Source organism: Cnephaeus nilssonii (genome assembly GCF_951640355.1).
Source record: "Cnephaeus nilssonii genome assembly, chromosome: 13".
Classification (NCBI taxonomy): domain Eukaryota; kingdom Metazoa; phylum Chordata; class Mammalia; order Chiroptera; family Vespertilionidae; genus Cnephaeus; species Cnephaeus nilssonii.
The window spans coordinates 20,563,050-20,635,138 of record NC_137084.1 but is presented as its reverse complement, the minus strand read 5'-3'; the positions used below and the strand labels follow the sequence as shown (position 1 = coordinate 20,635,138).

The 72,089-nt window shown below is 39.2% G+C and overlaps 3 protein-coding genes and 1 pseudogene across 5 annotated transcripts in view; 1 reads left to right on the top strand and 3 right to left on the bottom strand.

Moving 5' to 3' along the window:
• LOC307108713 (membrane-spanning 4-domains subfamily A member 7-like) overlaps positions 1-17,172 on the bottom strand; it is an 18,499-nt gene extending 1,327 nt beyond the window's left edge. The window contains exons 1-7 of one of the 2 annotated variants that reach the window (XM_079786860.1): positions 16,941-17,172; positions 14,562-14,718; positions 10,857-10,991; positions 8,862-8,918; positions 6,734-6,940; positions 837-938; positions 1-97 (exon numbers count right to left, since the gene is read on the bottom strand). The exon at positions 1-97 is cut by the window's left edge and continues 1,327 nt beyond it. In XM_079786860.1, the coding sequence (XP_079642986.1) occupies positions 8-97; positions 837-938; positions 6,734-6,940; positions 8,862-8,918; positions 10,857-10,991; positions 14,562-14,718; positions 16,941-16,948 (756 nt within the window). In that variant the 5' untranslated portion in view covers positions 16,949-17,172 and the 3' untranslated portion in view covers positions 1-7. The remainder of the gene's footprint in view (positions 98-836; positions 939-6,733; positions 6,941-8,861; positions 8,919-10,856; positions 10,992-14,561; positions 14,719-16,940) is intronic. The other variant, XM_079786861.1, reaches the window with a different exon arrangement.
• A 14,062-nt stretch (positions 17,173-31,234) lies between these two features.
• Positions 31,235-33,876, top strand: LOC307109376 (AP-2 complex subunit beta-like; annotated as a pseudogene). Its single transcript has 3 exons — positions 31,235-32,026; positions 32,244-32,563; positions 33,191-33,876. The product of its transcript is annotated as an AP-2 complex subunit beta-like (transcript).
• Positions 33,877-37,642: 3,766 nt separating this feature from the next.
• On the bottom strand, positions 37,643-43,910 carry MS4A2 (membrane spanning 4-domains A2; the record flags this gene model as incomplete). Its single annotated transcript, XM_079789501.1, has 7 exons — positions 37,643-37,738; positions 38,849-38,947; positions 39,323-39,478; positions 39,988-40,044; positions 41,789-41,923; positions 42,455-42,575; positions 43,849-43,910. 7 exons carry the CDS (start codon positions 43,908-43,910, stop codon positions 37,643-37,645), a joined length of 726 nt encoding a protein of 241 aa, XP_079645627.1.
• A 5,224-nt stretch (positions 43,911-49,134) lies between these two features.
• MS4A3 (membrane spanning 4-domains A3) lies at positions 49,135-59,965 on the bottom strand (the record flags this gene model as incomplete). The annotated part of the gene is made up of 7 exons (XM_079788054.1): positions 49,135-49,263; positions 49,775-49,876; positions 51,355-51,513; positions 55,043-55,099; positions 57,880-58,017; positions 58,655-58,812; positions 59,929-59,965. The coding sequence occupies 7 exons, from the start codon at positions 59,963-59,965 to the stop codon at positions 49,228-49,230; spliced, it is 687 nt and encodes a 228-aa protein (XP_079644180.1). The 3' UTR covers positions 49,135-49,227.
• Between the last annotated feature and the right edge of the window lie 12,124 nt (positions 59,966-72,089).

Below are 72,089 nucleotides of genomic sequence, written 5' to 3'. Positions count from 1 at the left end.
TTTTCCTCTACAGCCAACAGTTACTCATTGCCATACCCTTGAAGAAGTCTTTGACATGTTTGATACGATCTTGTGACTGAGGCAAGGAAAATGAACTCTAGGAAAGATCAAAATTGTTAATAGTTTTAAAACTCTGATTTTGGAGACCTTTCAAATACATATTTATAATGCATTCCCCCCAAATGTTGCAGAGTACTAGCTCTCCCAACTTTCCTATAATATATAATTGCATCAATATTAGTTCAAACAAATGCCATTCTTCAATCTGCTAATTATGTTGTCATTTTCTGATAAGATCATAATTGAATCATAATTTGTTCAATCCTCTTAAATATTTCTCTCTTGTTTACAGCTCTCAAAGATTTGGGCCCCATTTAAATTTAAAATTATAATGTCAAGACCTAAAAAGAAGTAAGGAAGAACACAGGAAAGCATGAGTGGAACAGAGATGTCCTAGTAAATCTCATCATATTCACAAGGGAACTGGGCTAGAGAGGCAGGTGGCTGTCTGTGACAAGAGTGAGGAGATGCAAGTTCTCAGTCTCAGCTCATTAGTCCATATCATTCATTCTCCATGTGACTTATCCAAGCCTTGGTTCTTTAATAAGGAACTGGGTCAGGTGATTCTAGCTTCATCATAAGTAATTCTCTAACTGGTTTGCTACACAATAGGCACCAGCTGATCTTTGATGACCAGCGTGTCATCATGAAGGAGCCCTTTAATTGAACTCTTTTCTCACTATAAAAGTTACCTTCCACCTATACCCAGTGACCTGATCATCATAACTCAAAGCTTGGGACCCAGCAGGCATCATGTGACATGTCAGAGTACTCACCCCAGGGTTGCTGGAGTAGACCTGTTTCCACCAAAAGACAGAAGCATATGCAGCTAGTAAGAGCTCCAGCACAGAAAAGATGAGCATCACCACCAGCACACCCTGCAAATCAGAACAGGGATGGTTGGTGCCATAAGCCAGCCTTTGTGCCTGACTGAGAGGAAACTGGGGGATGAAGGCTCTAGTAGTGGAGAGAACAAGAGACAGAGAAAATTGTTTAATTCTCTCTTCTGCTTTCTCTTTTGGATCTCTTAACAGAAAAAGGGAAATAAGCAGCAACAGTTTCATTTCACAGAATATTATGCCAAATGAAATAAGCCAGTCAGAGAAAGACAAATACCATGTGATCTCACTTATATGTGGAATCTAATAGATTAAAAAAACTGACAAACAAAATAGAGATTGACAGCTGTCAGTGGGGAGAGGAGTTGGGAGACTGGATGAAAGAAGGTGAAGGGGTTAATCAAAGAACAAATATGCATAACCCATAGACACAGACAACAGTGTGGTGATGGCCAGAAGAAAATGAGGTGGGGGCTGGATGGAGGTGGGCAAAGGCGGAGAAAATGGGGACATCTGTAATACTGTCAACAATAAAGAAAATAAATTACAATAAAATAAGAACTTTCATCTCAGAACCTTGGTGTCCCACATTCTGAAATAAGAGTAATCCTTCATTTATCCATGGTGGCCTTTATTACTTCCTTTGCTGAGTTTTATTATCATGGTGTTTTCAGGAGTAGATCTGTTTTCATTTATGCATCATCAGTCTCAGTGCATTCCTTCAGCCTGACAAATTTTCAGTGATATCTCTTTTAAATTCTGACAAATTTTCAGTGATGTCTCTTGGCATATTTTTCTCTCCCATGCTGTCCTACTGGAGTTCAGATTAGATGTGTGTTGAACCTTTTCAATTCACTGTATCCTCCGTGTCTTTTTTTTTTAAATAAATCTTTATTGTTCAGATTATTACAATTGTTTCTCCTTTGTTCCCCCCATAGCTCCCTTCCACCCGGTTCCCACCCCACCCTCTGACCTTAACTCCCCCCCATTTTCCTCATCCATAGGTGTATGATTTTTGTCCAGTCTCTTCCTGCACCCCCCATACTCCTTTCCCCTTGAGAATTATCAGTCCACTCCCTTTCTATGCCCCTGATTCTATTATATTCACCAGTTTATTCTGTTCCTCAGATTTTTAATTCACTTGATTTTTAGATTCACTTGTTGATAGCTATGTATTTGTTGTTCATAGTTTTTATCTTTACTTTTTCTTCTTCTTCCTTTTCTTAAAGAATACCTTTCAGCATTTCATATAATACTGGTTTGGTGGTGATGAACTCCTTTAGCTTTATCTTATCTGTGAAGCTCTTTATCTGACCTTCAATTCTGAATGATAGCTTTGCTGGGTAGAGTAATCTTGGTTGTAGGTTCTTGCTATTCATCACTTTGAATATTTCTTGCCACTCCCGTCTGGCCTGCATAGTTTCTGTTGAGAAATCAGCTGACAATCGTATGGGTGCTCTCTTGCTGCTTTTAATATTCTCTCTTTGTCTTTTGCTCTTGGCATTTTAATTATGATGTGTCTTGGTGTGGTCCTCTTTGGATTCCTTTTGTTTGGGGTTCTGTGCGCTTCCTGGACTTGTAAGTCTATTTCTTTCACCAGGTGGGGGAAGTTTTCAGTCATTATTTATTCAAATAGGTTTTGAGTATCTTGTTCTCTCTCTTCTTCTGGCACCCCCATAATTCTGATGTTGGTACACTTGAAGTTGTCCCATAGGTTCCTTACACTATCTTCAAATTTTTGGATTCTTTTTTCTTTTTGCTTTTCCGGTTGGGTGTTTTTTGCTTCTTTGTATTTCAAATCTTTGACTTGATTCTTGTGTCCCTCTAGTCTGCTGTTGGGTCTCTGTATAATATTTTTTATTTCAGTCAGTGTATGTTTAATTTCTAGTTGGTCCTTTTTCATATCCTCAAGGGTCTCGCTAAATTTATCAGCCTTTTCTAGGAAATTCTTGAAAAACCTTATAACCGTGGTTTTGAATTCTATATCCATTTGTTTGTTTTCCTCCATTTCTTTCGTTTGTGATCTGTTTCTTTGTCTCCGCATTTTCGCTGCTTCCCTGAGTTGGTAGGGTAGCTTTGTGTGCTAGGTTTCCTATATGGCCCAGTGGCTCAGCCTCCCAGTTACCTGAGGTGGACACTCTTGGTGCACCCCTTTGTGGACTGTGAGTACAGCCTTGTTGTAGTTAAGTCTTGATTGTTGTTGGTATCACTGGGAGGAATTGACCTCAGGGCAATTGGTTGTGTGTATCAGCTGTGTCTACCCCAGGTGACCTGTGCTAGAGACAGCCTTATAGGACCAGACTTGCAAAATTGCAAAAGCCTCTTTGCTCAGCTTGGATGGGGCGGAGTCTCATGGCTGAGCAGACAGTCTTGGCTTCCCATCAGCCCTGCCCTTGCGCGCGCGCCTCCAGACCTCTGCCTTCCACGGCTCCCCTGAGTTTCCGCCTGACAGTCCAGGTTCCCCCTGTAAGAGCATGTGTCCCAGGGGTTCGCCCAGAACTGGGGTTCAGTGCAGTCAAGAGCTTCCGACTCCCTTCTGCTAGGGAGAGCTAGTGGAAACCTCCACAGTCAGTCTTCTCTGCGAGCACTCGCACGCGTGTACCTCCAGACCCCTGCCCACCGCGGCTTCCCTAGTCTCTGAGTCTCCCTGTGCCTTTCTCTCTACCTGACAGTCCAGACTCCCCCCGTATGAACCTGGGTCCATGGGGTTCCACCAGGAACTGGGGTTCAGTGTAGTCGGAACTGGGATTCAGTGCAGTCGGGGGCTTCCATCCCCCTCCTGCCAGAGAAAACCAGCCAGGCACTCAGCTGCCCATCCTCTCTGCATGCATGTCTCCGTACTTCAGCCCTTTGCAGCTCCTCTGATTTTCCGTGAGCTTTTCTCTTTCCTTCTAGTTGTAGAATTTCCACTCAGCCAGCTTTCCTGTGGTTCTGAATGATGTCTGTTCTGTCTTTTAGTTGTAGTTTTGAAATTGTTGTGCGAGGCAGCAGTTTAGGTGCTTACCTATGCCACCATCTTGGTTTCTCTCCTCCATGTCTTTTAATTTCTCATTCATATTTTCCAAATTTTTATCTTTATCTTACTGTATTGTGTTTCATGTGACGTAATCAGACCTGCATTTCATTTAGCTGTTTATTCTTTGGACAGGTTGACGCCACTATTTAACTGATATGCTAAGCTTTTAACACCAAATATTATAATTTTCATTTCTAATCTATTATCATATAATTTCTTATTCTTGGGCAACTATATAATTTCAGTGTGTGAGTGTTATTGGGGGGTGGGGATTCTTTGATATGTAGAAAACTCATAAGCTGGGTTTGTGGACATCTCCTTAGGTCAAGCATGTCAAACTCAAAGGCTAACATGGGCCAAATAAACGAAGCATGAAGTTTGACATGCTTGCCCTAGATAGTAATTTTAGGTTGTTGTTTGGTTTTGTTTTTTTAAATATATTTTATTGATTTTTTACAGAGAGGAAGGGAGAGGGATAGAGAGTTAGAAACATCAACAAGAGGGAAACATCGATCAGCTGCCTCTTGCACACCTCCTACTGGGGATGTGCCCACAACGAAGGTATATGCCCTTGACCAGAATCGAACCTGCAGGCCAATGCTCTATCCACTGAGCCAAACTGGTTAGGACTAATTTTAGGTTTGATTCTGATAGAATCTTAGGAGTTTTACAGATCCAGGAAGTTTTTAAGTTAATTCTTTTATCTGAGGCTCTTCTCTTTTATATATATACTAGGGGCCTGGTGCATGAAATTCATGCACTGGGGTGGGGTGGGGGGGAGTCCCTCAGCCCAGCCTGCACCCTCTCCAATCTGGGACCCCTCGGGGGATGTCTGACTGGCCCTGTGGGATCGGGCCTAAACCGGCAGTCGGACATCCCTCTCACAATCCAGGACTGCTGACTCCCAACTGCTCGCCTGCCTGCCAGCCTGATCATCCCCTATCCACTCCCCTGCCAGCCTGATCAATGCCTAACTGCTCCCCTACCAGCCCAATTTCCCCCAACTGCCCTCCCCTGCTGGCCTGATCGCCCCCAACTGCCCTCCCCTGCCAGCCTGGTCACCCCTAAATGCCCTCTTCTGCAGGCCTGGTCCCCCCCGCAACTGCCCTCCCCTGCTGGCCTGGTCACCCACAACTATCCTCCCCTGCTGGCCATCTTTGACCACATGGGGGTGGCCATCTTATGTGAGGGCATGAGGGTCAATTTGCATATTACCTCTATATTATATAGGATTTTTTCTTTGGATGCCATATGTGCAAAAGACTTGGTAAGATGATTTCATCCCAGAAACCCTTATGGCAGATTTTCTTGAAGCTACTTGGTATGTTGGGCAGAGTTTCCCTTGTCTTATTTTCATAAATATTCCATCTCAGCATCTAACATTCTTGCAGGGCCCTCTATGTGCATTCCCTGCTTTCTGTGGAGCCTCAAATCCTGTCTTGGGCATTAAAACTCCACGATCCCAGCCTCCAACACCTGTGTTCCTATCCAGACCTCCATGGTTTTCTGGTCTCAGCTCTTGTTCGGTGACCTGGCTTTAGGATTTTTCTTAGCTTCTGGGACCTACGATATTTTTCTTCCTTGATTTCTTTCTTCCTTTCATCCTCCCTTCCTTCCTTCTTCCAACCAGGGGTATGTATCACTAATATTTTTTAATTTGTTGCTCTTCTCCAGGTTACCTTTGTGTTAATAAAGAAAGAACTTTTAAATCCGTTTAGTCAGCCAAGGTGCAACTCCTCTGATATTGCACATAGTTCTCTTTGACTCCTGTTATGTGAGAATGGGAGGCAGTTTTATGTATTGAGATTAGTTTTCATTAAACTCAGCCCCCACTATCCCAGGGTGGAGGATGAATCTCATACCCCCATTGTTTTGCCTAACGTCTGCCCTGCACCACAGTTATAATATCTCCTGGGCTCTTCATGCTGGTTTCTAACCAGATGGGTTTCTGTGCTCTTCTGCTTCCTCAAGCTCCTGGATCAAGGGGAGTTTGGACAGCCTCTGGATCACATGGATAGCTGCACATAAGGGTGTGAGTCCAGAAAGTTGGCGCGCATTCTCCGTGATTCATGAGACAGGTAGATCCCAGATAATGAGAGACAGTGTCTTTGTCTCTACAGCTCCTTTAGAGAGCAATCACAAAGGAAGAAATCTTTCTCCATAAAGGGCCAGAGTTGATGGTTTTAACCTCTGATCCAGTATATAGAGGATTGACTAATCCAGGATTGTCACCATCAACAGGTGGTGACTGTCAAGTTTGGGGGAAAGGAGGTAAGAAAATGCTGCCCAGAGATGTTGGCATTTCTGCTAGAAGTCGAATCCACTGGTGAGCCATCTCCCATCCTCCTCTCACTCTCTGCCAGATCTATGAGGCCAAAGTATAATAATTATATGTTTGGGCTTCAGGTTCAAAATCCATATCTAACTTAATATAGGATACCTGTATCTCAAATCAAATGAAATTCAAATAAAGAGTGGTGTTTCTGGGATATTCACTGAGGGGGGGGGGGAAATGCCTGTTCAAAAAAGGGAACACTTTGAGAGTTAAACCTACTGAGAATGGGATTTTCTTTTTTAATTTAAGAAAGACTACTGTAGGAATGGACTACCCACATCCCTTCTTGATTTCCTTTTTCGACTTTGCACAATGTATCCCCCATGTTATGCAGTCTGCTGACAGGCCTCTTTCAACCGTATTTTCTTCTGTCTGTCTTCAGACAGTCAGACAAACAGGGCTAGGGATTGCTGAAAAAGCAAGATTATGCAAAAGGGAGACAGAGATTTCACATGACAGGAGACTCAATCTGAAAGTACTTACTGTGAGACTGACACCATCCAGGACACAGTCCTTGACATCATATATTGGATTAGGGTACCTTGAATAAGGCAAGGAGGATAGATGCTCCTTTTCTGAGTCACACAGTTGAGAGGCAGTTCTCAGGGCTACCAGGCTGTAAATGAGGAGGAAGAGGCCTGCTCCAGCGACAACAGAACTCACTGCATTAGATGTCAGGCTGCCGATGGCCTGGAAGAGAAATTCTGCACTGGGACCTCATCACAGAAATGGCACATGACTCTGATTCCCTCCATCCACTGCACTGCAACCAAGCTTCCCTCTAATCTGCATAGTTCTAGTGGGCACATACTGTGTCTCATTCATCTCTGTGTATTCATCCTCATTATCTAGTCCATCACCTTATATAATTAGCAAATGTTTGTTGAATTAAAAAATCTATGGATTAATTCCTGCTTTGGGAGAAGGGTTCCTTGACTTTGCAGCACTGAAAACAGAAGTCGTATCGCAATATCTCCCTTTACTCCTCAACAGAATAATTTTAAAAGCTTCTAGAATATGGCCTTTGGTCCCTCCTGGGAAGACCAATCTATGGCTTGTTCTTTCATAAAGAAGCAGCTTCAGAGAAAAAGAAAGAAGCAAATTGGAGAAGTTGGAATATATTCTATAGGTGGATCAGGCCTATAAGATCCTCATCACCATACTCGCTCCATAGTCTACATTTTGGGGAAAGGGGTTCTCACAAGATGTGACTCCTCTGCAAAGACACTGATGTACCAGATTCCCAGCGCATGCTCTTTTCTGTTTAAGCATCACTGTAGGATACTGTGTGTTGGAGAGGATGGTTGCCCTATCCTCTTCTGCCTTGACCCAGTAGCTATATGGTTTTAAGTTTCTGAGTCCCTGAAGGAAGAATCAGGGTGAATGGGCAGCACCTTGCTCAGGAGCTGCCATGCAGGCAGCGAGCCCTCATATTATCCTGTGTCCCACATGTGGAGCCCATATTGTGTCAGGTCATCCCAAGCATAGTTTTTCCTTTCAGTGTATTCAGGGCACTTGGGAAGCCACCTCTGAGATCCACATGTTCATTTTTCACATTTCGTAAATAAGAAAACTGAAGTCCAGAGAAGGCGGGAACTTTTTCAAGCACATAGATGGATAGGGGGCTGAGCTGGGATGGGAGTAAAGGTTTCCTGATTCTAAGTCCAGAATTCTGACTCCATCCATGCTGTAAACTCTTCAATACCCTCTTCACTGATTCTGGGGGTGAGACTCTAGTTTCAAGCATCAGGAGCATATACCAGTATAGTACATCTTATGTTTTCTCATCCATAGCTAACCAGACCTTGGATCTACCTGAGTCAGGTTATGGCTTTTCTCAAGTCATCTTGTGGGCATATGTCAGGGGAAAGGGAAAGGTTGCTATGGAGAAGATCAAAGATCTCAGCTACTTCCACCCACTGCCTCCCAACTCCTGACCTTTGTCAGGAGAGTGACTACAGTCTGATAATTCCTTGTTCTTGAAGGAGTAAATGAGATAGCCAGAGAAGATCTAAGCCCACGCACCTCTGCCTCTGCCCATGCCATTTAGGGAAATTGACACATTATTGGATAGATTTTTTTTAGAAAAAACATTAGGATCTAGCTGGGATGGTCATCTACCATATCCAGGGCGGCCAAGGTAAGTTTTAAAGGATCCTTAGTATATGTAAAAATTTCCACTGTTTGGAGCTCCATTATGTAGGGGAAAGAATACTGGTATGAAGGCGAGGAATTTGGGCTTTACTCCTAGTTCAGCCAGTGGACCAGTGGGGAGAACTTGGGCTGAGCCTTGTTTCCTCACTTGCTTGGGCTGAGCCTTGTTTCCTCACTTGCTCTGAGCCTTGTTTCCCTAAATCAGGGGTCATCAAACTTTTTAAGCAGGGTGCCAGTTCACTGTCCCTCAGACCGTTGGAGGGCCGGACTACAGTTTAAAAGAAACTATGAACAAATTCCTATGCACACTGCACATATCTTATTTTGAAGTAAAAAAAAAAACGGCAAAAATACCCGCATGTGGCCAGCGAGCCGTAGCTTGAGGACGCCTGCCCTAAATAGGCAAATGGAAATTTTGAACTGGAAGAATTAACTCTGAAGTTCCTTTTATACTTACAAGGGGCTTAGTTGATTTTTTCCCAGAGATAATGGAAAGGATTCCAGTAATGGCAAACTGCTCAGAAAAGAGAGAAATAATCAGTTCAGTTGTTTTGTAGAAATGTATCAATCACTCAATCAATAAGTAATCTAAAACTTTCAGGGAGATGACACTGTATGAATGGTGTAGGTCCATATTGATAGAGAGGTCTGATTTCTGCCCTCGGGATGTTTACCATTGACTTTGAAGAATCGGCAGATGTGCAAGAACTGGAGTCATGTTAGTGAAAATCAATATGAGCTAAGGAAGCCTGGAGGTGTGCATGGAGGGAGGAGAGTAATAAATTACAAGGTTGGCTACTAACCCAGGCCTAGTGTCTGATCTAGAAATCTCCATACAGCAGAGGTCTAGGGATATCTAGTTGTTGCAACAGGCCAGACTCTTCTAGAAGCTGTATCTGCAAAGCACTTGATATGAGATGGAAGCATTAGGAAACTCCCCACTTAGTTTCAACTTTTTAATAGGTTGGGGGGTTCTTAATTATTTATATTTATTGTTAGAACCCCATTTTTTAATCACAGAATCTGATTGTAAATACAGTTTATGGGTATGGATTTTTTTCCTTGGATTTAATTGTAAATAGAGTTTTGTTTTATGTGGGAGTTTTTCTTCACTAACAATCATCTTGTTAGCCTTTTCTCACTAAATAGTTATTCCTTTAAAGCCTTATTTGTAGTGGCTGTAAGGTATTTAATCATATGGCTGATGTATAATTTATTTAGCGCATCTCTTGTTGGACATTTCATTGTTTGCAATGTTTCACTATCTAAAATAATTCCATAATAAATCTCATTGTACATTAAAAAATTTCATGGTTGAAAGAAAGGAGATTGAGAATGGCCAATAACTTGAAGGGAGAGAAAGATGGGAGCAGCCAACAGAAGCACTTGGTGGTTCAAGATGCAGAAGCAAATGGGCTTCAAGCCATTGGTGTAGGTGGCCTGAGTTAGACTGGGAGCCAAGGAAAATGGAAAGTACAGGGTCACATGTGAAGAGTCTTTCATCATGAAGCCCCAGAAGTCAATATTTGACTCCAGTGGTGTTAAGGATCCAATTGGTGGAAAAACGGTATTCCGAGAAGCTAAAATGTTGGTTAACCTGTGGCTTAGAGATTTGGTTGTCACAAAGAGGATCCAGAATGAATTAATTCTAATGTGAAAGACACAACTACTGGTTAAATAGGAAAGTCAAGGGCAAATTATGCTTTGGGGGCAGGAGCAGGGCCTTCTTACATCACTGCACGATTTGTGTCCACACAAGGGCTGTATCCATACAGGAGTGATGCCTTGATAAAATTCATTTGCCCAGAATGTGTACTTTTTTCCTCCTCTGTACAGGATACTACATAGAAAAGAAGCGTGTGTGGGAGGTATGACTAGTGTCTAAAAGAAGGTCCTTTCTTCATGAGTCATTAGATGCAAGGCAGCCACCAAGGTTTCCAAGTGTTCAGGATTGCCTTTGAACTTATAACAAGAGTACCCTGCCTTGCATGAATTTTACCATTGATGGTTTACTTCTCTGTAAACCTGTGGCATCTCCCAGTTGTGGTCATTTTATTATAAAAATGACCTTTTCACTCTATCTGACAGGTGGACTATTCTTAAACTGAAGGTAATCCAATGGCTTCATTGAAGGCCCAAAGAAGGATGCAAAAAATGTTCTACTTTTCCAGAGGCATACTGTAAAGCCAGGTTAGAAATGCTGGTATGTCCACTGCATTATCTTCTTGCCTTCTGTCTCATCCATTCACTCCCTGAGATTCTTACTGATTAAGCCTCTCTCTGCTCTTCCTGAATTGCAGAGACATGATGTGGGATGATAACAGAAGGAAATTTGGAGGTCTTAGCCTTTTTCTCCTCTCTCCCCACTTCTCAGAACTGAGTTACTCCATGACTTAGCATGCTGTTAGCATTTATAAAGCATATCTACCCTTGGATACCCCATTCTACTCACACACAAAGCTCCTACAAATGGGTACCCGGACATCAACATGACGGAAACTGCTGGCTTGAGGTGGGAAGAGTAGGGAGAAGAAACCAAAATAGCCCCGAAACTTGAAATCATCAAGCAACACAGGATATGGATACTCTATAATAGACAAGAGGAAAAATACTAGAGTACACTTTAAATAGATAAAAGTGGCATTTGAATGTACATTGTGAATTATAAAGAATATTAACATGTTACAATGTGTCATATTAAAAAGGAAAAATGTGCTAGAAGGAGCTAATAAGCATTCTCTAAGAGAAATTCATGTTACTAACATTTTTTGTTTTCTGATAGGATTATTAAACTAGTAAATCAGGGAATAATTATATGTATATTTTTAAACTTTATTTTGAAAATGTTGACAAATTTTTATGGTTCTAGGAAAAGTAGATGGAGAAAATTTTTTCTGGACAGCAGTCCAGTTACACGGATATAGAAAGCAAACTTACCAAGGGAGTGCTAATAAAGGGGTCAATTTCAATGGAAATAAAATAGAGCAGGAATTCTTTAGTGCTGTTATTCATCTTATCTTTTTCATCATTGGATTTTAATAATCATTGCTATTTTTATGAAACCCATGATGATAATAATGGGTTTGCTGAACACTCTCTACATTCTGGCTATTACAGATAAGAAAAAATGAGATACCAGAAGTTAAAATAGCTTGTACAAAACAACACAAATGGCCAAGACTCAGGGGTGAGGAATCATTTTTCTGCCAAGGACTATTTAGATATTTATAACATCATTCTAGGGTCATACAAAATTATCAACTTAAAAAATTAGCCTGCTATATTTGGCCAAACACCTAATTAAGTCACCCCTGATTCCTTGGCAGGGCCAGACCAAATGATTTCGAGATAGCAAGAAGTAGTTGTATTCTAGATGTACTATGAAGATTAAACCTGTAGGATTTGCTGAAAGTTTGAATGTGGATTATGAAAGAGAAGAATGAGCCCCGCTGGTATGGCTCAGTGGTTGAGCATTGACCTATGAACCAGGAGGCCATGGTTCAATTCCCTGTCATGCATGGGTTGCAGGCTTGATCCCCAGTAGGGGGCATGCAGGAGGCAGACAATTAATGATTCTCTCTTGTTATTGATGTTTCTATCTCTCCTTCTCCCTTCCTCTCTGAAATCAATTTTTTTTAAAATTTTAAGAAAGGAATAATAGTTGCCTCCAAGTGTTTTGGCTTGAGCGTCTGAAATGATGGTATCGATATTGATCTGAGATGGAAAATATTGTATGAGGTGTGGGTTTGGGAAGGAGTATCAGGATTTCAGTCTTATGCAGGATAAATGAGAGATGTTTAGTGTATATCCAAGTGGAGATGTACCGAAGCATTTGTATGTATGAGTCTTAAGTTTATAACAGAGATCCAGGCAAAGGATATTGTTTTATTTCCCCAAGTCATATTAGAGATAATATTTAAAGTCATATTACTGGATGTGGTTGCCATTGCAGCAGATACAGAAAATGAATAGAAGCAAGGACTGAGCTATAGAGCACTCCAAATTTAGGATCAGGGAAATTCATAAAAACTATAAAAGAGCATAAAGAGAACAGCCAAGGAGGAAAGAAAAGAAAACAGAAGAATGTGATGTCCAAGAAGTCAAGTGAATGAAATGTTTCAAGTAGAAGAGTGGTCAACTGCATCAAACACTTTCATTAACTCAATAAAGTTAACAACAGAGACTTGAAAATTGGATTAGTAATGTGGAGCAAAGGAGGCAAATACCATTGGATGTGATTCAAGAGTAATTGGAGAGCCCTAGCCGGTTTGGCTCAATGGATAGAGTGTTGGCCTGCGGACTGAAGGGTCCTGGGTTCAATTCTGGTCAAGGGCACATCGATTCCAGTCAAGGGCACATGCCCGGGTTGCGGACTCAATCTCCAGTTAGGGGCATGCAGGAGGCAGCTGATCAATGATTCTCTCTCATCATTGATGTTTCTATCTCTCTCTCTCCTCTCCCTTCCTCTCTGAAATCAATAAAAAAATTTTAAAAAGAGTAATTGGTGACATTGACTTCCTACCTTTTAGAGGACAGTTGCTGGGAAGGCAAGTAATGAATGGGGCATTAGCTGGAGAATATGAACTTAAAAGTATTTGATTTTGTTTTTTGTTTTCAAGACGGGAAAGATAGGAGTAAGATTCTGTGCTTATGAACTTGATTTAAAAATTTACAGGGAGGATTGTCATTAATTAGATAGACATTTTATTCTTTTTAAAAATATTTTTTTATTGATTTAAGAAAGTAAGGGAGAGGGAGAGAGAGATAGAAACATCAATAAAGAGAGAGAATCATTAATTGGCTGCCTCCTGCATGCCCCCTACTAGGGATCAAGCCCACAACCCGGCATATGCCCTGATAGGGAATTGAACCGTGTGTGACCTTCTGGTTCATAGGTCGATGTTCAACCACAGAGCCAAACTGGCTGGACAGATATTTTATTCTTAGTAGCTGGATTGAGGAGAAAGAATGTATGGACATAGACATGGGTAATTGTAGATGAATAGCAGCTTATGGACATTCTATCCAGATTGCCTCAATATTTTAGTATTACAGGAAACAAAGTAATAAATGAAGATGGAAGAAACTTATGAGATTTGAAGGAGGAAATGTATAAAATAGTTTTCTGGGATAATAAGAAAGTGAATGGATGAAAGAAATAGGTACTTTTAGGCAGATTTTTTAGTCCATTTGAGGTTATGGTCATAAACCAGAAAGTGTGTGTGTAACTAAGGTTAGTGAATTCAGTTATAGAGTAGAAAAATGGGCAGAGTTAGAAATAAACCAATGTCATCTCAGAGGAAAGGTGGGGGAGGGTGGGTGGGTGTGTGGGAAGTAATCAACCAAAGACCTTAAATGCATATATGCATAACCCATGGACACAGACAATAGGGTGCTAACATGAGATTCTAAAGTAGGAGTATAGATGAGAAGGAAAGATTGATCTGGAAGCATCCATGAGAAGCTAAGAAGACACTGAGTTCACTTCCATGCCTGGAAGTAAGGGTTGGAGTGAAAACCATTCCTTCGGGGCTAGATTTCTGTTTGCACATAGATGAAGAGGCCTTTGAGAGGGGAAAAAAGCACAACTGGGGGAATAAAGAGGACTATGCAATTAACTGACCCTGAATTCCAGAGGCCACAACTGGGCAGGGCTCCAAAGCTGGAATGAGTAGGAATTGGGTCTTAAAAGGGGTATTCAGAACCTTGTGGGAATAAAAGTCCTGAATGTGAAGGATGAGAATCTAGGACACTGGGGTGTCCTATAGTTACTCAGATAAACAGGGAGAAAATGTATGGTGAGATTAGTTCAGATCGTCTCACCTTAAAATGTGTAAGAAATGAGCTCAAATTAAGATGACCTAATCTAATCATATTGAGTAAAATATACAGTTAAATCAATATCTCCACTATATTAAGGCCAATTTATAAGATACTTCATTGTGTAGATTACAAGTAGAAAAGACCCAGTGTTTTTTGTTGATTTAAAGAGAAGTCTGGGGAGGACATAGTCTTCCCATAAAGTCCCATTTCATGGCCCAATTAGCCTGGAGTCACACAGAAAAATAAATGACTCTCCCAGATCCATTGTAGATCTGTAGTCGGGAAACATTCACAATATATCCCTAGAGTTCTCCTTATAATGAGGTGGACTTACTCCAACAACTGTGGTTTCTTTTTGAAGATCATTCTGCTGTGTATCTTCTTTTTGGTAAATGTGTCCAGGTTTCTCTCTTTGGGGGATAATTATGTCCTTCAGAGTGGAGTCAAAGGCTTCCTTGGTCTTGGACTGTGACAGCATGATGCTAAAGATGCTGGAAGAGGCAATGAGCTCAGTTAGGACCCAAGGTCTGACTTAATGATATGAAACTCCCACAGATCAGACTTTGTAGGAACTTAAAATTGATCTGTCCTTCAGGAGCATAACTGAATATGGGAAGCAAGGAAAGCATTGAAAAGTTAGCATGCTTGATACAGTCCATCCATTGAGGACTGAAAGAATGTCCCTGGTGAAAACTGTAAACATTTGTAGGTCTCCCCAACCGAGAGGCAGACAATTTATATACAACTTGTTTTGCAGCCTTGAGTGTATCCATTTCACTCTTTCTGACCTTAAGGGAATTTGAGTTGATGGTCTCTAGTTCCAGAATTGTTCCCATATTCTGGCAACTTGGCTTCTTCCTTGCTTTTGTGGTTTAATAGACCTAATATGCATGTAGTCCCCTTTTTCTAATCTTAATAACCAGTCTTTCAAGCTGCATCCATATTGTCATGTATTGCAAGATTTCCTTCTTATTTTAAAAGCTGACCTTGAGGACATTGTGCTAAGTAAAATAAACCAGTCACGGGAGGACATGATTTAACTTACATAAGGTATGGTAAATAGTCAAACTCATAGAAGCAAAGACTAGAATGGTGCTTGCCAGGATCTGGGGGAGGAGGAAATGGGGAGCTGTTGTACAATATGTATAAAGTTTCAAATGTGCAAGATCAATTCTAGAGGTCTGCTGTACAACACTGTGCTTATAGATAGCAATGCTACATGGTGCATTTAAAAAGCTGTCAAGAGAATAAATCTTAAGTATTTTACTGCAATAAAAAAAAGAGAAAATCATGAAAAAAGAAATCGAAGGTTTACCCCAACTTAAGGATTTTTTTAAGTCTCTATACTCCTGAATTCCTCTCTGCAGATTTCAGTTCTCATGCCCAAAGACTACAAATGTGCTAATTCTGAGACTGAAGCTAGAACCTGGGGCCTAGTTGGTAGCCTCTAGCTTACCGCACTCTCAGATAGCATGTAAATTCATTTTCTTTTATTATATTTTGTCTGTTTTGTTTTAAATAGAGTGTAACATAGCAAATGCAATCAAAAGAGGAATAAGGTTTGAAGAAGAAAAAAAATTTCCTTAAATCTTAATTATCACCTACTGACTACTATTTTATATATATCCTTTACATTTTCTTTTTCTCCTTTCTCATTTGCCTCCTCTTTCTTCATATATGTTTATACACATTCATAATTCTACATAAACAGAATCATTCTAACCATTACACTTAACATTATTGTTGACATCATTGACACTAATACATATAGATATTACCCATCCTAAATTTAAAAGCCAAGTGGCAAATTCTGACACATGCTACAACTTGAATGAACCTTGAATACAATATGCTTACTGAAATACTAGTAAGCCAGTAATAGAAGGACAAATATTGTATGACTATACTTCTGTGAGGCACCCAGAGTACTTAAATTCATAGAGACATATAAAACTGAAAGCAACAAATGAACAAACAAGAAAAAAAACCTCACAGACAACAGAATGGGGTGACCAGAGGGAAGGAGGGTCGAAGGGTAGTAAAGGGAAAGGGGTCAAATATATGGTGACAGAAGATTTGACTTTGTGTGGTGGGCACACAATGCAATATACAGACAATGTATCATAGAATTGTATACTTGAAACCTATAAAATTTTATTAATCAATGTCGCCCCAATAAATTTAATTTTTAAAAAACATAGAATGATGGTTACCAGGGACTGGGAAGAGAGAACAGCATGGTGTTACTATTTAATGGGCATGGAGTTTTGGTTTGGGAAGATGAAAAAATTGTGGAGTTCAGTCGTGGGGATGGTTTCACAAGGAATCTCTATATTGATGCCATCATCTCCAAACTCTACAGTCTGTGAAGGATCCTTTGTCCTCCCACATTCACCACATGGATACAAACTTGAGGTAGCCCCCAACTTTCCAAGACAGTTCTAAAAATCCCCACTTTGAAGGCAAATAAATCATAGCTTGGAGAACAACTTCTCTGCACACAGCAATTTTCTCTAATACAAAATTAAAATGGAACAATGGGATCCTAATGCAGGATTCAATCTAACTGCACAGTATTTGTTGAGAGTATAAAATGCAGAGAATTGTAGAAAATCACAACTTTAAAGCGTGAAGGAAGTTTAAGGATGGTTTCACCCAGTTCTCTTATTTGGAAAGAGAGTAAACTGAGGCCCAGAGAAGGAAATCAACTCACCAATTCATGCAGGTGGTCAGCAGCAGAGACAAGGTGAGAATCTTAATTCTTGGCTCTCTGTTAAAAAAAAAAAACACACACAATAATCACCCCCAAAATTTATGATCCAAACCAAGGTGCCTCCCTGTTCCTCCAGCCCAGCCCTGTGTGTTGTGGCTGGTGGGCCAGGTCACTTCTGGGGAGCTCTCAGCCAGAACTTCCTACTGGCTATTCCTGCCACAAAGATTTTGCTGCATTGCTCTCCAACCTCTGAGACTTCCTGTCCCTCATTCAGAGTAATGTTTATGATTACACAAGATATGAGTCTCGTTGTACTTATGCACAGTTTCTACATAAAAAAAAAAGTACATCAGTTTCCTCTTTCTAAATGTCAAGGTCTGGAAAACAACACAAATTAGAAGTAACACACAAGAAAGAGCTTGCGAGGGCGAGTGAGTTGCACGGCCCCATTTAGAATTTGTTTCCTGCAAGCCTATAGGTAATTCAACTAGTTCCTTTTGGCCTGAATTTTCTTACCTACTAGATGGGGATGGATAATAATAATGCCACTATATGGCTGTTGGAAAAAATAAAGAGAAAGGATGTTAAGAGCTTATGAAAAGTAGGCACTCAATAATTAGTGATAATGGTAATGTTAATTTGAATTTGGGAGAAATTATTTTCCCATTTCCCAGGTCTTGGCAAATTGAAAGCAACCCGTGGGGACTCATTTCCTAGTTGGTACTTCTTTTGGGTGTCTCTTCATTCTCAGCCTCCGGCTTCATATCTTTCTAACTTCATACTCAGCTAAGTCCAGGCACATCTTTGGAAAGATGTCAATGGATTGGAATCAGAGGCAGAGCCATCAGGGGTGCAAACAAGTTCATATTTCTGGGGAGTACAGATTTTTGTTGAGGGAACATTGTTTCTATTTTAACATTCTTTTTAAGGAGGCCGGGAGAACAGCCTTTGCTCAGAAGGAGGAACATGGCTAAGGTGGCAGTAGCAACAGCTAGCAGCATGTCATGCTCCATGCTTCTCAATTTCCTGTTGGCTGGAAAGACTGGTCCCAAGAGAGGAGAAAATCTAAGCTAGTGGGGTTTAAGAAACTTATAAAATGCTTGAAGAGAATTTTAATCCCATCTCTTTAGTCTCCAGACTAGATATTGCTGAACAAACCACAGATCCACAGGTCAAGTCAGGGGGAAAAGCAGGATAAGGATCCAAGTCTCTTGGTAGCTGAGCTCAGGCTTACACCTCAGCAACAGTCTATCATTTTGTCATCTCCATCCCCATGACAAACATCATCTTAATTTAAGAACACCAGGAGAAACCAAGATGGCGGCATAGGTAAATACCTGAAATTGCTGCCTCGCACAACAACTTCAAAACTACAACTAAAAGACAAAATGGACATCGTCCAGAACCACAGGAAGGCTGGCTAAGTGGAAATTCTACAACTAGAAGAGAAGAGAAAAGCACACTGAGACTTAGAGGAGCTGCAGAAGTAAAGGCAGAGGTACGGAGGCACGTGCATGTGGAGAGGACTGGTAACTGAGCACGTGGCTGTCTTTTTCAAGCGAGAGGCAGACAAAAGCTCCCAACTGCTCTGAACTCCAGTTCCAAGCGAGACTCTGGGGACCCAGACTCATACGGGCAGAAACTGGACTGTCTGGCAGCGGGCGGAACTCAAGGGCAGCTTTCTCTCAGAAGTGCTTGCAGTGATTACCAAGGGACACTGAGATCCGGGGGCCTCTTAGGCAGGGCTGACAGGAAGCCATTGCTGTTTGCTCCACCCTGAGACTCCACCCCATCCAAACGGTGTGCAGAGGCTTTTGCATATGAACGGCCAGGTCCTTTGAAATCTAAACTTACCTAACAAACTGCAGCTGAGTCAGTGAGACCCAGAACATCCAAAAGAAGGCCCAAGGCCCCACAGCAGCTTGCATTGCTTCACAGCTGGGCCTTATCTCGGCACCTCCAAAACCCAAACAAAGAAGAAGAATCTGCAGATCTCTCCATAGCTCCTGCCTGGTGGCCTCAGGCAGAGGCTAAATTAGCACCTCCTTGGAGATCCAAGAGCCAGTGTACCCAGGGGTCAGAGTAGGACCATCCAGATTACAACTCCTCAGATCCATAGGGACACACTCAGGGGGTAGACTCAGTGAGCACCAAAGCCCCACTGAAGCAAGTCTTGCCTCATAAGGGTGTCTCCAGCACAGAAGTTCTCCCATCATAGACATAGCTGATCCTCACAGCCAATTGGCCTGGAGGTCAATTCCTCCCAGTGATGCCAACAACAATCAAGGCTTAACTACAACAAGACTGTGCAAACAGCCCACAAAGGGGTGCACCAAGAGTGTCCAACTCAGGTAACTGGGAGACTGACCCATTAAACCATATAGGACACCTAGCACACAAAGCCACTCTATCAACTCAGGGAAGCAGCCAAAATGTGGAGACAAAGAAACAGGTCACAAATGAAAAAAATGGAGGAAAGCAAACTACTGGATGTAGAGCTCAAAATCATGGTTATAAGGTTTTTCAAGAGTTTTCTAGAAACTGCCAATAAATTTAGTGAGACCCTCGAGGATATGAAAAAGGACCAACTAGAAATTAAGCATACACTGACTGAAATAAAAAATGATACACAGAGATCCAACAGCAGACTAGAGGATTGCAAGAATCAAGTCAAAGATTTGAAATACGAAGAAGCAAAAAACATCCAACCAGAAAAGCAAAAAGAATCCAAAAATATGAAGATAGTGTAAGGAGCCTCTGGGACAACTTCAAGCATACAAACATCCAAATTATGGGGGTGCTAGAAGAAGAGAGAGAGCAAAATATTGAAATCCTATTTGAAGAAATAATGACAGAAAACTTTCCCCACCTGGTGAAAGAAATAAACTTATAAGTCCAGGAAGCACAGAGAACCCCAAACAAAAGGAATCCAAAGAGAACCACACCAAGACACATCATAATTAAAATGCCAAGAGCAAAAGACAAAGAGAGAATATTAAAAGCAGCAAGAAAAAAACAGTTAGTTACTACAAGGGAGCACCCATACAATTGTCAGCTGATTTCTCAACAGAAACTATGCAGGCCAGATGGGAGTTGCAAGAAATATTCAAAGTGATGAATAGCAAGAACCTACGACCAAGATTACTCTACCCAGCAAAGCTATCATTCAGAATTGAAGGTCAGATAAAGAGCTTCACAGATAAGAAAAAGCTAAAGGAGTTCATCACCACCAAACCAGTATTATATGAAATGCTGAAAGGTATTCTTTAAGAAGAGGAAGAAGAAGAAAAAGGTAAAGATAAAAATTATGAACACAAATACATATCTATCAACAAGTGAATCTAAAAATCAAGTGAATAAAAAATCTTATGAACAGAATAAACTGGTGAATATAATAGAATCAGGGGCATAGAAAGGGAGTGGACTGCAATTCTCGGGGGGGAAAGGGGTGTGGGGGTGCGGGGAGAGAATGGACAAAAATCGTATACCTATAGATTAGGACAACGGGGGGGTGGTTAAGGGCAGAGGGTGGGGTGAGAACCAGGTGGAGGGGAGCTATGGGGGGAAAAAAGAGGAACAATTGTAATAATCTGGACAATAAAGATTTTTTAAAAAAAATAACACCTTCATGGTCCAGAACTTCCTCTCGGTCTGTGACCGGCTTTGAACAAATTGCCAAAGAAGAATCTTGGTCATTTGGGCTTCTCTCATGTCTCTTCTGATTCTCAGAAGGAATGTGTGGAAAAATCAGTTGAATATCAGTTCAGTTTTATCATATATAAAATCATAATAAAAAGTACTTCTGAATTTTTGGGAGGAGTCAGGCATATATAAAGTCATGTATGTGAGTCCTATATAAAATGCCCTGCATAGAGTCTGACATATACTAGTAAAAAAATTCAAGAAAATCTGTATACCTGGTGCAATATCTTCTTCCACCTTCTATATTGAAAAATGTACTTTCTCTCTAAATTAATCTCTGGTCTCTATGTGTAATTTTTTTATGTTTACTCTAAACTCATTCTTCTGTCATTGATTGAAATATCCTCAGCCCTTTCCAAAGAATCCTGGTTTTTTAGACTGGCAAATGACTCGTGGTACTAAAATTGCTTCAAGGGTTCATCTATTTCCCAATTTCCCATCCTCCCACCCCAAGCTGACTGTGAAGCTAGTGAAAGTGGAAGTGTGTCTCAGCTCTCTACTGACCTTGAATGGAGGTGACTGGGATTTTTTCCTCTCCTCCAGATATAGGTAAGATAGAGTGCATCCACAGTATGGAGGTTCCTCAAAAATTAAACTGCCTTATGACCCAGTAATTCCACTTCTGGGTATATATCTGAAGAAATCCAAAACACTAATTCAAAAGAATATATGCCCACCACCCAAAGTCACATCTTCTCCTGTCACCTCATATTGGGACCCAGACTTTGTAACTTAGAAATCCACACATGAAACCTCTATGTTCATATTGACTAATGTCACCCCAATAAAATTTAATTTAAAAAATAAATAAGGGAAAAAAGAATATATGCAACCCCTATGTTCATTGCAGCATTATTTTTCAATAGCCAATATATGCAAGCAACCCAAGTGCCCATCAATAGATGAGTGAATTAAAAAGTTGTGGTACATATATATAATTGAATATTAATTGATCATGCTGTCCTTTATGTGAAAGTGTTTTACTGTTGGTGGTCTGTGAATAAGAACAAAGAAGATTATACGCAACACTGCTGGTGGGAATACAGACTGGGGCAGCCGCTATGGGAAACAGTATTCCTCAAAAAATTAAAAATGAAACTCCCATTTGACCCAGTGATCCCACTTCTAGGAATATATCCTACGAAACCTGGAACATTCATCAGAAAGAATATATGCATCCCTATGTTCATAGCAGCGCAATTTATAATAGCTAAGATTTGGAAACAGCCTAAGTGCCCATCAGCAGATGAGTGGATAAAAAACTGTGGTACATTTACACAATTGAATACTACACTGAGTGGCCAGATTATTATGATCTCTGAACGCATAATAATCTGGCCACTCAGTGTATATCCTATATAATAAAAGGCTAATATGCAGCCGAAACCAGTTTGGCTCAGTGGATAGAGCGTCGGCCTGCAGACTGAAAGGTCCCAGGTTCGACTCCGGTCAAGGGCATGTACCTTGGTTGTGGGCACATCCCCAGTAGAAGGTGTGCAGGAGGCAGCTGATAGATGTTTCTAACTCTCTATCCCTCTCCCTTCCTCTCTGTAAAAAATCAATAAAATATATATATATATTTTAAAGGCTAATATGCAAATTGTCCCCTTGACCAGGAGTTCGACCAGCAGTCAGGCCGGCCAATCGCCCATGTCCCCTCCCCCTGGCCAGGCTGGCCAGACCCCACCCATGCATGAATTCATGCACCAGCCCCCCCCCTCTCTCTCTCTCTCTCTCTCTCTCTCTCTCTCTCTCTCTCTCTATATATATATATATATATATATATATACATATATATATATATATATATATATATATATATATATATATGCTGAGTGGCTAGATTATTATGGGTTCAGAGATCATAATAATCTGGCCACTCAGTGCATGTGACTGTGAAAAAGAAAGAACTCTTACCATTTGCAACAGCTTGGATGGGCCTGGAGAGTATTATGCTGAGCGAAGTAAGCCAGTCAGTAAGTATCACATGGTCTCACTCATATGTGAAATCTAATGAAAAAAATAAACTGATGAAAAAATAGATCCAGAGACTTAGAAGCATGGAACAGACTGTTGAACCTCAGAGGGAAGGCAAAGGAGGGTGGGTGGGAAGAGATTTACAAATGAACTTGTATGAATATATGCATAACCCATGGGCACAGACAATGGGGTGAGGAGGACCTGAGTGGGGGATGGGGGATGGGGGCATGATGGAAGAGATCAATACGGGGGGGGGGGGGGGGGAGGGCTGGCAGGAAGGGAGAGGACTTATGTAACAAAGATTCTAAGGCATCTATGCATATAATTGAGCAGATATAATTTACTTATTAATAGAACACCTTCTTCTGAAAAATTAGCAGTGAACACATTTGGACCTCATTTTACAGTTATAAAAATAATTTTTTTCCCTAAAAACTTGAATATAATTTCTATGAGATGAGGCAAAAACTTTGCAACCTAGGTACCAATTCTAGCCTCTATAGTCTCAATCTTCTTGAAAAAATATTAATTTTAACATAGTATACATATTGAAATACAGTAATATTTAATGTTGTTAGATGACAATATTACTTAGAATATTGCTTTTTACTTTTTTAAATATAAGAGACATTTTATCAGACATCTGACAATTTTTTTTCTCTATTGATTTCACCCTCTAATTTGAATTCTATGAGGAACAAAACTGTTGAATATAAGCACAAAAATGGAAGTGTAGGGAATTTTTATCATTCTATCTATAAATTTTAAATCATTAAAAATGCTCATGTTAACAAAGGTTTTTCATTAATTCCTTCTGTTTAATATTGGCACACTCTGATATTAGTCCACTATTCACATAATGTGTAGTACCTGTGTGGATGTGAGTTCATTTTTATTAAGGTGTTAGTTATTACAATCCAATGCTTACATTTACATAGCATCAAATGTTTAGTGTGAGTGGTGACCACTTACCTGATTTAGAAGACATGTAAGGCATTTTAGGAAGCCTCAACTAATTTGCTTTCCAAACCTTTGTAATATAATATTGAATTTCCCAAACACAAAAAACATTGACAGGCCCCTATGATTCTTTATTCTGTGATAAATTTGGGGAGAAGACAGACAACTGTCTTTGCAATTGAATTTGACTAAGCTATCTGTTCCAAGAATTTGCCATAATTAGGAGAGTCAAGTAAATCTTGCACATTTTTTTTCTAAACCAAATATTGTTAACACTGTTATAAATTTCTGTTGTTAATGTCTGTTAAAAAAGTAGCTTCATACAAAAGGACTTCTTAAAATGGGCCTGATAACAATGTACATCTGTTTCTTATCTTCGCCAGGTCGTTGTCCACTTCCCTTAACTGAAACGACATTGTTCCTTTTAGTACACTTTGTTTTTTCCTTTTTCCTCTACGAGCCCCCTGTACCTATTATTCTAAATTTTTACAAACTTTTATAAATCAATAGGGCTTCATTAAATTTGAGAGAACTTATAATGAAGTTAATTTCTCTCTATAAGTAGGTAAAAATGCCTTTTTTGTTTCTTAACATTGTTTATTCCACCAGGGATCATTCTTTTCTTTTTCTTTTTTACGTTAAGTTTTAATGTGTCGCTCTTTTTGTAACTTATTGGTTGACCATAAGAAATAATACTGGCCTTGAAATTAGGCCACCTAGATTTTGCCTTACCCTTTTTTTTTCAAATTCAAGTACAGTAATGGTATTGGTCCCCCCCCCCCTACATAGTTTTCAAATGCCTTAAATTCACAAATATAAAATCCAGTTGCATTGTGTTGTACTATTTATATTTAAAAGCAAGAGTATCAACAGCTAAGTGGGCCAGAATTTTGTCTCTATGTAAGGGATATTAGAGCAGGTTAGATCATTCTTATACCACTAAGTAGAAAGACATTAATAGATTAGAAAGACATTAATAAATTATAGGTTTTAATTCTTCACAGCTCTGCTCACTATCCACAGCACTGGAGAGCATCTCTTACCCACATATCTTCGTGGGAGGCAATAGAACATTCTGTTGACATGAAGTGGCTTCTCCCTTCATGTGTCATTATGAATGGAAGTTCTGGAAACACGCACATCTGATAAAGTCACACATCTGATTATTCTACATTTTCCTATGTGTACAGTGAACAAATGGGAGGCAGTTGATGGCTAAGAAATCTACCTGGGCTGATGTCACTGCCATAGACATGAGAAGCCACACAGAAACCAGGAGAACCAAAATACATAAAAAATGCAGACACAGATATACATACAAACAATACCCTCACTAAAAATTACAACACAAATAATTCTGCTGCCAAAATTTCCACATGATTATTCACACAGCTGTAATTGTACAAGCTAGGAATTGAATCCTGTTTTTCATACTCCAAGCTCATTGTGTTTTTCATACATGAAACTTTCACGGAAACAAGTTGAGGTGTCCCTGGTCCTAGCACAGGCCATTTGCTAGCTAAATCTGTGGTCTCCTCAACAATTGCATTTGAAGATAATTAATGGCCCACATCCATGATCTACTTATGTCCAGAGTCACCTTGAGATATTTTGATGAAGTTATAGGTAAAAGTATTTGAGACCCTGAAAATCCAAATTGTTGTAATAATAGGCTAGTGATAATTGGTGTAATAATAGGCTGGTATAATAACAGCATTTATTCCCTCATTAACTAATCTTGTTTCCCTAAGGTAATAATAGTTCTGTAGAGCATTAATAATCAATGGAAGAGAACAGGTTATATGAGTCCCTGTAGGCAACACACCACAAAAGAAACAATACTGGCCTTGGAGTTAGGAGCTCTGAGTCTGAATCATAACTCAGGGCAGCCCCATTTCCCAACCTGTTTAATGCTAGGGATGAACAAAACCAGAGACTTTCTAAGGCCAATACAACTATAATCTATACTAATAATAGAGGAATATGCAAATTGTCCAGGACTCCATCATAGTAACGACTGAACAGCAGGCTGCGTGGAGCTGGGCTGAGGAGACCCCCCCATGCACGAATTTCATGCACCAGGCCTCTAGCATATATAAATCTAATATGCTAAGTGTCCAACTGTTTCGACAAGTCACTATAACACACACTGACCACCAGGGGGCAGACAGTCCAACCAATAGGTTAGCTTGCTGCTGGGGTCCAGCCAATCGATTGGGACTGAACTGGCCTTGGAGCCAACCTCCCGCGGTCCCTCCCCAGCCTCTAAAATATTTCTTCTAATTAATTTTCTTTTTCAATGTGCACAAATCTGTGCACTGGGCCTCTAGTATTAAATAATGGCATGTCCCAAGTGTCAGAAGAGGTATATAAGGTATATAAGGTAATTATTAGTGAAGATCATTTTGAACCTTGCTCTGTTAGGATATCTTCAGGTTTATTTTATCATTTGCATGAACTATGTTTATTCTTTCTAGAGATGCCTATGTTAGTCTATCAATCAGAGATTGCATTTAGTTCTATGCCACAGATTCCTGAACACCAAAGCTTAGGAAAGTAAGGTTATCCAAGATGTCAGGGGAGGCTGTCTAGAGCTAATGAAGAAGATTCACGATATCCTCAGTGTTTTGAGCTCCTCTATCTTTCTGCTCAACTATTCATAGTGGGCTTTCATCCTCCTGGGAGCTGTACAATAGCAAGCTGGATGTTTCACCATCAGCTTCCTTTCACCTTCCCATAGGAAGAAGAAAGATATGAAAAGGAGGAGTGATACCTTAAATAAGAAATGGACACATTCCCAAGAATCTCCCAGCAAAATTCCTCTTACGACTCATTGGCCAGAGCCATGTCACACTGCCATTTCTATCCACTAGGAAGACTGGAAAATATAGTATCTTAGCTGTGCACTGTACTATTGCTGAATAAACTCACCATCATTTTGGTGAAAGACAGAGAGGCCAGATAGAGAGAGGTAAATTATCTGTTTACAATTAGTGTTGAATTTGCAAGATAATTTCTTGGTGAGCTGGGTTTTCATCCTCATGGGAGCTGTACAATAAATAGCAAGCTGGATGATTCACCATCAGCTTCCTTTTCTCTTCCCATAGTCAAAAGAATGATAATTTATTTGCATACTTCAAGTAACTAGTTATGAGCTCATTTAAAGATCTAGCTGCAAATATTTGAAAAATTATGAAATGGCATGTTTAAGACTTGATAAGATGTCTTCCTAAGTATTTTCTTAAATCAGACAGTGAGAGTGGATATAGAACCATTTTACTATCACTTTGCAGATATTATTAAAATACATTATTTGGAAGAATTTTATATTTCATCTTTAAACCTCCACACACAGCCCCTATATTATATCAAATTTCAATGGCATTTAAAAAAATTGTTCATCAATGTTTTTCTATAATTTTGGCCAGCAATTAATTTTGAGCGCAAAAGATAATTGTTTCTAGGAAATAAATCAAAGCTGAGTTTGTGTCTCATTACAACTAATTTAATCCACTGAAGCTGGAGAATGATTATAAACTTTGAACAACAGGACTTGTTTTAAACAATTCATTTTTCCCACCCAGAGTGCTAGTTTTCAGTCTAGTATTTCCACAACCAGCAGAAAGCTTCCTTCTTACCAGCTAGAAAACCCCACACTTTCCCCCTCAGCAAGTGCTTAGTCAATTTGCTCTATGATATTTCCTTAGAGAAATGCAAATTGCTTGCATATCTTGGTTATTTAAAAAATGCTGCAGTGAAAATAGGGGTGCATGTATCTTTTCTAATTAGTGTTTTGGGTTTCTTTGGATATATACCCAGAAGTGGAATTGCTGGGGTGTAAAGCAGTTCCAGTTTTAATTTTTTGAGGAACTTTCATACTGTCTTCCATAGTGGCTGCACCAATCAGCACTCCCACCAACAGTGTTCCCTTTTCTCCACATACTTGCCAGCACTTGTTATCAGTTGATTTACTGATAATAGCCATTCCAACAGGTATGAATTGATATCTCATTGTGTTTTTAATTTGCATTTCTCTGATGATTAGTGATGTTGAGCATCTTTTCATAAGTCTATTGTCCATCTGTATGTTCTCTTTGGAGAAGTCTATATTCAGGTCCTCCATCCATTTTTTAATTTGACTATTTGTTTGTTTGTTTTGTTGAGTTATATGAGTACTTTTTAAATGTTGGATATTAACCCCTTATCAGATGTATCATTGGCTAATAACAAAGTCTTCTTTAAGGAAATCATATGGTGTCAAGGAATTTAATAGTTCAATTCCTAAAGCATGAATATATGCAACATGGAGAACACAAAACTAATATAGCCCTTTTCTCCTATTCAGATTTTCAAAATCTTTGTGCCTCACAGTGTTCAAAGGAAACAGCATTACTCTTTCCCCACAATTGTCCTTTCCAAACATTCTCAGTGTGCCTAGTTCCCCTCAGCTTCTTATTTAAAATCTAAGATGAATTACTGACAGCAAGTGAAGAGTTCTCCAGTCCCTTCAGTAACTAAAATGCACAATCTTACTCAAGAATCAAAACTCAGTTGTCAATGACAGTGAACACATTTTCCTTTCCTCATTTTGGGTCTGCTTTAGACAGAACACCTGTCTAAAAAGGGAAGAAGAAAAAAATGTTCTCTCTCTTTTATTTTTTATCTGTCCTTTGCTAGCTTGCTAAGAGAGATTTCTGATTCTTGCTGATCTAAGGGTAGGAATGAGAAGAGCTGAGGAGCAGAAAATGTCTTCCTTCATTGGTACTTTCCCAACTTGATGTCAGGGGTTGGATGTCCTGTGGTTGCATCATGGGATTCACTGGCTGTGATTCCCTCAAAATTCTAATGCACTTACTCAGCTGGTTGCTCATGTTCCTCCTTTGCCCCATCCCTGAGTGTCCTGAGAAAGTCTCCAGCTTCAAGGTCTCCTTGTTTCTTCCTGATATCCTTTTGGAGCGAGCTCTAAGACCACCCAGCTGTAGTTTCTTTCACATGGCTTACATGTAGGACAGGCCATCCCAATACCACCTGTTCTTCCTGTATAGTTGTAGCAAACAGACTCTAGGCAGGCTCTCAGGATTCCTGCCTCCTAGAACTCATGTCTTTTGTGATTGCCTCCCTTGGGTATAGGCAAGACCAGTGGCTTGCTTTGAATCAGTAGAATAAAGCAAAGGCGCCAGGCTATATTTGACTATGTGTATGTGGTTAAATAGTTGCAGTGTAGAAGGTTGTAGCATCTGTCTATTTCTCTTTCTTGCTGGCTTTGAGGAAGCACACAGCTATTTAGGGGCCTCTATGTGGCAAGGAACTGTGAACAGCATTTAGGAATCGAGAGTGGCCTCTAGCCAACAGCTTACAAAGACCTCCAATAAACACCAGTGAGAAAATGGGGCCTGTTGTATCATAATTCAATTCTTACAACTACTAAGAATTGGATTATGATAACAACAGCGGAAGCTTGAAAGTGACTCTTTCCTTAGTCAAGCCTCAGTTGACACGAAAACCCTGCCAACACTTTGATTTCAGCATTGTGTGATCCTGAAGCAAACAATGCAATCAAGCCATGCCCAGAGTGCTGACCCATAGATACTAAAATAATAAAGGTGTGTTGTTTTAAACCTCTAAGGTTGTGGTAATAGATTACTCAGCAATAAATAAATACACTGGCCATCAGTGTCCAAAGCCCCCACCCAGTCTTAGCCTTTTTGGATTCCTCCCAGTATGTTAGACTCAAATCTACTGTCTTCCCCAAACTGTGAGAATCTATTTACAGTAAGATCCCCACATGGTCCCATTGAATCCTGTCTCTCTGAGCTTAAAGAAGAGGGGGAAAGGCCCCCTTCCTCCTACTCTCACACAGAAGTTAATTTTCTTTTTATTTATTTATTTTATTGTTGATTACAGATGTCTCCCATCCCCCTGCCCCTCCTTTCCCAGCCCCTACCCACTCACCCAGGTCTTCACCACCCTATTGCTGGTGTCCATGGGCTATGCATATAAATATATAAGTTCTTTGATTTATCTCTTCTCATCCCCCCAACCCCACATTGAAGTATGTCAGTCTGTTCCATGACTCCCTGCTTCGGGTCTTATTTTTTTGGTCAATTCACTTTGTTCATTAGATTCGTCAAATAAGTGAGATCATGTGATATTTGTCTTTCTCCAATTGGCTTATTTCACTTAGCATAATAATGAAATTCTCCAACAATGTTTTCAAGCAATCTTCCGTTTCTAATAAAATTCTCTTAGTCCCATCTAAATCTTTAAATTTCTTTTCTTCAAAGGCTGGTTGAGAAAACCATTTGGGGTTCTTTTGTAATTTGTTCTTGGGTAAATGGCATTTCATTTTGTAAATTGGAAGCAATGGTCATCTACCAGGCAAATCAAGAAGAGGGTGATAGGAGTGGTCCCTCCAGATGCAGGCAACAAGGGGGAGCATTGTCTGTAGAAAATTTTAAAGCAACACCAAAACTGCCATCTGTCTTTATCACCTAAGTGTAAAGCAATTCTAAACAATATTGATAATAAAATTCTCCAATCTAAAAATGGCCTGGCCCTAACTGGTTTGGCTCAGTGGATAGAGCGTCAGCCTGTGGACTGAAAGGTCCCAGGTTCAATTCCGGTCAAGGGCATGTACCTTGGTTGTGGACACATCCCCAGTAGGGAGTGTGCAGGAGGCAGCTGATTGATGTTTCTCTCTCATCAATGTTTCTAACTCTCTATCCCTCTCCCTTCCTGTCTGTAAAAAATCAATATAATATATCTAAAAATAAATAAATAAATAAATAAATAAATAAATAAATAAATGGCCTGTTCCTGGCCCAGATTCCTCCCATTGTCTTTTCCTCCCCCCTCCACCACCCCCCACTCCCCGGCCTTGTGTTATCTATTCTCTTTGGGTCTCAGATGAAACTGAGAAGTCTCTTGCCTACTTAAGTCCTATTACCTCCAAATGGACAGCTTAACCACTAATCTTTACAATGCCCTCTACCCTTCCTCAGGACACTTTGCTACCATCTGCTGGGCAGTTGTAAAAAGTACACAAATCCATGGTAGTTGTAAAAATGAATGGAACTTCTTTGATTTATGTGTAGTGTTCTACTGGTACACTCATGTGTATGCGCGCATGTGTGTGTGCATGCACATGTGTGTGCACGTGTGTACATGCAACTTTAAGAAATCAGATGGAATATTCAGCATTATCTAAGACATAAAGAATTAATGGCTATTGTAAAAAATTTCCACCATGTCTTCATTTTCTTTTGATCTAGCAGGAGTGGTACCAGAAAGACACTTGAGTGGGCCTATCGGGGCAGAGAGGAAGGGTTGGGCTCTTTGGGGAAAATAAAGAAGTCAAGCTCCAGATGGGTAAAATAATCAGTAATTCACTTAAGTTGAAGTGTGAAGAACTTATATGAGGAAAGATGAGCATTTTTTATTACAGATATAAAAAGAGACTTGACTGTACTGACATATTTCTGGATGTCAGTTATTCTAATATATATTTCCAAAAAAAACCATTGTTGAACTTGACATTAATTTAAAGATCATGTGGAATGAGTGCATCTAAATGAGTGCATCCAAAGCATTTTTTAAAAGAAATGCTGATCCCAGCCCCTGCCTCCAGTGCACATTAAAGAGCCAACACCCTGATGGACTCCAAGTACTTCACAACCAATAAAAAAGGAGAAATCTTTGAATTAAAGGCTAAACTCAGTAATGAAAAGAGGAAGGGGCCTGGGAAGAAAGTGATTGCTGCTATGACTGTGGGGGAGGATGTTAGCTCTCTCTTTCCAGATAGAGCGAAGTGTGTGCAGACTGAGGACCTGGAACTAAAGAAGCTTGTGTATCTCTACTGGATGAACCATGCCAACAATCAGCCAGACATGGCCATCATGGCTGTCAACAGCTTTGCTAAGGACTGTGATTATCCCAATCCTCGGATTTTGGCCTTGGCAGTCAGTACCATGGAGTGCATCCAGGTAGACAAGATGACAGAATATCTCCCTGAGACCCTCCCCAAGTGCTTGAAAGATGAAGACCCCCATGTTCGGAAAACAGCAGCAGTCTGCATGGCAAAACTATATGATATCAATGCCCAAATGGTGGAAGATTGGTGATTTTTGAATTCTCTGTGGGATCTCATAGCAGATTCAAATCCAATGGTGGTGGCTAATGCTGTAGCAGTGTTATCTGAAATCAGTGACTCTCACCTAAATAGCAACTTACTGGATCTGAACCCACAGAACGTTAATAAGCTGCTGACATCCCTGAATGTATGCATTGAATAGGGCCAGATTTTTATCCTGGACTTCCTGCCCAATTACAGCCCTAAAGATGATTAGGAGGCTCAGAGCATCTGTGAATAAGTAACTCCCCAGCTATCTCATCCAACACAGCAGTGGTGCTTTCAGCAGTAAGAGTCCTAGTGAAACTTCTAGATTGTTGCCTAACCGGTTTGGCTCAGTAGATAGAGCATCAGCCTGCGGACTGAAGGGTCCCAGGTTCAATTCCAGTCAAGGGCATGTACCTTGGTTGTGGGCACATCCCCAGTAGGGGGTGTGCAGGAGGCAGCTGATCAATGTTTCTAACTCTCTACCCCTCTCCCTTCCTCTCTGTAAAAAAATCAATAAAATATATTTTAAAAAGAAAAACTTTTAGAGTTGTTACCCAAGGAATCTGACTACTACAATATGCTGCTGAAGAAGTTGGCCCTCCCCTGTCACCTGTCACTCTGCTGTCTGGGAAGCCAGAGGTGTAGTATGTTGCCCTGAGAAACATCAACCTAATTGTCCAGAAAAGGCCTGAAATCTTAAATCAGGTAATCACAGTCTTCTTTGTAAAGGCTGATTCCATCTTTGTTAAACTAGGGAAGTTGGACATCAGATCCATTTGGCATCCTAAGCCAATATTGCTCAGGTTCTGGCAGAGCTGAAGGAATGTGTCACAGAGGTGGATGCTGATTGTTGGGCCATTGGACAGTGTACCATTGATACGGGAAGGACATGTAATAGGAATAGGACCACAGTTGTTTAGTGATTATTCACCTTACTAACTATAGGTAAGAGGTTTTCTTATAGACCCTGGGAAACTGGAGGATGTATTGCAAGAAGAAAAACAGGGCTGTAAAAGATAAGGCAACTTTGAAGCCGGATGGGTCCATTACTCAGAAAAGAAATATATTTTAAAAGCAGACCAAAGACAGGAGATGCTTTGACTTGGTCGCTGTGCCTGGACCCTGACCCCATCTGGGAGTTTGCCTCAGGAACACCAACTATTCTCCGGTTCCAGGAACAGGCTAAGCTGTTTTTAACATCATAGAAGATTAGCCACCTTGTTATCAGACTTTGAGTTCCTGGAGGCCAGACTGCAGATCCTACACTCCCCTTCCCTTGTTACATTCCCAGCTGCACGTAGTTATTTTCCCTCACCCCTACATAGTCAGCCAGCTGGCAGAAGAAGGGGGAGCAGGATTTTTCCAGGGCATGAGGTCTGCTGCTCACTCCATATTGCCACCAATATGAAATAAAGACTCGTAGATGATTCAACCTTGTCTCTGCTTTTTGACTCAGTAGTGTCAGGCAGCTTTGGACACGTTTAGTGTCCAGTTTCACCATCAAAGTGGAGCAATCTACAGAATGTCATGTAAGCACACTGCTTGATCTCATCCAGACTAAAGTAAATTATGTGGTCCAAGAGGTGACTGTTGTCATCAGGGACATCTCCACAAGTACTCCAACAAGTGTTAAAGCATCATGGCCACTCTGTATGAGAACTTAGATTCTCTGGATGAGCCAGATGCTCAAGCCAGATGATTTGGATTGTGGGAGAATATGCTGGAGGAATTGACAATGTTGATAAGTTGCTAGAGAGCTTCCTGGAAGGTGTCCATGATGAGAGCACCCAGGGGCAGCTCACTCTGCTCACTGCCATAGTGAAGCTGTTTCTAAAAAAACCGTCAGAAACACAGGAGGTGGTACACCAGGTCTTGAGTTTGGCAACACAGGATTCTAATAATCCTGACCTTCGAAATAGGGGCCGTATTTATTGGCAGTTTCTCTCAATGGACCATGTCACAGCCAAAGAAGTAGTTTTGCCTGAGAAGCGACTAGTCCCTGAGGAGACAGATCTTACTGGGCTGACTCTGCTGGATGAGCTCATCTGCCATATTGGTTCTTTGGCCTCTGTGTACCACAAGCATTCCAATGCTTTTGTGGAAGGAAGTAACAGAATCCATTGCAAACATTTGCCAATATATCATGGGAGCACCCATGCAGGTGATTTTTGTAGGTAGAGCCATACTTCATAGAATGGGAATTATTTGGGAAATTTTACTTCTAAGATAATTTTCAGAGACAGTTCTTTAATTGGCTTTTATCAGGGCAGTTCAGAACAAATGTTATTGTCCCAGTTGTCTTGCTAGATGGTATATCAAAGTGCTCTGATTGCTGTTGCTACCCCAGACACAAACTTAGTAATTTTGATTCCCACAAGCACAGGACATGGAAACAGAAAGATCAGGTGAGATCTTTTGTTCCAAAATGAGTTTATTAATAGATTGTCCCATTTGATAAAGCATTGATAAAAATAAATACTCTACAGACTGTTCTTGGTATTTGGTATTACTGAATTGATGTTTCAGTTCTATTATTCTTAATCAGCCCCTCACCCTCATATACAGTACATACACAGAGAGACAAGAAATCAAGTTAAATGATTCCAATTTATTATAGAAATACTGTTAATTGATACATCAAGGAGATCACAAGTATACAAATAATAAATGACAACACACTGCATTGTGGGGTAAGATGGTCATGAAGCAAGAAACCAAGGCTGTATGAATAGGTGTGCAGTAGACAATCTTCACACAGAAGGTGACCTTTACATTGAAATATTTAAAAAGATAATTTGGAACAATGAAAGGGTAGAGGACATGGCAGTTGTATACTCAGTGTGTACTTGAAGTGGGGCTGTGATAAAAGACAGGAAGGGACAGGACAACTATCAGAATGGTCTTGAGACAAAATATATGTTGTGTACATAGAAAATATACAGTCAACAATGTGGTTAAAATATTAATCGAGTGGGAGAAAGAGCATTGTAAAATCTTATACAAGTGTAACGATAGACTGGATCCATTTCAAGAGGTCCTGGTAGACCAGGCTTAGTATTTTGATATGAATACATATGCCATGGAGGTGATGTGACCAATACCTATGAAGAAACAGCTTAGCAAGCTACACAGTGAAAGGGTATATTTTCATTCTGCTGTCAAATTTTGAGGGGGGAAAATTACTTCGGGAAAATTGAAATAGAAAACCTGAGGTCCTAAAATTAATCATACCAAGTCAATCGCTCATTGTGTGGTTATGTGGTCACTTTCATAGTCTGGGAAATTCACTTCTAATTGTCCCTTCTTAATTTTGGTATCCTAAACACATAAAATGTAATTACTTATTTTATTAATGAATTGTGACTAATACCCCCATACTGATTTTTCAGTACCTCCATAGGATGCTTCTACTTAGGCTAAAGATTTGAATTCCTTTTTCCTTCTCTTAATAAAAACATCAATGGAAATAACATTATTTTGCTAATTTTTCTTCACTACTTTGTATTCACAATCCACTCTATTATTTCTCACACCACATATACCCCAATTCCCTTTAAATGCCTCTGCAAATGTTTTATTCATTTCCTCTTCACCATACCCTGTTCTGAATTTCTCTGCAACTTTGCATTTATTCGCCACTGGTGTTTTTTCTGCCCCCTCTCCCTGCCTTACCTGGAGTTGATTTATCTCTGCAGACTTTTCTCTTGTCAAACTTGCAGATACTATTTCTGATCAGTTACCCTTTTCCTTCTTTGTCTAATTGCTCTCCACTTTAGGCTATCCGCTATCTACTATTTCACAATGCACTTTTCTGAACAATTCTTATATCTTCCACCCTAGATATTTTCTTCCTTCCACTTTCCCCCTGGTTATAGGAATATGAAGGTTAACTTGGCTTCGCTTTTATCTCAAAATAATTATCTTTGAGTGTTGATCAAATAATGAGCTCTCTTATAATGACAGTAATCTCCATCACCACGTTTCCTTTTTACCAGTGCTCTGCAGTGGGTGCTGTCAGACCCTCTCTAGTTGCATTTCTTTTGGTCTCCTAAAAATGACCATCTAAAATGAAGCTTAATTTAGGCCTAACTGGACTCCTTCCCATTAATGCATATTTCTGACTTCCTGTCATTTCTTTCAACATTCCCAGGTGTTCTCCTTTGATCTTAGAATCAAACTCTTAACCAATTGCTTGTCTAAATGTATCCTTTTATTCAACTTGTTAATAAGAAGACTGATTAGTTTTTTCTCTCCATGTTTTAGATATGACCATTTCTCTCCATGCCCACTTATTTCATTTTAGCTAAGATCTTCATTAATTTACTCATCTTTCATTTTGAATTCTTCCTTAGATATGTCCTATTCTCTCATCAGATACTAACTTCATTAAACTCTCCACTGCCCACTCATCAATCTGCAAATATTATTGAGTATTTTGTCCATGAATGCACTGACGATTCACACAATATACTGATCTTTAGGAGACTTTGAATCTTAGAAAAAAATGTATTATGAATGTAAAATATTTGCATTTAGAAAGTTATATATAGTGTAAGTTGTGTGTGTGTGTGTGTGTGTGTGTGTGTGCGCGTGTGTGTGTGTGTGTGTTTGTTTGAAAAAGTAATCATCTCTAGAGAGGAGCAATCTTGGCTAGAAAATCTTAAAGAATGAGGTGGGATTTATGATAGGCATTAAAGAAAGGAAGAATTCAAGTAAGTACAGAAGAGAGAGCATAACATTTCAAGCCAGGGTGTTGATGTGAAGTAGTCAAGCACAAACCATATTAAAGAGAAAGTTGAAGTGGGACCAAAGAGTAAGGCTTTTAAAGTTACGATAAAATAGACTTAAGTTTTAAATCATTGGAGATTAGTAAGATTTGGAGATTGCTTAGAGGTATATATAAATTAGGTAATTTATATAATAATATACTTTAGGACATTTTAAAGATATAGTACATATGTGCATGTGTGTATTTCCACAACAGACATTTAATGCTGGCAGGTAAATTATGCCTAATCTTAATTTTACAGATGAGGAAACCCATATTGAGTAAATTATTTGCCACAACTCACTCAACTAGTAAGCAATCAGCCTGGGATTCCAATGTAGACTCCCTTCGTTTCATAAGCTCAATGATCTTTCTAACATAGTATAATATGCTTCTCCATATAATAAGATCAAAATAAGCAGGAAGCATCCATTGTTAACCTGATATGAATCCACCAAAATATTTAACACATGATTACAGAATTTCTATTCAAATTTCTGACTATCTTCCTAAGTCTATGCTTAATATCTACCAATTTGGTCTCCTTATTGCCTCCAAATTCACTTCAGAATCATTTCTTTCTCCTTATTTACTCTACCTCTGGCCTGGCCTGGTGGGATATTTTCCCTGCATCTACACCCATCCACTCCATAAATATACACTCAGCACCCACTATGGGTGAAATACTGGGATACACAATATAAAAGAGTCAAGTGTGGAAAACTTAAAACACTTAATTAGTTCTTAGGATATGTTTGCTGAATGGTGCTTGTAATCTAGTGGGAGATGTGTAATCATGCCCATCACTTCTGTGAATTCTAAAAAGGGTTGAAAACTACATAAAACTGTTCAAGTTTTACTCAACTCTCGACCAGCCTTCCTCTTGTTTTTCCTATTTGCACAGTTAAAGGCACACAGTAAATGCTTATTGCATGTTGATTTCCCAGAAGAGATGGGTGTGAAGAAAACAAGAAAAATAGGAATCAATCATATTGACAAATTGGGCAAGAGGAATACTTAGATGTACAGAAACAGAATATTACCATGTGGAAAATAAATCACAATGTAAAATTGGTGCATCATAGAGAGATCTGGAATTTTGCCAGTATCCCCTTAAACAAAGATCTTGGTTTTCTATATCCTTTGCTATGGATGAGAATGTTCTGAATGTGCTTCTTATGAGTCAGTGGGAGATGTCTCCCCTCTGTCTTCCAATTCACTGTAAATTGGTGAATATATGTTTAATTCTTCATAGAGACGATCTTCTGGAATCTGGTGAGGAAAAAAATATTCAGTATCAATCATCAAGAAGACTTGTTCAAGAGATGTATATCATCTCTTTTTGTCTTTCTGGATCTCATATTCTCTCCCATTACACTCTCCCATTACAATTATTTCCTCCATCTCCAACAAACTAAGCCAGATTGATGGGCCCAAAATAAATTATGTCGGTCAATGACAAGTTGGTGAGTGTGTCTGAACTTTGGTATATCTACTGTCTTAATTGTCTTTGGAGGAAAGTGATCAAAACAAGGCAGCCACTCTTGAATGCTTCAGCCAAGTGGACAGATGGGCAAGTGGAGAGAGTATGTTTCATCTGGAAGATCTGAGTAAGTGTATATGCATCAAGAATTAGCAATTCTTTTTCTTACATCCAAGGTGCAATGGGTGAGTAAGACAAGAGGAAATGCAGGTGATAGTTGTAAATTAAGGAGGAAAAAACACTGAGGCTTCAGAGCAAGTGGTAAAGGGAAAGCCAAGGAAAAAAGACAGAAGGGGAACAAATATAAGGGAGCTCTTCTGGGACAGAAAATAAGCCCAGGTATCTGAGTGGTTCCTTCACATGCTACCTGCTCATTCATTTCATGCCTGATACATTTCAAAGCATCTGAATTTTCTAAAATGATGAAGGTTCAATTTTCCTAACTCTCAGTCACAGAGCTATACTGATATTTATGCTACTTAGGAGTGGGAAATGTGATTTGAAACATGAGATTTGGAAACAAAAACACTGAAAATTGGAGAAATACTTTCTTTTTTTTCTTTTATAATTTTATTGATTTCAGAGAGAGAGAGAGAGAGAGAGAGAGAGAGAGAGAGAGAAACATCAATGATGAGAGAGAATCATTGATTGGCTGCCTCCTGCACACTGCAGGCCCCACACTGAGGATCAAGCATGCAACCAGGGCATATACCCTAACTGGGAATTGAATCATGACCTCCTGGTTTATAGGTCAACACTCAACCACTGAGCCATGTCGGCTAGACCAAGAAATACTTTCTTGGAAGAAATGTTCCAGGAAATTTAGGCCATATGTTTTAGGGAATAAGCTCAAATTCTTTAGCCTGTCATTCAGGATTTAGTATCAGGCCTCTGCCTACCTGATTTTCTTTGAATAGTTCTCCAATTCTGTAGACTATGAGTAACACAGCAGCCCCAAACCCCAGAATGGTAAGAAACAGGATCATCGCCACAAGCTCCTGTTGAAAAATAACCAAAAAAAAAGACAGAGTGGGTCACAAGTTAGGTGTCCCCAAGGTACATTCCCTTATAGCAGCTCCTGTTTTCATCGCACCCACATGATCAGTCCCTATAGAATTACACACACATACACACACACACACACACACACACACACACACACACACACACACAAACCAGGAGATGGTTACTCAAGGCAGATGACACCAACCTTGCAGAATTGAGCTGGGGACGAGGGGGAGAGGTCATCAGCATCTCTATGCATGAACCTTCAGAATACCACATTATGTGATAGAGGTTGCAAAAAAGGTTTGTGTTCATGAAAAAAGGAAATGGGGACTTCTTTACTTAGATTAGGATCAAGAAATACATACTGTGGAAAAAAAGGCCGTTATACAGAAGTCGTCCTCAGAAGCTTCCTGGCAAACATCGATATAAGCCAAACTGCCCTTTAGGTTGGTGACCAGGATAAAGATTCCTGTTCCTGCAGCTGTGCCGCTGACCAAATTTGCTCCCAGGCTTCCTTGCACCTAATAATAAAAACACTTAGACCCGTTCCTGCACCTGCCAGTGCATTCAATTAACCCATCAACATTTCAGGGTTGGATGTATACAGTAAATTCTGCATGTATACAAAATAGAGATTAAAAAAGGAGCTCTTGAAAATGTATTTGTTTAATAAGGATTTATAACTTTCTTGCTAGGACCACATTCAGGAAGACCCACATGGGCACACAGAGTCTCTCCTCAAATAGTCTCCTTAATTGGAAACAAATCATTTATATGATCATATGTCTATACTTACAAGGATGAGGGTGATACGAGGATATTTTCTAAACAAGTGGCAAAGTAGTTACACTTTGTAGTTTAAAATGACACAACTGATATTTTAATGATTATAACCAAAACAAAATAGAGTGTGTGTTGGGAGGGGGAGTCACATATCCACATTATCTCATAACATAAGAGATGATGGCATGTCTCCCTCTAGACTCCTAAAATTCAACTTTTCTTACCTTCTCAAGGAATTGCAACTCACCAGATATGCTGCATTTTTCTTTTCAGACATAATTGACAAAAATCCTGAAATAACAAACTGTCCAAAGGAAGAGAGGAAGCACAGTGAGTCTCTGCCCTTCTCTATGTCCCTTTCACTCCCCTCCTCCAAATATAGGATCAAGCTGTGGATATTCTACAAAGTTAACCTTTCAGGTTTTCCATGAGCTCACTATTTTCTTATTCTTATTCCCTATGGAGTGCTTCACAAAGTTAATGTACTCATGAATCAAGTGAGGGTTTTGTTAAAATGCAGATTGTTATTTATAGGTCCTGGAAGGGGCTTGAGATTCTTCCTTTGTTCCAGCAGGCTGCCTGACTGATACTAAGATTGACAGGCCATGGGTCACCTTTGGAGTAGCAAGGTCCAGCAGCACCTGCTCCATGATTATGCCATACCTTTGTAACTATTTGTTTGTATAAGAACCTTTTATGTTAGACTGTCAGCTCATTTGAGCAAGAAATGTATATGTGGCACATATATCTCTAGAGACTGGCATATATCATCTAGACATTTAGTAATTATGAGAATGTACATGGTGAAAATATTAATGAATAGCATAAGTTCAAAACAATCTCAAAGATTCAGATTGTTTGATGCATTGAGACACTAATAAGCTAAGTGTTTGGAATGAAAAGATAGTAGAGAGAAGTTTCAAATAAAATATGGCCAAGGTTCAAGGAGAGTTCTGATCTAGTCCTAAGTCTTTAACTGAGTGCCAAACCAATGTGATTTTTTTTCTTTTTTGATTAAGGAATTACATATCTGTCCTTATCCCCCCATTACCCCCCCTCCGCTCGTGCCCTCACCCCTCTTGTGTCTGTGTCCATTGGTTATGCAAAGTCCTTTGGTTGATCTCTCCCCTTCCCCTGACCCGCCCCCAATGTGATATCTTATAGACTTAAAATATATCCTGTGAATGAGGTGTAGATACAAAAAATGACATGAATTAAATGAAAATAATTAATGCTGAGTGAAGGAAGCCAGACAGTAGAGAGAACATGCCGTATAATATTTCATTTATATAAAACTCTAGAAAATGCAAACTAATCTATAGTGACAGAAAACAGATGAGTGAGTGAGTGCTTGAGAACAGGAAGACAGGGAATATAAGAAAGGAGGAACACAAGGAAACTTTTGGAGGTAATGGATATGTTCATTATATTGATGTGATAATGTTTTCATATGTATGTGTGCATGTGTGAAAAATTATCAAGTTACACACCTTATATATGTGCAATTTATTGTATGTCAATTGTAACTCAATAAAGCTAGGTATGTTTGTAATCTCATTCAGTCATCTAGTTTCTAAATAGTAAAATTATTAAAAGAGATTCAATGAGAAAGCACCTGAAAATTTTTCTAGGGCATGAGAGAAGTTCATCAAATGCCTTTGACCTGTTCTCCTCACCTAAGCAGTCTCTTTTCCTTTCTTTATTAAAATAACTTCACTGATGAGAGTGTTAGGGACATTTCTTTGGAATTGGATTCCCAACATTTAGGTTCTATTTTTATTGGCTAAATTTCCCTTGAACAATTCGTTTAACTTTTATTAATCTCAGGTTTCTCATGTAATAACAGTGTGTTAAACCTGAAATGTTTAATCCACAGAGTTTTATAAACTGCAAATATATTTTATAATATATATATATATACAAATATATAATTTAAATGTATTATTATATATAATCTGAATACTAGAGATAACTAGGTAGATATGATCTGGGTAAGAGAAAAGCTATGTGCAGTGTTATTTCAGAGAAAATTGTAAGAATATACTCACAATTACTGCTCCCCAGAATGGGTAGCCTGTTTGAAATGATGAAAAAAATTCTGTCTCAAATTCTGAAATCTTGAACACGGAGTAGACAATTGTTCCAAAATAAAGACATATGAAACCAATCAGAATTTGTGTTACCTGTAGAAAAATGCATAACTCTTATGGAATAAAAAGATATTTCCCGAAGAGTGTATCAATTTCCTTACAATTAAGGCCAAGTGTGGGAAAGTGCTTTGGTGTCTTAGGCAGTCCTGAGAAAGGATCCACATGTGCTATCTTCCAGTATCCTCTGACCACTCTAAGAATTGATACAAGTGTTACCTAATGCAGGAATGGCCAATATGATTCTCATCGCCTTTACTTAGCTAGACATGGTGGACATCAATAACTGTCCTTTCCATAAGAGAAGATAAAGATTATAAATCCTTCAGAGCAAGATATTACATTAGCCACCAGCAATTGGCCAGAGTTGGCAAATCCTATTTGCCATTCTCATTCTAATATTCATGAGGAGATGCTTCTTTCTACCCAACAGGACCCAGTTGGTGTCAACTCATCTACTGGATTCTTTACTCCTCATGAATCCTACTGGGAAAACTGTTGATGCAACCTAATGCTCTTTCCTAGAACCAGTCCTTATTTTAATTGAGGTTGAAAAAGCTCACTTACGCCTAGGAATTCCAGCTCCCTCTTCAAAAATGTCAGCCATGTCTGGCGTGGTGATGGGGCAGCCTTCTCCAGTAGGGTGCTATCACGGAAAGGTGCTTCTGAAAGTTCAATTTCAGGCACACTGTGAAGTTTAAACAGAAATTTAGTCATGAGAAAATTTTCTAAGTTTCTATGTTCAGTTTTGAACTCACAAAAAGGAGAGTTTTCATTGTTTACTTTTTCGAAAGTCTTGCAATTAAAATTTTTATTGCAATGAATAAAAACCTGAGGTTCAAAGGGTCCAAGTAACTGGTCAAGATTGCTATCTAATCAGGGATTAGAGAACACAAAGTGGAACGAAAACTGTGCCAAGTCTTTTTATTAATCCAAGAATTAAACCAAGCTCTTTCCCATTAATCTGTGCTGATGAGTGAAAATAGAAGCAATCAAACATGTTTACCTATGCATATCTCAGTCCTTTTAACATAGAAATGTGTGTGACTGTATTTTGTCACTGGCACACCCAATTTCATGTGCACAAAGAAATGGCTTGGAAGGGTTAGTTGAATTTCTAATCCTGTTTTCATCCTCAGGGGAGGTTAACTGGAAATACTCTCCCTTCTAAAGATTTGGAATATAACTAACATTTCACAATCGAACATTGATTCTCAAAGTTCTGTTTTCAGCCTCTCCCAAAACTGTTCAAAGGAAAGTCTTAACATGTGTTCATGTTTGGTATTCAAAGGAAACCTAAATTGTCCACCTCTATTGGCCTTCATTCCAAGGACATTTCCCCTCTAAACAGAGGGACAGAATCCCACAGTTTAAGGTTAACAAAGACTTCCCAGAAAGGAGCCCAGGGCCGTTTCGTTTTTAAAAGCATCTGTCCTTTAGCACACATCAGACACAGAGGCTAGAAATCTATATTGATAGAACAAACTCCTCTACCTCATACCTAGAATGTGAACCTCTATTGTTAGAAAACTTAAGTTATTCCCAGTTCACAAGCTGAGTAAAAACCTTCCTCCCTTCAACCAGAGAGAACTACTGGTAAGGTATAGCAATATATTAATTAAACCAGATAGGTCCGAAACTGAGTCCATGAATTGACATCTCCCCACCATTGTGACTATCTCTGTCTGGATCACTAAATAACTGAGCATAGAAAAATATAACAATGAACTTGTATACATATATGCATAACCCTTGGACACAGACAATGGGGTGGTGAGGACCTGGGGAGGAGGGAGGGAGGACAGGAACAGGCTAGAAAAGGTGAATGGAGGAGGGGGAGAAGGGAAGGAGGAACTATGTAATACCTTCAACAATAAAGATTAAAAGAAAAAACAGAAATAGGTCAGAAGGTAGGTAACCTAGATTTACTTAACAGAAAAAAAATAATAACCTGTGCCTACCTGGAGGGCCCTTGTGGATTTGGGAGAGCAAGATCTGCTCTGCTTCTATTTTCCGTGTCCATTTTTTTTTAATTAATTGAGCTATCCAGTGATGAAGAATATTGTTAATGACAGGCAAGCCTTGGTGGGCTTCCTCTCAGGGTGTGCTCTGGGTGGACAGTTAAAACGGATTGGCTCATCACATTGATGATTATCTTTATAGTTAAGACATTTGTCAGGCAGATAAATTTACTGGCTGATTAAGATCAACAGGGTTTCTCTTGTTATTTTGAAGAGAAAAATTGAGTAGTCTACTGAGACTGCTGTAAAATAACTCTGCCTGAGACCAGCAGGATTCACAGACCCTAAAAATGAAACAATCTAATGATGATTGAGAAGGTGAGAAGAAAAAAAAACTACAGAACAGGGAGAGCTGTCCTTCTCTACTTGTGTCCCAGTTCAGCCATTTCTATGGCGGAAGCTCTCCCATGGTACCTTTGAAAAGCCTATCATCCCTGTTTAAATCATACTTAGATTCACAAGTAGGAGTATGTCTTAGCCTCTGAATCTCTGGATTCATCTCCGACTTCAATATTTATTATATTTCTCTCTCTTTCTCTCTTTTGGACACAATGTATCTGGCTCTGCCACAGATGGTCTCAGAAACTAAACAGGCAGAGTTTGAACTGCTGTGCACCATTCCTGACAGACTGTGAAAGCTAAGACAATTTCACACTAAAGACTCCATTGTCCTCTAAATTATTACATTAATGGTCTGCTGCTTTGATTTTTGTGATGACCAGGATGGGATAGCAGAGACACTGAGGGGCATGGACTTGATGGCAAATCCTATGAGTAGGTCTGAGTAACATTGAACTGAGCAGTATGTCACAATTAGGGTTAGAGCTACCAGTAAACCAATGTGTTTGTTCTAATTGCATAACTAGCTAGACCATAACAAAGCAAATACACAGGTGAAATTCACAGACTTAGGACACTTTCATTTCAGTTTAATTATAGACATAACCTTAAATGCCTCTTCATTAAACTGTAAGATACTACAAATTGTACCTCTAATCATCTGGATTGTTTCTCTGAGGTATGATAAAATCCACATTCTCCAGGAAACTAAGATAATTATATGAACAGAGGACACTAGAAGATATATGTATTAGCATGCCTTTCATAACAAAAATTTATTAACTCATGTGCCATCTTCCCACTGTGTCTTCAGGAATTGGTGTACCTGAGCAATGTGTTATTATAATCCTATATTATAAAGAGGGGGGATGAGAACACGTATGTAATCACTTAATCAATAAAGAAATTTTTTAAATAAATAAAGAGGTAATATGCAAATTGACCATCACACTAGCACAAGATGCCGGCACCCACAGCGGGGGCAGGGTCGGCCACTCCGTGCGCCTGCCGCCGGAGTCCCCTCAGCCCCGCTGGGGGCCTCGGGTCCTCCTACACCCCCCACTGACTGAGGCTCAGGCAAGCAGGGCCAACCAAGGTGCAGGCAAGCCTCGGATGGCAGCTGCCCAGCCGCCCAGGGCCAGCCCAAGGCATAGGAACCAGGGCTGGCTGAGGCTTGTGCTGCCAGCAGTGGCAGCAGCAGAGGTGTGATGGGGGCATCACCTTCCCCTGATTGCCAGGTCACCTCCTGCCCCTGAGAGCTCCCAGACTGTAAGGGGCAGGCTGGGTTAAGGGACACCTCCCCCGGCCGTCGAGTGCATGAATTTTCATGCACCAGGCCTCTAGTTAAGAAATAAACATCATTCAATTATACACTCATCCAAAAAGGACTTATTGAAGCATGTCAACTACTGCTGCTATCACTGAGCATGCAGAGATGAGTACCGTGGTCCCCGTTCCTTGTCCAGCTCACAGCAGAGTAGAACGGACAAATGAGATATTAATGATATAATACATCAGAGGCTGCTAATCATAGCCTCAGGAGATTCCTTTCCTCTCCGTCAGTGAAATTACACCACCTCTGCTGGAAAAGAGCTGAAGAAATGCCTGTTTATGGTATTTTCTGGGAGTATATAATAGTTCATTATGTGTGCAGCAAATAATCAGAAATTAGACTTGAGATTTAGACAGGAAACAGATGGAGGATGGTCTTCAGTGGCTGGACATGATGCTATTTTGTAAGAAATTTCAATAGAACCTTGAAAAATGCAAACTTCCAAATTACTTCATATAACAATTTCCACCAGCATCTTCTTCCTACACTTTCTGAGATGTGTATAATCTTCTGCGCCCACACTACAGGTCCTTATGCCCATGCTCCGTCATCTTTCCTAATAGAGAACATTGAAACATATGATAAAATCGTTTTTGTTTTTTGGTGGGGGCAAATTTATCAAGATGAGTTTTGATCACATGACTGCCTGAAAGGAAGAGATAATTGAGCTAACATTTCTTCCCCACCACATAATTTCCTCCTTCTGACAATACATTAGCACATGCTTTTTATCCACTCTCCATCTGGCTTCCTCTTTGACAAGCAACGGTTCTTTTCTCACTTACACACTAGATTTATTTCCCCAAACTCAAAAGAAATTTGCTTTCAAATCACATCTGAAAAATTGTTTTCTCAAACTGAATGTTCAAATTATTTAAAATAAATATGCATGAATTTGCATGTTACACATTGAAAGTGTGCTATCTCTTCTGATACTCTCAAGGGTCTCTCTCTCTCTCTCTCCTTCTCTCCCTGAGCCAAGTATGGGTTCCATAAATATGGTTAAGATGCCAAAGTTAAGAGAGAGGCTGAGACTGATATCAACCTCCTAATGTTCCACAGAATTGACAAAATATTGTTCACAGAACAAGAGAGGTAGTCTTAAAAGGCCTAGCGCTGAGTCCAAACTTGAAGAGAATACCTTTGTCTCTTCATTTATATGACCTCAGAAATGCAAAGAGAAAGATTTATGCAGACTACCCAGGTGTTTAATATCACTCTCTGTTATGTGCCAAACTCCTAACACAACACATGGCACATAGTAGGCACTCCCTAAATCAGTGGTTCTCAACCTTCCTAATGCCATGACCCTTTAATACAGTTCCTCATGTTGTGGTGAGGAAAGCATAAAACTATTTTCGTTGCTACTTCATAACTGTAATTTTGCTACTGTTATGAGTCGTAATGTAAATATCTGTGTTTTCCGATGGTCTTAGGTGACCCCTGTGAAAGGGGTCACGACCCAGACTGGACGTATAAGATTTTCCTGGGTTAAAAAGTCGTCTTATATGCCGGAAAATACGGTAGTCCAATATATCTAATCTATTATATCTAATCCCATCAATATAGTCCAATATACCGTATTTTCCGGCATTTTTGTTTTTTGGTGGGGGCAAATTTATATATATATATACTGAGTGGCCAGATTATTATGACCACCCCATCAGTACTTCATTGGACCACCTTTTGCCTTCAATACTGCGGCAATTCTTCTTGGCAATGACTCCACAAGATGTTGAAAGGTGATGCGAGGAATCTGACTCCATGCCTGATGAATAGCACTGTCCAGTTCTGTGAGATTTGATGGTTGTGGAACCAGCTGCCTGATACCTCTTTTAACTTTGTCCCACAAATGCTCAATTGGATTGAGATCTGGTGATTGTGGGGGCCACCTAAGCAAGGTAAAGTCTCCCTCATGCTCTTGAAACCACTCCTGCACAATACAAGCAGTGTGGCATGGTGCACTGTCTTGTTGGAAGAAGCCATCTCCATTGGGATACGCCATCAACATGATAGGATGAACTTGATCAGCAATGATACTTAGGTATGTTGTGCTATTCAGACATTGTTCCACATGAATTAAAGGGCCCAAATCATATCAGGAAAACATGCCCCAAACCATAACACTGCCCCCACCAGCTTGAAGGGTTGTACTCATGCATGTGGGGTGCATGCTTTCATGCTGTTTCCACGAAATTCTCACTCTGCCATCTGCATGATGCAACTAAAAACATAATTCATCGGACCACATGACTTTTTTCCAATGCTCGACTGTCCAATCCTTGTGTTCCTGCGCGAATTGGAGACGTTTTATCTTGGTAACTGCAGACAGCAAAGGTGTTCGAACAGGCCTTTGGCTTTCATATCCCATGCGATGCAGTGTATGGCTAATTTGCCTACAAACGTCAGGTGGTCATAATAATCTGGCCACTCAATATATATATATTCTGAAGAAGAGATGTAAGAATTAGTAGAGAGTATAGAAAGATCTTTGTACGTATGGTAAACAAGGAGATAAAAGTAACTTGTGGGTATGAACGTATAGATATTGTGGATGATTCAGTTCAGTATCAAGAGAGGACAATTAATTTATAGGTCAGATATATAAGTACGTCAGCAGTAGATTTATAAACCAGGAGCCAGATATATCAGGAGCTTTAACATCAAATTTCCACCTTGAAAAGAAGACCATTAAAGTCATCAGAGAGTACTGGGGAGCCACAGTGGAATTGTGAGGCTTTGTGCCATCTTCCCTGCATACCTGACCAGGTTCCCAGAGCAACAAGATGAACAACAACAGCAAGACCATTGTCAAGGAGATGTGGTGCTATTTCCTGTTAGTTTTACTTTTATTTCACCCTCATAAAAACCATTGAAATAGTATTTGCTACTATTATACTTATTTTACAGATGAGGAAAAATAGGTCAGAGAGGTTAAGTACTGTGCTCAAATTAACACAGTATTAGAATTTGAACCCAGATCCATGTGACTTTAAAGCCCTTATTCTTTATTTCTCTGCTTTGCAGTTTCTCACCATGCTTTGAAGAATAAATGTTGACCTTGCTCTCAAAGTCCCCAATCTAAATCATGATTTCTGTGTCAGGGCATGTGGCAATGCATCTCAGGCACTGGTAGAAATAAAATCTTGAGGCTTAACCCTCCCACCTTAAATGCAGTTCAAATTTGTCTTCAAGATGATGATGTGATTTTTTTCAATTGACAGTTTTTTCAATATTGATGTCAGCTAGAAGCATTTTTCTGGAATAAAAAAACAAACACATCTGACTTATTTTTCTTCTCATTGGGTAGAAGGAAGTTGGATTTGAGAGAGAATACATGAGATGGAGATTATTCTCCCTGCTCTCTTTAAACCTTATAAAGCAATGTCATAGGTGGGGACAACTTTGAAGTGGTGATCATAGAAGTTACAAAGCCAAGTTTGCCTAAAGAGACATATTTGTCCCTCTGTATCAAGACATACGAATGGCATTTATAGTTAAGACAGAAAAGATTGAGTCAAATGTCCAAGTTTCTCATGGTTGGGTTTCATAGGCTCATGTTCTCTTGTCTCTTGGATGGAGCTCTAACTCATGGAAATGTGAGGTTGAATTTCCTTGTGCTCAGATTTACTTTAATAAGGATGCGCTCATGATTCCACAGAATTGGAAGGTAAGGAAATTGCCTGAAAAATAAAACAGCATCAATCTCCAGGAATAGGATCATCACCTGCCTCCCTTTCCTTCCAATTATCATCATGATCATCACTGATAAAACTCGTTCACTGATTATTACTCTGCTAAAGTATTATATCACAATCCTTTCAACAAACATCAGAAATGAATGAAAATGTTTTAATTTTGCAGTTAAAATACCAAAAATCTAAAAGGAATTGGTGATTTTTCCTTGGTTTACAACTAAAAAGTGATGCTATAAAAATAATAATTTAATTCTATCTAAATAAAAAATGTGTGTGCTTAGATATGAAATACACTGATTCCTCTTGCATTTTTACATTGGAATTCTTTTCTAGTCTTCATTCCATCTCTAATATTCATACCATCAGTAACTCCAGGAATCCCACAAATCACTACTGCATAGAAATTTCTTTTCAACTTCAAGAGTCAGAAATGACCTCAAGCCCTAGAGGGAGGGTAGCAGACTATGGGAATTATTAATCATTTAAACAAACCTACCTCTCTTGAACTACAGCAGTTTGCTTTGCACCACATGGCTGAGACAGAGATGGTTATGCATAATTCCAGCAAGGTAAGGATCAGCATTAGAGATACAAGGCCCTAGGGGATTTGATGCATCATATCAAACCCAGTAGAAACATTCAGAAGAAAAAAAATGTCAGCAGGAATCCAAACTACAACATTTCCCCTCCAATAAAATAGAACAAAGTAAACCATAAATTAGGTTTAGCACATAGCCACACATCAGCACTCTATACGAGACACAATATCAATCTGAAAATGTGGAAATATTTTTCCTGGAAAGAGAAAGACACTGTATTTCTGCATCAAGGTATGTGAAGTAGTCATGGGGGAGAAGAGGCTATAGAGGCAAAATTCTGACCCCGTAACTTACATCTCCCCATTGGAATAGCAGTAAACTAAGGAGGCCAGTAGGCAATTTTAAAAAATGGACAAAAGTAGCCCCTCCACCATTTCATCAGTAGAACTTCATGGAGGTTTAGGCATTTACACTATTTCTAAAAACTAAAACACTAGCAAAAACATTAAACAAAAAATTTACTGGATTAGTGATCCTTCTCTTTTACTGAGGCACCTGAAAGAAGCAAATACAAAGTTCCTCTGGAGGAAAAATACCATAAAATTCATAGAAAAAATCAGATCCATATAAATATAAATTGATATCATGAAAAATATAATTAAGAAAATGAGGACACAAATTTCCATAGATAGCATCAGCAAACCAGAGGATTAGAAATGAGTCTGCAAATAATAGTTCATAAGTCATCATGGGGAAAATGGACAAATTAAAGGAATATATTAATTTCTAAGTTGACCTCAGAAGAGGGAGAGTACCTAAACATAAGCAACAAATTATAATTTGGAAAAGTTATTAAAGTCCTTTTCCTTTGAAAATATCACACTCAAATAAATTCAAAAGTGAAGTCATCCAAAACTTCAATGAATCATTATTTGAAAGTCCCAGACCACAGAGGATCTTCCAAGTTAGTTTTAAGAAGCAAGATGTGAAATAACTTTTTTTTTAATTTAATCTCTCTGGGGATTTTAATAGCAGTAGTAGTAATGTTAATAAAAATATAATTCAATGTGGTAACACTATTTTAATTGCTTATCACATATTAACTTACTTGATCCTTGCACCAATCCTGTGAGATTAGTACTATTACTATCTTCATTTCAAAAATGAGAAAACTGTGCAGAGTGGTGGTTGCCAGAGGGAAGGGGGAAGAGGGAGAAGGGTGTTCTAATATGAGGTGACAGGAGAATATTTGACTTAGGGTGGTGGGCACATGGTGCAATATACAGATCTTGTAACATAGAAATCCACACATGAAACCTATACATTCATGTTGATTAATGTCACCCCAATTCATTTAATAAATAAAATTTTAAAAAGCAAAGATGAGGAAACTGAAACACAGAGAGGTTATTAAATTTGCCCTTCATTATAGAGCTAATACATGACAGAGCAAAGATTCAAATCAAGGCAGGATAGTAGCGTACATTTTAGATTGCTTGAAATATTTTATAATTAAATATAAATTTTTAAAACGTACGTTTGATGAGGCTCCCATATAAATGCATAAATCTGGTGACAGTGTAGACTGACAATTCTTGAACGACAGGCTGTTAAATGCTAAATTTATTGAGAGAAAAATAAACCCTAATAGTGCGATTGTAGCACTGGCAATGTTCATCCCAAAACTGTTTTGCATCTAAAAAGCAGTAAGAATTTCCAGTTAATATGAGTAGCACATAGTTCATTCTTTTGTCTACAATTCATATAAATAAATATCAATTGAACATTGTTTACACAACCAACAATATCCCAGATGCTGGGCAAACATCAGTGAACAAAGATCCCCACCCTCATGGGGCTTACATTCTAGCAGCAGTAACGACAATAACAACAAAAACAATTAAGTAATCTAATAGGTAAATTACATAGTATTTTTTAAAAATATATTTTATTGATTTTTTACAGAGAGGAATGGAGAGGGAGAGGGATAGAGAGTTAGAAACATAGATGAGAGAGAAACATCGATCAGCTGCCTCCTGCACACCCCCTACTGGGGATGTGCCCGAAACCAAGGTACATGCCCTTGACTGGAATCGAACCTGGGACCCTTGAGTCCGCAGGCCGGCGCTCTATCCACTGAGCCACACCAGCCAGGGCCATAGTATTTTTCAAAGTAATTAAGTGCTGTGGGATAACAAAGTGGAGTAAGGAGGATGTGGAAACCAGAGAGAGGAGTGGAGGTTTGTGATATTAAAGAGGAATACCACATGGGGAGAGGCATTAAAGAACTGAGGACAATTATGTGATACCTTAATCAATAAAGAAATTTAAAAAAAAAGAACTGAGGGAGTGAAACTTGAGCATATTTGGAGGAATGTTCTTGCAATCAAAGAAATACTTGGTTTAAAGCCCTGAGGCCACCATGTTCCAGGTGTGTTCCAGGGAAGCAAGGTGGGCAAAGGGGATGGAAGAGATTGAACAACATAAACAATATCATGAAATGAAGGTGGAGAGTGAACAGACAGCAGATCATATAGGATCCTTTAGGTCATGGATAAGACTTTGGTTCTTACTCTGAGAAAAATATAGAGACTTTAAGGGATTTTGAGTAAAGGGAAAACAATTAGATTTATATTTTAAAGGGAACATCAATGTCTTAAGTGAGACTAGTTTAGATAGGGCCAAGGAAAGAAGAATGGAACCTGATTAAGAGAGACTGTGGTAGAATGGATGAAGTGTTATCAGTAGAAAGATGAGCGAAGGTCAAATATAGCTTGATATAACTTGAATACCGAGCCAACAGGATTTTCTGAAAACTAGATTCAAGGTTGTCAAAGGGAGAAGAACTAGGGATAATTCTAAGGTTTTGGGCCTAGAAATCTGGAAGAATGAAGTTCCCATGTGCTGACATGAGGAAGACAGTGGATAAGGTTTTTGAAGAAAGATAGGAGTTGTCTTTAGAATTCTACGTGAAAGCAATTAGATATAGCTGTCTGATGCTCAGGAGAGGTATTTAGGCTGGAAATATTCATTTCAGGATTCCAGGCATATAGATGTTATTCCAAATCATGGGAATGAATGAGGTCGTCAAAGGAGTGAGTAGAGAAGGAGACGAAGAATTGGTCTCAGGAGTACCCCAACATTAAAAGGTCAGAGAGAAGAAAAGGCACTAGGAAAGGAAATTGAAAGGGAGAGACTAAAAAAACAGGAGGAAAACCAGCCAACCAAGGTGTCCTGGAAGCCAAGTGAAGATATTACTGGAAGGAGTGAGCAACCAACTGCATGCTCAGTGCTGCTCGTGGAGGAAGTTAGATGATGATTGAGAATTGGCCTCGCTGCTACCAGTGTAGAAGTCTTTAGTAATCTTACAGACAGCAGTTACAGAGGTGGGGTAGGGAAGAAAATAAAGCCTATTGGAGTAGGTTTAGTTGAAACTAGGTAGATAGAAATCAGAGACAGAGTACAGATAATTCCTTTAAGGGGTTTAGCTACAAAAGGGAAAACAAAATGTGCCTATAGCTAACAGGAGAAAAGAAGGTCAAGATATATTTTTTTTCTTTTGAGAGAAGTAACTGGATGCTTATAGAACATTAAGGAGAAGTAGCCATCTACAAAAGAGGGAGAGTGAATGGATCAGGAAAGTAGTGTAAATGGATAGATAATGTAGCGAGAAAACATAATGGACAGAGTCATCCTACCTAATAAAACAGTAATATGCAAATTGACCATACCTTCGCTATGCCCAAGCCACGCCCGCCAGCCAAGCCATGCCCACCAGCCAATCAGAGTGAGTATGCAAATAAACCCCACCACGATGGCAGTTAATTTGCATACATAGGCACCCTGAGCTGATCCCCTGCCATCGATTGCAGGGAGCTGGGAGTTTCTTCGGCCTGGTACACCAGCGGACCCCCTGTGATTGATCACCTGGGCAGGGAGCTTGGGGTCTGCTTTCGGCCTGGGCAGGAGCGGAACCCTGCGATTGATTGTAGGGAGCTGGGGGTCCGCTCCTGCCCAAGAGGCTTTCGGTCTGGGCAGGCCTGGGCAGGGGCTGAGCCGGTGATCAGAGGGAGCTGGAGAGGCCTGCCCAGGCCTAAAACTTCGGCCAGAGGCTTTAGGCCTGGGCAGGGCCTAGCCCTCCATTGGTGTGAACTATAGAGGAAACACCTTTTCTGACTGCACATTGGCTAAGCTTCCTGTATGCCACTGGTAATATTCTTAGTAACTTGGGTAATAAGAATCCAAAAAGGTGATCTAGGGTTTTTCCACCACACTTCTGGAGAAAAAAATGAATGTCCGCTGCTGGAAGGCTAAGAAATGTCATATCCTGCCCTAGCCGGTTTGACTCAGTGGATAATGCCTCAGCCTGCAGACAGCAGGGTCTGGGTTTGATTCTGATCAAAGGCATGTACCTAGATTGCAGGCTCCTCCCTGGCCAGGGCTCAGATCAGGGCTCATGCAGGAGGCAACCAATCAAAGTGTTTCTCTCTGTCTTTCCCTTTCTCTTCCACATTCTCTAAAAGTCAGTGGAAACATACCCTCAGGTGAGGATAAAAAATAAATAAAGAAATCCATATCCATTTTGAAAATACCTAAAGAAAGTTGTGATTTTTTCTTGGTGAAGGGACTGGAGTCTGTGATGATGAAAACACCTTGGTGGCTGCGGTGACTGACAGTGGCTGCAGCAGTGGGGTGATGGGGCTGGTGCCTTCCCCTGACCAGCCCGGTTGCCTCCCACAAAGGGAGGCCAGACTGCGGCCTAGGTACGCTCCCTGTGGGGCGCGGGCCTAAGCCGTCAATAGGACATCCCCTGAGGGCTCCCAGTATGTGAGAGGGGGCAGGTTGGGCTGAGGGACCCCCGACCCCCAGTGCACGAATTTCGTGCACCGGGCCCCTAGTTGTTTAATAAGAATCAAATTTTTGGCTTTTACTTGTGGAATTAGTTATGGGAGAGTGTGTACTTAAAATAACAACACAAAAATCAAGAAGCTTTTTTTCTATGCTTTGGATTTATCAGATATTCATCATAACCATCTCAGTGATTATATTCACAATCTATATGATTTTCTGATGCTCTACCATCTGAATGTCTTAAAAAACGAATTTTCTTATGCATTAAAGAGACTTGGCATTTCAATTGGAGTTTCAACCTCTATTCTCTTATTATTAATGGATAACATTTCTACTCTTATGATCATAGAAAAAGAGGAAGAACTGCCACTTACCAACTTTCTTGTGGGTTTTCTCCCAGCTGCAACAGATATAGATCCTGAAATAATAAACTGTTTGAAAAGAGGAAATGAAGCAGATAAGAAAATATAAGTTGCCACAATTTTTTTTTTGGTCCTCCTTTTTTACTTCACATCCTAGAACATTATACTTGATGTTGTTTATCATAAATACAATTTTAAATTAGTTTAAATTTTGAGTAAAGTTATATTTTCATTTAATTTTATATCTGACTTTGTATAGGTTTATGTGGGTGGCATACTTTAAAAACATAATATATATTTAATGTAATATAATTATCTTTATGTTTATATGTATATTAAATGTAAATCATATTTATTCATATACACATGTATCCTATATAATAAAAGCCTAATATGCTAAGTGTTGGGTTGACTGGTAGGTCATTCAACCAATCAAAGCATAATATGCTAATGATATGCTAAGGCCACTCAACTGCTCACTATGACATGCACTGACCACCAGAGGGCAATCGACTGGTCGACCAATCGCTATGATGTGCACTGACCACCAGGGGGCAGACACTCTAACTGGTAGGTTAGCTTGCTGCTGGGATCCGGCCAATCAGGATTGAGTGAGATGGGCCAGACACACCCTGGAGCCCTCCCGCAGTCCCTCCCCAGCTGGCCAACTTCCCGCGTCCCTCCCCGGCCTTGATCGTTCACCAGTGGGGTCCCTTGGCCTGGCCTGTGACCTCTCACAATCTGAGACCCCTGGGGGGATGTTGGAGAGCCGGTTTTGGCCCAATCCCACAGGCCAGGCAGAGGGACCCCACTGATGCACAAATTCGTACATTGGGCCTCTAGTATATAATATCAGCCTGACATTTTTATCTAAGCTTCAGAAAAGGGTTTGACTTATTGGACTAGATGTTCTTAAAGATGTTCTTAAATCTATTGGACTAGTGTCTACATCAATATATACACTATTTTTAAAGATTATTTTGATATACTATTGTTTCCATTACTTTAATTTTGATCAATTGAATTCTCTACCTGTTCATGGTTTTCTCAAAACCTCAGTCTGTCTTTTTAGCTCATCAATTTTCACAACCATTTACCAATGGTTTACCACTCCTATGGTTTGAGGGAAAACTTGAAGAGCAAAGGCTTGCTATATAAAAATTCAACTATTGAATTCTGGCTGAACATGAAGGAGTAGGCTTTGAATTTTATTTTAAATAACAAAAAGGTTATCACAGGAACCTCCTGAGTCACCCTAGCTTTATGGTTAAGAGCAAGGCTCTGTGTTCTAATCTCATCTTCAGCTCATTTTCATTCTGTAACCTTACACAAATATCAAACCCTTCTTTGCCTCAGTTTCTTTTTCAGTAAAATAGAGAAGTGCATATCCCCATGTTAATATTACTTGCCTTATAGCTGCAAGAAAATAAAGTGAAATAATACAGAGTCAGGGCTTAGATAAGTGTTAAGCATGTAAAAAGCATTCAAATTATTATCAATAGCTAAGTCTTTTATATACATTTTTCCATTCAACAGTGACCAAAGAGAAGGGCCTCATATTATTTCTACCAATCTAGTGAAGAAACTGATGGGTGAGAGTTCAAATATTTTTTCCAAAGTTACCAAGTCAATAAGGATGATTAAGAAAAAGATGAGCAAATAGAAGGAATCGCACAGTCCATATTTAGCAGGTCATGTACACAGAGGGGTGTGGAGGGAGACGAGGATTTAGTTAAAGGTGAAGCCATATATGAAGGGTACTGGACCTTAGAGTTTGCTCTGTGGATGGTATAGAGCCAGAGAGAAGCTTCCAGCAATGGGAAACCAATGGTCAGATTTGAACCTTAGTGTTGAGGATGCTAAAAGAGTGAAACTCTGGCTCCCCGACTATAAATAATTAAAGATTTTATTATTCTCTATTCTACAATATGGACATTTTCCATTTAGGTAGTCAGGAATCATTATGCAGAGCAAATATGTACCCTGAGTTTTCTAGAAAAATTCAGATTCTAACTTTTCCATCAAAACGATGATATTAACTATTTTTAAAATTTTCAGAAATATTAAATCAAAATTACATGTTTTGGACTATATCCAGAAGCAGCATAAAATCTTTTATCAGAATATGAGATCTGATTTTGTTCAAGACATTTTGGCTAAATTATGAGCAATTTATTTTAAAGGAGATCTGAAGTTGAGTGGTTTTGAAAAATAAAACACGAATAAATTAGAGCCCAAGAATTGTAAATTTCTTTCCTCTTCATTTGCCAATTACATGTTCTGTTCACTATTTTCAACTAAACATTCCCATCTTCATGGTAGCATCTTTGTTTTCATGTTTAATCCAAGACCAAATAGAGGAATTCTCAAAGTTTTAGCAGCAGAATAAATAAGCAAAACAAACAAAAATTTACCCAAAAAAATCCATCAGGTAGATGATCAAATTATAAAGTTGAATAAATAAATTTTTTAAATCACCTAGATTTAAAAAAATCACCTAGCCTATTTTTACGATTACATTTTTACCTAAGTAGGGACTGCTCTTCTGATTTTCAGACAGTAATCAGCAGGCAATTCTCTTCTCTCCCAAACTAGGACTCTCTTGGCTGTACCACAAGGCAATTCACCAATACTCATTTTTTTCATTTAATTTCATACCAGTCAATGTGATTTCTTTTCATCAGAAAGTAGGGTGCTTTGTTTTTAAAACTAGTTTTTGTCAAGAATTAAAAATCAAACCCACATAATGTAACCTTCAATTATCTAAGAACAATACTTTAATAATCAAACACATTTCTAGCAGTGGTATCTAAGAAATGATTTATGGTTAAAGGTATTTGAATACTCACAAATACAGCGCCCCATAGCGGGTAGCCTGTGTAAAAGGTAAAAAAAAAGAAGTGCCTGAAGAGATGGGATAAGTTTTGTAAAGAACCCAGAAAAACACCCAGAGCTAGAATTATCACTCCATTCAGGATCTGGATGACCTGTAAGAAGAAGAATCATAATGGTCATATATTAGTGTACACTGAGAAGAGACCATTTACATTTTCCTCAGAAAGGAAACATCAGTGCTTCAAATGGTTAGAGTCAAGCCTAAATTAATTGGGCAAGAGCTTACCCTGGGAGGTTTTTGTTCCTTCCTGTTCCTACCAATTCTGGTGGCAACCCTTCATCTTCAACTCTCCCCCTACTTCTGTTCACTCTCACAAAAGTAGCACAAGAGTAAAGGAGATGTGGCTGATAACGTAAATTACTCAAACTACCTTCCCAGCATGCTTTGGAGCCATAATATGATGAAAACAGACAGGAAAGCAATATGAATGTTTTCATCATATTATTTCACCATAATATGATGAAAACATTCTACTCAATCTTTCCCCCAACCCAACTTTCAAATTTAAAGTACAGAATATGAGTTCATAGAGCGGGGCCTCCTGATTGGAGTCCACTGTCCAATGTTGATAGAATAGTTCCTACCACAAGAATATGCCTAGGCATTTCTACTCCCAGGTCTAAAATGTACGGTAACTCAGCAATTCCTCAAGGACATAAATAAAGTTTTCCACATGTAAGTTCTCTTTTCCATCATAAGCCAATTTTTTAAAAATAAGGCTGACTTACCCCAAGGGCTTGTAGTTGACCTTTCTGGCAATTTTGTGGTATCTCAGTGGACTGGTAGACAGAATTATTCTCCAACTCTGGTTCCACCGGGCTTCCTGCTGAGGCTGTCCCCAGCTCTGCCATACCAACTTCTTGAGAGGCCATGGGGTTGTTGATGGCTGTTAACAGGAAAAAAAAAATCCAGAAGCTTGATTTATTTTCCCTTTTACCACTAGCTAATAATATTTTTGAATGAATGGCAGAGTTCAATTCTGTCCATACATCTAAACTATTTTGATTTCTCCCTTCAAATCAATCCTGGACAACTACACATTTGGTTTTATTGATCAGTAATCTCTTATGTGAGGAAGGTAGGTTTAGTAATGTTCTAGTACTAATAATAGGTATAATTTATTGAGTAGTTACTGCTATGTGCCAGGCACTATCTACTTGCTGTGAATGTGTTAACATACAGGGTGGGGTAAAAAGTAGGTTTACAGTAGTTCATGTAGAAAAATAATACTAAAAATATTTTAAAATAATTAATAAGTAATAATACAAGACTAATCCCTGTGTTTTGAGTACTGACAATGTTACAGAAAACCGGAGAAGAACCAAGCAATACTTAGAGAGATGGAGTTACATTTATTAAGCGCAGGTCCAGAGGAAAATGTCTCTCAAATTCTGGGCCACAACATGGAGGTATTTTCCCTATTTATATGTTTTTACCTTCTTTGTCTCCCAAATATGGGGTGTTTCTGGCCCCCTTTGCAAGTTCTTAAAGAGCCCCTATGTGCTGGGGCCTTGAGACCTCAACCAAAGGCTTGGCCTGGTGCCAGCACTGATAATTTCGTCCGGGGAAGGTTTAATGGCCTCTCTGAAGTGGGAGTAGTCTTATTTTCCTTATTATTTAAGCAAACAAGCATTTACAGAAGCCAAATAGCAGGGTTAAAATTTCAAACAGCAATTTTTATATAAGATGGATGCTTCAACAACAGGAAACCTAGTTTTGCCCCATCTTGTATTTAATACTCCCAAATATTCTTTGTTGAATATTATCATTCCCATTTTAAAGATGAGAAAATTGAGGCATAGAGAGGTTGAGCAAATCATCCAAACTTATTTGGCTCATAAGTGAGCACAAATCCTCGCAGAAAGATTTTACTTTAAAGAATGTAACGTTTTACTTTTTAAAAATCATATTAAATAGTACTATATGAAAGATATCTTTCTGGTTAACAAAGAGTTTAAACATTATGGAAGAGGCAAGTTCAAATCCAAATTTGGCCACTTACTAGTTGTATGATCCAGTAATGGAAACTTGGTTTTCATGTCCATAAAATGAAAATAATTTTATTTCATATTAACATTGCAAAGAGCAACTTTGATTATGTATAAAGTCCCCAACCTAATAAAGTTGATAAATGTTGACTTTTAACTAATACTCTGTCTTGTGTCAGAAAGGACTTAATGTATTATATATAAGAGACACCAAACAACCACCTTAATCATTGCAGGTAAAAAAAATATGTATCACTAAAATATACACAGTAGTTCACTTAATCTTGAAGAATATAACTTTCCAATATGTACTGTTTGCCAAGACAAAATAAGTTACAAAGTGCTTTTACCACTTATGAGGTGGATTGTATAAGATTAACCATGGATCCATTAAGCATTGATGAATTCTGCCAAAACTATTGACTTTGAATTTATAATAATATATTTACTTTCTCCTTTTTTAAAAAAAATGGAAATTTATATGGCAGGTCCAGTTTTCTAATAACTTTACTCATTTTTGTCAAAATAAATCCATGACACTTCCTTTCAGGATAATGCTTACCTTTCTAGTTCGTTATTCTAGGGGATACATGTCATGCTTATTCAATAATTAAGAAACTAAGGTGAAGGTCAGAACACATTTCAACTTTATCATATTGGTAATTGCTATTTTACCTCTCATAAAAGTTTCCTATCTATACTGATTTTTTTATGCTAGCATTAAGGCACATGTTCTATTTAAGCACTGATAAATGTAAAATAACAAGAAGCCCTCACTGCCCATGCTCAATACTGTCCCTGGAACTCAAGAACAAGGGAAGATCAAAAAAGTTTACAACAAATTCTATTTTAATAAAAGCTTAATGTATTCTGCACAATATGCATAATAAGAATGACCAAAAGTAGAAAATCTCTAAATTCTTCTCCCATCTATGTCCAACATTACCTTGCAAAGACCAGGCTTAAACTTTGGTATCTGTTGGGAAACAGGTGTATATTTTAGATAAAATATCTCATATGCAATAATGTATGCAATGTACAGAGCATTGGTCCTTCTTGACCTGATAGTTGATTGACTGTTTCTTCAGCTTCATTCCTCACCCCTCCTGACCTCAAAGCTCAATCCAGCCCTTTTTTTTCTTTCAGCCCTCCCAAATGTCAACCTCTCAAAAGTCTTGAACCTTTCTCAGTACTGTTCCCCTCCCCCTGAAACACATTTCCCCCTAAGCTCCATCTAGATTATTTCTGCTCTTTTTCCAGACTGAATCTCAGTCCACATGTCATACTTTAATGGATGTTACTCTGAATTCCCTCTCCTTCCCTTCTTATTTTACTTAACACTCTGAGCCCTGATTGACTGGATACTTATCTGTATCTCCCTGATTTCTCATCATTGTAACTCCAGTGCCTAACTCAGTGTCTGTCATATGGTGGGCACTCAGCTAATACATGTCTAATAAATGAATGAATGTTTGGTCTCCATGACTTATAATGACAGACACATTTGCAAGGTTTGGAGTGTCTTATACAGAGAAACTCCAGAGCAGTTCTAGAGGGAGGAAAATTATTCTAACCACATAACTTGATTTTGTCAACATTAGAAATATTCAAACCTGTGAAGAATTTTTGTGAGTTTATTTGAGCCAAGCTGTCGACAGTTGCCAGGAAGCAAAATCTCAATGGATTGAAATAATGCTCCAGAGAAAGGCAGTTTTGCACCTTATTTTATATATTACAATCAAAAGAGCAGACACAAGTAGTTTACAATGAAATCCATTGGCGATAGATTAGGGAGGTGGGAGAAAGCAAAGTGGAGAAACCTCTGGGGTTGGATGAAAAGTAAGATGTTAGAAACGTATTTTTACATAAATGGGTTCAGCACAGTTAACAGTCAATGATTAACTCACTAACAATGAGGGGATTTGTGGTCTCTGCAGAGCCGTGCCTGTGCTTCAAGGGGCCCAGAAAAAGGGAAATTACTTAGACATTACAACGTTATATTATCAGAGATGCAAAAAGAAAATAGAAAGGCTCAGTTAAGATAAAGATTGACCTTTGTCAGGGAAGATGCTGGCCTAGGACATGACTACCCACCATAAACTGCTTTTATTTAAAAAGTTTTAATTTCAGACCATCCTTTGTGGTTATTGTTGATCCTCACCTGAGGATATTTTTTTCATTGATTTTTAGAAAGAGTGAAAGAGAGGGCAAGACAGAGAGAAACATCAATGTGAGAGAAACACATTGATTGGTTGCCTCCTGCATGAGCCCTGATCAGGGCCTGGCCCAGAGAGGAGCGTGCAACCGAAGTGCATGCCCTTGACTGGAATAAAACCCGGGACCCTTTGGTCTGCAGGACGGCACTCTATCCACTGAGCCAAACCAGCTAGGGCCTTTGTGGTTATTTCCGGTCTCTGCATTTGCAAGGCCACCACGCAGGCCTCCCCTGAGCTTGTCAGGTTTAGTATGTGGCCCCTTTTCATCCACAACTTTTAAAAATAACTATGAATATCAGGGAGAATTTTCAGCCTTCAAGTAAAATTAACTATGCTCTCTACTGTGGTCAGTTTAGCTTTTTCTTAATAGAGGAAATGTTGATTTTTTTTTTCTTCTAAGAACCAACCAGTTAAGTTCACTCATCTAGCTTTCAGTGTGTTCTGAATGTTCTTATGTTAACTGGTTTCATTTTTACAACATCTATATGAAAAGGTGATACTATTATGATCTTTGCCATCTTACAGGTGAGGAAGCTGAGCATCAAAGGTGTTAAGTAACTTGCCCAAGGCCACGCAGCCAGCAATTTGAGGAGGTAGGGATCAGAACCTGGCTGCCTCTGGAGTGTTATTACCTTATACTGTTCCTTGGAGTTTATGCAGAAACTCACTGACCAAATTCCTTACCTCAAGTGTGTCCAGACTGCCCTCACTGTCAGAGCTGGCAGCCGAATTTGGGTGCAACCACTTGGATTTAATATATCTAAGGGGTATACGCCTGCTTGTATGGTGTCCATGCCCACATTTTCCAAATAAATAACTATATAACTATATCTAACAATTTTTAGCATGGCACCAGAGTAACAGTCAAATTTTAAGGAGAAGCCCATCCTTAGAGCTCAACTTTCCAAATCTCTACATAGCAAGCAAGCAGAAAACTTTGCAGACATCCTCAGTGGCCCACTGGGTGACACCTTTAACAGACAAGAAAGACAGTGGAGCGGGACTCTACAGGGTTTACCTTGGAGGCTTCAGGCCTTGATAGACTTCTTTCCTCTCAAGCCCATCTTGCTGTGAGTAGGAGACACTGTAGACACTCAGTAACTACCCTTCCAGTGTCTTTTTCCAGAAAGCAGTGGCCTCCTCTAACTCAGGCTTAATGGATCTTTGCCTTAGGCAACACTTTAGAGGAGGCAGTGAAAATGTTTTGTTGGGAAACTGAAGAATGTGCTAACCACATCCGTGGGTGGCCCTCGGATTTCACTGTGCTTCCTGGAGGCATAGTGTTGGTTAGAAAAGTGGCACCAGGAATGACTATCTCTGACTTTGAGATTATTGTTGGAACAAGAAATACAAGAGAGAAAAAATGCAAGCAGAAAATATGGGTAGAGGAGTAGGAAGGGGCAGGGGCTGGAGGAAGAACAGTTAGAGCCATTGCGTGGAATATTAAAGAAGGGAAAAAAGAATGTGTCTTAAGAGAAAGAAAGAAATGAGGAAGTGAAAAAAAGTACTCCTTTGAGCACAGTTGTTTAAAATTTAGAACTGCAGCAAGAGCTGTGTAAGGAAGTTACTTAAACTCTAAGACTTCAGTTAACCTCTAAGGCTTCAGTTATCTCCTTTGTAAATTTAAGCTCATAGTATCCACCTTAGAGAATAGTTACTCAGGGACAGAATGGATGTCAAGGCCATAGCAACTAAGATCTTTACATTAATAGAATGCATAACTCTTTGGGTTATTAGGATTAAATAAGTTGTCACAGTACACTGGTAGTATCACCTGACATACATTTTAAGCCTTTCTATTATTTGTGTCTTAACTGCCAAAGGATAGTCCTGTTATGACAATGATTAAATTCTTTAACAAGTAAACAACCAAATACAACATTTTATTGAAAATGATAAGATAGAAGCACTTTAAATTTTAAAAACTTAATGAAAAATATCTTAGCAAAATCTGTTTCCAGAAGGATGTAGCACCCAAAATGTACATTTCATTAAGCAATTGAATATAAGCAGCCTCCCCAAAGTCAAAGTGATTTTTTGGTGTATTGCTAGGTAGACTCCCTCTTTAGTGAAAAGAAGACAGCATAAACAGCTGATGGTGGGTAATCAGGTAATGAATTGCTCTTAAGTGGCAGGACAATGCCATACTTAAAGGCCTCAATCATCAATTATTTCAAGTGTGGAAGAATCATATAGGGGAGAAAGGAAAACATGGCATCAAATTTCAATTAAGGGAGTGGTCTTTAAATTCTAGAATAGAAATTAAATTTCTTCTGCAATAATTACTCAAATATGATGGACATTATTTTTAGGACTCTACTGATTAATTAGAAGAGCACACACAAGTTAAAGCATCTTCACAGAAAAGGACTTGGTCTCTCCCGGGAGTTAGTATATTACATTTAAATTCTGCACAAATTTTAGTCTCTGGCACATTTACTAAAAAAATGTATTTAGAATAGTTTTCAGAGGTTCAGATCAAATAGATCAAACTATTGTCATTGAAGATGTATTGCTGAATTTACTACATAGAACAGAAAATAAAACTTAAATGGGTAATATGGAATACCTAATAGTTAACATTAAATTAATAAGCCATACCCTTAATGAATAATAGTATCTAAAAATACACCTTCACTAAATCAGGACCTTCACTGAATTAGGGTTTTTTAGGAATCAGGTACCTAAGTAAAAATGCATACCAATTATTTATTTATACAGAAAGAAAAACATAATTTTTCTATAAAATCATGATGTCAATTTCAAGTTTTTATTTTTCCTTTAGGAGGAAGTCAGTTTAATTATAACTTAATAATCCTAACTCTTCTGGCGTTGTCTTAAAGTCAGCCCTGAAGGGACAGGGATTCAACTTTATTTCATCTGTAGAAACTGGTATAAACCGCAATGATTTCCTAAAGAAGAGAAAAGCAGAAATCAGATAAAGTTGACATACTTAGTACCAGGTCTTTCTAAGTCTAAACTTGGAGCCAAGTTATTTTTAGCACTTTTGAACACTATGTTCATTTTCAGTTTGGTGTTGTAGGAGTACAGAGCAGTGCCTGGACCTTCTGGATAAAGATGATTTATAATGCTTGAGTTAGCAGAGTACCACAGTGCCCAGACTTAGACAAATGGCAACTAAAAGCTGTCAAAAGCTTAATCTGACCTATTATTGGGTGGCAAGAGAGATGTATAGTGTGTGTGTGTTGTGGGGAGAGGAGGGAGTGCATGTTTCTGTTTACATACAGCAGTAAAATTCATGCACCAAAAATCTAATCATATTCCTTTGTTGGTCTAGTCTTCATGTCTTCATTTTTCTCTAAAGAAGATAAGTTACAACCAACATAATAATTACTATCAAAATGGGGATGCTTTAGTCATCAGTATTAATCTGGTGACCTATACAGAGTCAACAGCAAGAACTAAAGGCTCAGTGCATGGATTCGTGCACTGGTTGGGGGCATGGCCTGCAGGAATCGGCCCACTATTGGGAGAGCCACTCATCCTGGTCAGCCAAGCAGCTATGGACCTGCCGTCTGAGTGGCTGCTGAATGAGGAAATTAGTATGAGCTGATATTTTGGGGTAATGTCTTGGGTAAAGGTATGTTCTGTGTCCTGGAGGAACCTGGTGGAAGCTTTGCATCCCAAAGCCACTCGCTGAATGTCCTTGATATGTGATGCCAGGTCAGTGACACACCTTCGGGGATGTTCAGGGAAGCTGTGCTCCAGGATCCTCAGCCATCAGGACAGCCTCCCCAGGAGGGTCCACAGTCATGTCCCCTCTTGCCATTCGCCTATGCCAGCTCTGCATGCTCTTTCTAGAACACATATTAGAGGGCCTGCATCAGGTGGTGGGGTCAGGCCAGGGTCTGGATTGTCTCAGGTATTTGATAGGTGCAAAGACTTGGCCTCACCCTGGGCCTGCTAGTGGCTGCTCCCGCAGCAGGAGCAGCTGTTCATCCTGGTCAACAGAGCGGCACTCCCACTGAGGGAACACACTGAACACCAGGGGGCAGCTCCTGCATTCAGCATCTGCCCCCTGGTCAGTGTGCATCATAGTGACTGGTCAACGGGTTGTTCTAGTCATTCTGCCATTTGGTCACTGGCTTTTATATATATATAGATGAAAATGTGTATGTGTGTGGGTGTGTATCACTAAATCCCTCAGCCTTTTTTTGCCCTATGAAAGTAAGTTAAAGGAAAGATCAAGGGTATTCAACAATGTGAATGTGCTTAATGCCACTAAACTATACACTTAAGATAAAATTTACCATTTTAGCCATTCTTATGTATATTTTACCACAATAAAAAATAAAATATCAATTCTCCTCCTTTCTGCCCCCTCCCAGTAGTGCTCTGATCAAGCTAAAAGATATTGCACACTAGCTCTGAACTCTGAATTATTTTTTGGTGTCAACAAATTGTGTGTGTGTGTGTGTTTTTTTAAGAGGATATTTTTTGCCATTAATTGAGGGAAGTGAGGAGCGGGGAGAGAAAGAGGCATCAATGTCAGAGAGATTCTGGCATCAATGTCAGAATAGCACAGGTATTCTTCCTTTACACAGAGAGAAAGAGGGATCTCAGCATTAAGTCACCTGTCATCCTAGACAGTGGGATGAAGAGTGCAAAGACCCTGGCTGGTGACTTCCCCAAACAGAAAGTGGCCAGTCTGGTCAGAATGTAATGAACTACAGCAAGTATTGTGTGGAGTAAATAGGATCTAAGTTATGATTTGAGAAGCTCGTTCTGGAGGTTAGGAGAGCGGGACTAGAATCTGAGAGATCAGTTTCAAGGGCATTAAATTAGACCAGGATTGGCTACTGGAGGCTTGGACTTGAGTTGTGCTAAAAAGGAATAAGGACAGGCCAATGATTTTATTTGTCACTTTCATGGCTGTAGTACCAAAATTCTCTAGTGGTTGGAAATTGCCAGCAGCTAAAGATGGCTTTAGGACTATGAACAGTTTACCCATAAAAACTCACCACTGGTTAACATTTCAGTGATTCTATGCCTGCCCCTTTAAAAGAACAGATAATTCCTTCTCAGATTTTTCAATTTATTCCCTAAATTACCAGCAGTTCCAAATTACTCTGGGATTAACTACGGGAACCTATATTTCACCACCTGCTTCCTGGCCATTAGCAAACTTTAATGCTTCAATTAAAAATAAGTTTCAACTGTCTTTTGGTTGACAGGGTACACTATTACTCAAAGCCACCAACTCTTTCCAGTCCTTTATCAGCAATTTCTAGGATATTTCACCCTTGGACTTCATCACAAGTCCAAGTTTTCCTTCTGTTTTAGCTCTCCTAAAACATAGCCCAGTGATCAGGGAAGGTCTGCATGTGCTTCCTTCTTTTGGAGAAATAGGCCGTTTTGTACATGTATTCATTCAATGAATATTTACTGAGCATTTATTGTGGCTTATTCTTGGTTCTAAATAATGCAGCAATGAAAAATTAAAAACAAAATCTTCATTCTCTTGGTCCCTACATTCTTATGCAAAGAAAACAACATTTTAAAGCATATTCGTACAGCGTCACAATTAGTAGTAAAAGATAAAGAGTATGGGGAAAGTATGCTGTGTTAACCTATGATCACTAGTTTTCTATCCCAACTTTGTTAGTTTTAGTTTGGTCAAGTCTCTGTATTGCTTCAGAAAATACCAAGATTAAACAGAGATACCAGGATTAAAACAGAGGTTGTGCTTTCCAAGAGTTAAAGCTGGGAATGAGGGTAGACTGACTATTGTCCATAATTACTATTATAAATGCCACAGTGGAGATGTCGGTAAAAGGGGCAACTAACATCTTGTTTGGGTTCATTTTAATCCATGTGTAAGATCACCTGGATGCTTCTTGGAGGTGGGTGGGCATGTGAGTGTTTCAAAAGGGAAGGTAAAACTGAAGACCACCTCTAAAATCTGTTTTCCTCTACCAGCAAATGGGAGGGGATGCCTTTTATTGGCAACTGACTTTGAGCCTCCCTGACTTTCCCTGGTACCTCTGAATTTTCTGACACTTTTTCTTTTCTACCTCTCAATAGTGTATGTACGATGCAGCTCCTTTCAGTTCCTGGCCAGAGTCAAGCCAACTGCCTTTGGAAATAATCTACCTGTGACCAGTGAAGAAGTGTTTCTAGGAGATCAGTGTCCTGTAACTATGGTATATCGAAGATTTTATGAGTTTCTATACCATACCAGTGATTGTAACATTCAGCTTGAGGTAATTACCTGCCTAATTAAATCTTCAGAGACTTTCAAGCTCACAAACTGTATGTCATAGTTTTGGTTTGGGGATTTTTTGTTGTTGTTTTAGTTTCTTTTTTTTTCTTTTTTTTTAGTAATAAGATAATTTTTTTGCCAAATGTCATATCCAGACGATGAGCAGAGAAGGAAGGTAAGAATGCAGTTTCCACTTGTCAGTCAGTTGTACCTTCCTTTAGAGCAGTGGTTCTCAACCTTTCTAATGCCGCAACCCCTTAATTCAGTTCCTCATGTTGTGGTGACCCCCAACCATAAAATTATTTTTGTTGCTACTTCATAACTGTAATTTTGCTACTGTTATGAATCGTAATGTAAATATCTGTGTTTTCTGATGGTCTTAGGCAACCCTGCTAGCGGTTCTCAAACATGAAAGTAAAATTTTAATATTACTTTTATGTTTCTATGAAAATATTAGAAAATTGATGAGAGCTAGTGGCTGGGCAGATAAGCTAATAGGAGAGTTTCAATTACATTAAATGAATATTGAGGATAAACAAAGAAAGCATGCACTGGTATTCACTATGGCAAGAGATTAAATGAAATGATGAGAAATAAATCTTCATATTATCTGTACCACACTGTTCACACTTCCGTAAAAAATGTTATTTCTGCCATACCTGGTTTTCTCAGTGGTATCGGCCCGCAGACTGAAGTGTCCCGGATTTGATTCCGGTGTACCTCAGTTGCAGACTTGATCCCAAGCCTCAGTCAGGTGCATGCATGCAAGAGGCAACCAATTGGTGTGTCTCTCTCACATTGATGTTTCTTTCTCTCTCCCACTCCCTTTCACTGTCTAAAAATCAATGGGGAAAAATATCCTTGGGTGAGGATTAACAAACAAAAAAAAGTTATTTCTGAAGAACGTATAGATCTTTTTTAAAGTATTCTTTATAACTAGATGTATCTCTTACTCATCTACCATTCTAAGGTAATAGTCAGTATCTGAAGGCCTAGAATCTAGAGAAAAGTTTCTCAAAATAATAAATTATAAACGCTTTCTTGATAATTATGACAGCCTTGAGGCAATATTATTTAAACTCAGTGGCAGGTTCTCTTACCTCCTGTGAACCATACCCTATAACAGATGTTAATTCTTCTGGCCACTTAGAAAATGACTCTCTTTCCCACTGGGAAGATACATTTTAGTATGTGCCCATTTCTTAGAGATGTTGGCTGGTCCACTAATTCCTAACAAAATCTTTGTGTCAATTTATACATTTCCTTTGTTTCCTCAGGTCCTCCCAGGGAATCATCTCCTTTTTACATCTGAAATCACCTTTAAGTCATTGTCCTCTGCTCTTAAAGCTTCAATACCTGTGGCCTGTATGGTGCCTTGGTGAGTCTACCAAACTGATTTCGTATCTTCTCAACCCTTTTTAACTGGTTAGGGGAGGAGAGAGAGCGAAAGCTAAGAGATGAAGTTACTAGGCAGGATTGACCATGAGAATCTTACTGTCTTGACGCAGTATTATTCTGTGTTCTTGGTCTTTCCGCTCTGCTACTTATTACCAGTGTGACTTTGGGGAAGTTATTTAATAATTCTGTGCTTCAGAGTCCTCATCTTTAGAGTGGAGATGATAGTGCCTATTTCACAGATTTGTGGTGAGGAGTAAATGGGATAATGCATGTAAAAATATTAAAACAGTTCTTGATTTATAAAACACATGTAGTACCTGGTGACTGGTGCTATCATTGCATCAGTTAATTCTCTTCAATGTGGCATAAAGCTGTGTATACAACTATTAGGTATAACTTCACGATTTATTTAGTAACTCTTAGACTGAGAAAGCATCTTGTTGTAATTATGGTGTTCATGTTACGAATTCTTTCTTATCAAGACCAACTGGGAATATTAGAGGTCCTGATTAAATTAATGAGAGTAGACTGATCACTATGAATTATAGGCTAAGGAGAGACGTTTACTAGAATACTAGTTTTAACTAGTTAGATGTTAAATATTTTAACTTTCTCCATGATCCCTGGATAGAACTCTTATTGACTCATTGAGACTGCCCTTTATAGATGATCTAAGATCATTCGATTTTAAGTAATGACTTCTGATCAGCTCATAGAAAATCTGGTGGTATTTTGGGGAGAACTTTCTCTTATATAAAGCTTTCTAGGTTAAGTTGTTAAACTAATAACTTATTTTCTAAAATGAAGACAGGATAACAACACAGGTTGAGGTTCTGAACTTCAATCACCAGGACTTGCATAGATATTAATCTCATTCCTCATTACCATCTTTTCCCTTTCTGTAGCAATCCAGCTCCTGTAAGAATAAGCCCAGGAAATGATGCAAATAAACAAGGTGACCCCAAAAAAAGATCAGGAACAGCAACTTTATGCATTGGGGAGACAACTAGAAACTTAAGGTAAAGTTACTTAAAGTACATAGACTAATGAGGTTCAAGGATATTTTATAACAGCAAACAAGATTTTTACAAGGAAATCATATAAATGCCTGCACTTCCAATTCAGGAAAGGCTTACTAGGAGTGTTGATCTTTTTGGCTGCCCCTTGTGTCTGGCATTAATTGGCATATTAATTGGCATTAACCAAATCAACTCAGATTGTCCCTCAGGAGCCATGAAGGATGAGGCAATAGACAAAACATTTTTACCAAAATCAACATCAATGGAATATTGAATATGTTATAAATTTGATACCAAACATAGAATGTGGACTTTGATAAGATAGAGAGAATCCATGACAATGTGCACTAAGAAATATTTTAAATTCAGACTCCGTCCTTAAAGGATTAAATGCCTGCTTGTCAGGGAGTAAATTACCTAAATTGTATGAATTTCCTTTTCTGGACAGCTGAGAAGGGAAATTCCAAATATATGCAGATATGTATATTATGAACTTGGATGTAGCTCTCTCTGGAGAGAAGTGTCTGTACACTAGAGGGATTAAGCACTTTTAAATTTTTGAGGTGTGTTAACAGATGCTATATCATATCAGATATAAATTACACATCTCTGATATATTTTATGGTTAAGAAAAACAAAGATACTTATATTGCTAGACATATATATATAACTTGTATTAATGATTTTAGAACATGATCCAAAACATTACCTCTTTGCTCCCTCCCCTCTGTACCTCTCCCTAAGGTTTAGGAACTAGGTGCTCTAAGACAAAAGAGACAATTAGACTGTGCGGATTCTGATCTTTTTTCTCTTTGCAGAGCAATGGTCAATTTTTCTACCTTACAAAATCACATGGTTCATCTAGCTCCACCTGAGAATTCAGAAGCTGATATAATCCCTAAAGTTGTGATTGTAGAAGGATTGCATGCTAGAAGCCAGAATGCTGTTTGAGGATCTTCTTTGTTATCTTAAATTTTTTTATGTTTTTTATGATTTTATTTTTAATGGAATGGACCTTGGTTGGTTTACAATCTTTTACTTAGAAGGGTCTGCCTCTCCTTTTAACTTTATAAGGAATTATAATAAAATATTAGTGGCCTGGTGCACAAAATTCGTGTATGGGGGGCGGGGGAAAGGAGGGTGCGCATTCCCTCAGCCCAGCCTGCACCCTCTCCAATTGGGGACCGCTGGCTCCTAACCACTCACCTGCCTGCCTGCCTGATCACTCCTAACTGCCTCTGCCTGCCTGCCTGATTGCCCCTAACTTCCAGCCTGATCTCACTTGATTGCCCCTAACTGCTCTCCCCTGCCAGCAGTCC